This window comes from Balearica regulorum, chromosome 1 (assembly GCF_011004875.1).
Source record: "Balearica regulorum gibbericeps isolate bBalReg1 chromosome 1, bBalReg1.pri, whole genome shotgun sequence".
Lineage (NCBI taxonomy): Eukaryota > Metazoa > Chordata > Aves > Gruiformes > Gruidae > Balearica > Balearica regulorum.
The window spans coordinates 119,010,271-119,069,914 of record NC_046184.1 but is presented as its reverse complement, the minus strand read 5'-3'; the positions used below and the strand labels follow the sequence as shown (position 1 = coordinate 119,069,914).

The window sequence follows — 59,644 nt, the reverse complement described above, 5'->3', positions numbered from 1 at the left end:
TGTAAGGTGGGTTCAGTATTCCCTGCTGGCTCCGAGTAATGTTCTCGCGGGTCACAAAGAATGCCTTTGTGCTACTCCACTTAACTCGCTTCCAAATTGGATTGGAAAAGGTTCTTTTTGTGCAGAATAAGCACAGTGAGCAAGTACAAAATACTGTGCCTGGCTATTTGCACCCTTAAACCCTGGAGGACACTTGCAAGAAACCCTGCAGATGCTGTCAGAAACAAGCAGTTCTTCTGTTCGTTACTTACAAAGTGCTGGTGCAAAACTCTTCAACCTGAAACTAGAATTAAGAGTGCCCAGCGTGGCTCCATGAGGTGGTTGGGGTTTTTTTCCTCAAGTGGCAGGAAGCAAGCACGTTTGAGATAACCTGATAGTGTCATGTGCCAGGAGAGATGCTCTGCAATAGTGGGTGGATTCAGCAGAAAAGGTGATTCAGCACCTGCCCTTATAGTTTTTACTTTTTTATGTTCTTCCACTTCTCTATGAGCTGCGTGGGAGTGTATGTGAGGAATGTTTACTTTTAACAACTATTGAAATTTAGTACTTTTTTTTTTTTTAAACAAAAAATAATACAATCTGTGGGGTTTTTAAAAATAGACTTAGGTGTTGTGGTAAGCACATTTTTTATCTTTATGAACATGAATTTAATCTCCTACGAGGCTAGTTGCAGAGATCTTATGAGTAAAAACCAAGTATGAATCCCCACAGTTCCCAGCCGACACCATATCTGGCAAGTAAAGAAATTCTGGACGGTGCAGGTTTGTCTAGCATAATTTTCACTGAAGATTTTGTTGGCTCTGACTGCGAATGCTCTCTCTTGTGTCCTACTGGACAATGATCCTACTATTTGCTTTTCTGAGCATCCCAATATGGAGGTGATTGAGAGGTCAGATAATTGGAACTGCAGGCTGGTTTGTTCTGTGGCACTCATTCGTGGCGATGCTGCTTTCTAAGGCTTGTGTAAATTTTAGTTTTTCGCTAACTTTTTCAATTAATTTAATAATTGTCGTTAAAAAAAAAATCTGGACAGAAATATTTCCCCAAGTCAATGCAGGAGGTCAAACTTTGTATCAGCTCAGTTCTGAGATGGTTATTGACTCTGTTCTGATTCAGGCTCAGCTGTGTCTGATGTTATTCTACTTAAAGCAGTAAGTCACACATTTGATGTGGTTACCCTGAAAGCGCTCAAAATTACGCCTGTTGGAAAATAACCCATTTATGAACGGGATGGCTCACAGCAGGTGGGCCCGCAACATGAGGCTCCCCCTTTGCTGAGCATCATCCCAGCTCCCCTTTGCACGTGTGCTGTTCCCTTTCCTGATTGCGGATCGTGCCTTCGCAGGGATCGCCTGGAAGCACAGAGACGTACCGAGACATGTGTTAGGAAGTACAACAGCAGATGTGTCAGCTGAGATCTCTGACCCAAGGAGCTCAGACGGTGCTGCAGGGCGCTTCTCGAGGCAATGGCATCCACTTCTACACCAGGGCACAGAGGGAATCGAGTACGGCAGCTCTTCTCCCACACGGCAGTATAGCTAAGTCCTTCCCACAAAGAAGGCGCAAAAGTTCCTGCGCTCAAAAACGCTTTCTGTGGTCTTCTGAGCAGCCCAGTAAAACCACAGGCTGCAGAAGTGGGTTTTCATGTTGCACATACTGGTGTGAATCATGTACTTCCTTCCAGCAGGGACCTGAACTCCCCCGCCACGTCCCCTGAGCTCTGCGCCGTGTCAGTGCATCGAGCAAGAGGTTCCTGTTTATTCATTAAGAAGCGGCTCAAAATAGGAATAAATACTGGCTTTTAGTCAGAGTAAGTGGAGCTCTTTAATATCGCGTTTATTTAGCTTTCCCTCGTTTAGCTTTCATGGTGCTTTATGAACAAAGAAACAGGATCAAAAGCAGTCGTTTGACTCGGTTTGTTTCATTCCGCATTGCACTTGCAGCGTGCGCTTCGAGTTGGATGTTAAAATTAAGATCAGTTGGTAAAGGTCTTGACTTAATCAGTACGAGGCAGAGAAAGTAATGCTGTAATGCTGATAGACACGGTCACTTGTCTGAAAGGAAAGTAGTTTGCCTTAACTTTTTACATCACCTCTACCTCGGGGGTGCTGCTAAGTGTTTCTGCAGAGCAGCCTGCTGCCACAGCTGTGATGCTGCCTACCAAGTCTGTAATGTTTTGAAAGTGGCCTTTTAATGTTTGAACTTCCAGCAAGCCAGCCTCGTGTTCTCTGGTGTTGACATGTGGCTTCCAGACTTTAAAATCCAATACATGTTATGAAAATGCATGAGTGTTGAATTTAAACCATATTTTAATAATTTGGCCACCTGTACAATATCCTAATAATCTTAAAATAGAGAACTTGAGATCCTCTGTGAAATTATTTGCAGCAGATGTTAAATCTTTGGTGTATTCTACACATTTACACGCTGGGGGACAGATATTAAACATTAGCCTTACAAAAATAACCCAAAACATATTTATTTCAAAGAATTAGAATGGTTCATAGCAGGAAGTAGATGCAGGAAGCTCCATCCATTGTTACGGTTTGTTTTAAAAGCGTGCTCGAAATGAGATGAAAAAAAGTTTCAGTCATTACTGCAGTTGGACAAAGTTATTTGAGTGTTTAAAAGATAAAAAGCCTTTTTATATATATTTTGTTCCAGCAACTTTCTCAGCTGTTATTTTTCCAGCCCAGCTTTCTTTTTTATCATTTTTTTTTTTAGTACACTTCAACTCTCTGACCTTAAAGACGTAATTATGGGGCACTAAATCCTAAGTGTCAAACCCATTCTCTGATGATTGAAAAATTACCCTTTTGGTCAGAACTTGAGAACCAGAAATGAAAAACTTGCTGGCAAGAGGCAAACGTTATAGTCGGAGTCTGATGTGACTGGGTGACGAGTGTCTTTGGTAGCAAAGTGAATTGCTGCTTTTAAAGCTAAAGACACTGCTGACAAGCAAAGGTGTAGTCTCCATTGATGTAGCTAGCTCCAAGCGTGCAAACTCTGAATTGGCTTCAGAAACCACGACACTTAAAATCTGAGTGCGTTTTGGAGTGTTTTTATTTGCCTCCCGGGGTTTTGAGTTTACCCTCTAACTATGAGGGCTGGACTTTTCTTTTCTTTCTTTGTGATGAAAGTTAAGGATATGGCAAAATCATGCGTTTCCAGGAGCTAGGACTTTAGGAATGAAGTTAGACACTTCAGTAAATGTGTCTAACATAGCAATAAAAGGTGGGCAAGCCCCTACCCACTCCGTCAGCTACTGCCTCTTTCTCTGTAGGAAACATCACCTCTGGCTTCTTCAGTTTGGGATAAATATTGCTTTATACACTTGCCCTGCTCTTCCATTTTCCCTTCTCCAGTTGTCTCTCCCACCCTACCCACTCTGTGCTGGCATCCCCTCCCCTCCTTGCATTCCAGGCGTTTCCCAGCCTCAGGTGTAGCAGGGCCAAACTCCAGGCTGTGTTATTCCGTAGGAAGATTCCCAGCCTTTCCCCTGGTGCTGCCGAGCTCGTTTGTGCTGGCAGCAATGGCAGTAAGTGCAAATTCTGGAAAGAAAAGGTTGACGGGAGGGCTGTTCAATGCAAAGAACAAATGCTATAGATCGCCAGCCCCTGGCAGGGCAGACGTGGGCGCGCGTTGCTGCAGGTTTCTCAGGGCATCTGCTCTTTCCCTCGGCATCTGCCGTGGGCTGAGGTAAGACGGGGTGCTGACTGGGACCTTGCTTTGACCAGCTTCAGCTCCTTTGATGTTCCCAGTGATGCGGAGCCGGAGGAGCAAGCGGTGGGCAACGCCTCTGAGCTGGGAGACGAACGGTGCCATCCCTCATAGACTCATAGACTGGTTTGGGTTGGAGGGCACCTCAAAGATCATCTGCCACGGGCAGGGACACCCTCCACTAGACCAGGTTGCCCAAAGCCCCATCCAACCTGGCCTTAAACACTTCCAGGGAGGGGGCAGCCACAACCTCCCTGCCCTGTTGCAGCCTCTTGCTAGTATTTCCCACAGTGCGTTACAGTCACAGAAATGATGTTGTGATTGTCATCCTGAGATCCTAACAGGGTTAGGAAGAAGCACCAAAATTTTACAGACCACTGGTTGTGGGGGCTTCAGTTTTGCATCTATCTGTCCAAAGGCAATTTGGTCAATTTTGGAAGAGCAGAGCGTGCACAGGTCTAACTGGGTTGTCTCACCTGCTTCAACTTCAAGGAACTAATCCTGGGCGAGGAATGAAAATGCAGGTGCTCAGCCTTGGGCCAGAGTCAATGTGTTTTGCTTAAAGAGCAGAGTGGAATACTCTGGAGGATGTCGGCTAATTAAAAGTAGGAGCCTTGCTACATTTTCTGAGTTCACAAAGAAAATAGGAGCATCGGTCAGTGAACTGTGCTGATTGGTGTGTTTAGAGGTTGCCATTGAAAATCCAGCTTAGGGAGTGAAAAGTATGGGTGCCGCTGGAGCTCACGGAGATACATCTGGTGGGCTTTCCCTGCAGCAGGTTTAGCATCAACTTGGATGCGACCTTTCCATTTTGGGGAGGAGAACAGATCATGGGTGTTATGCAGGCAAAAAGTATTTGCAGCTGGAGACAGAGATGGGGCAAACTTTTCTTCTTTTATCATAAATCAGTTAAAAACTTGTTTCATGATTGGAATAAAAATGCATTGTCCTATAGCTTTGTGGTGCATGAAGTGATGCTGAAATATGTGATAACCTCTGAAATGAAATTTTATCCTGAAATGAGCTAAAACTCATCCCAAAGGCTTTTTTTTTGTTGTTCCAAATTATAGTGACTGTAAGCATAAAGGTATATATATATGGACTTACATAATCACAGACTTTTGACATGTAAACATTAATTTACAGTTGCTGAGACTGTATTGAGAGGCCTTTGGACACTTACAGCGTCTGATTTTTGCATGAAATAAGTATTATTTTTCTTTTGAAGGCTGGTTTGTTTAACCAGGTACATCATCATAAGCAACAACTGAGATCTTTGTTTTGATTTCTTGGTTATATAGTTCAGCATTAAAGATGCCTGTTAGGACTTGATAAAGGGGAGCTCTAATGGCATGACTTGAGTGTGTACGCAACCGATGATCTTCAAGTCACTGCTGTGCGTAACCCACTCCCCTCAGCTCCAGAGCGCTAGCTAACCAACCCAAACAGCAGTTATAAAGAAAATAAAAGCAAAAGTCCAAGGAAATGGCACACAGACAAGGCCAGTAAATGAGCGGTACCATTACTTAAAATGAAAGGACAAAAAAAGGAAACTGGGTGATTGCAGCATCAATTCCTGTCCTGACAGAGAACTGCCTGGCTTCTGCCCGGTTCAGTGAGGATTCAGGAGTTACTCCATCTCTGATGGATCTGTGGCACCTTCGGGTTTCGCTGGAGATCTCTCTCATCCTCTCTACCTTCGGTGTTTCTCGAACGTTTTGGATTTGGTGCTCGTGCTCAAACCCTCTGAGCAGGACACGCACAGGCACCTGTATCCCAAAAGTTCAGGGCCCAAAGTTGTTCTGTGGGTAAGGATGGTGTTGTAAGGGACTTTGCATCTCACGTAGCACCAGCCCCTGGTTCTAGGAGTAGGAAGGTACGTGGGGTAGGGGCACGCAGGGGTCTTCCAGGGTGAGTGAACGGGGTGTTTGGGGCTAATCAAAGCTGTAATGAGATATTTATTTTTCCCAAGAGGTTTTTTCTCAGAGCCAGCGTAAATGCTGTTGATTTCTGTGGGCTTTGGAACAGTCTTCCTTGTGCGTAAATCAAATCTGAATTTAATAAACACAAAATCACTGCTTTGGTCTTAATACTACTAAAGATGTGAACTGCATATGTAGAAATACACGGAACTGGTGAGATAGCTCCTGAACTGTCACCAGCAAAAAGGAAAGCTGTAAATCTTGAAGAGTTAGTGTGGAAAAGCTAATGCCTTTTCCATGGACAAAAGTTTTTTTAAAAAATCTCTTCCCTATATCTTTAAAATAATAAAATTAAGAAATGGAAACTCAATTAGTAGCTCATGAGAAGAAAGAACAGAGGATCTTATTCTGAAAAGGCCATAGCAGCGTAACCTATATCTAGTGATGTGCTTTAGCTCTTTGGAAACTGTTTTTGCACAAAATGCTTCTGTCCTGGAAACATTTCAGCAGGTAATCAGCAGTACGAAATGTGGCCGTGGTGACGGTCCGGTTGCCGGATGGGCTGTGCTTCGGCGTGTTCAATTATTTCCTCCTTTTTTTGCCCCTGGAGTTGAAACGGCGTGGGTATTTCATCTTTTCTCCTTCACTGATGGAAGCAAAATAACCTTGGAAAAGGGACTATGTTGGGTCTATAAAAATACGAAAAAATTCTGTTTTCTCAACAAAATGAAAAAAGAATTTAAAGTTGGTTGGTTTTTGGGGTTTTTTTTTGGCTGAAATGTTTAATTTGTTTTGAGATTAAGTATTAATTTTCAGTGGGTTTTTAAACGTTTTTTAAGTCCAGACAACTTTGGCCTTTTTTTTTTAAACAAAAAAATAAGAAAAAAATAAAGGTACGCAAGCAGTCCAAATGGCGGGGAGAGGGTTAATTTCTCCTGGCTCTTCTGCCAAGGCGTTGAATAAATTCTGCCTAAATTCAGGGAATCCTTTTGATTTCATTCCTGTTTTGCTTTGTTTCCCCCTCTCAGGAGGTGTCGTGTCCCCGCCCCCCCCCCGGGACGCCCGGACTGACACGGAGGGGGCGGGGCGGGGGCGGGGCCAGACGCGGGGGCGGTACCGCCGGAGGGGCGGGGCGGGGCCGGCGGCGCGGCGCGGCCGCACGGGGGCGCTGTGGCCCAGCGCCAGGCGGGTGGCGGCCCCGCGGTGGCGGCGGCGGCCGAGGCGAGCGCCCGGCCCCGGGCCTGTGCGCGGAAAGCGGGGCGGGAGGTGGCGGAGGGGCTTCGCCGGTACCGCCTGAGGTTCCGGCCGAACGAGGGGCGTGCTTCCGCAGCAACGGGTCGCCCCGTTTCCCTGCGGGGCCGTGAGCCCGGCCGTGGTGCCTCAGCGGGTGCTGCCGCTGAGGCCGCGGTTCAGGTCGGAGTAGGGCCCGGGCCCTCCGGAGCTCGCAATGTCTTTCCCAAATGTAAATATTTGCACTTTCGGCTGGTTTTATGTGTCTGCTGTTAGGAGACAAAACGATCGCAGGTATCTTTATTGAGGTCACCGCTGTTGGGGATTTTTTTTCCCCCCCTTCTCAGGGTTTGAGAGGCCCTCGGTTTTGTGGGACCAGCTGCGGCGCAGAACCGAGCGAGCTGTGCAAATACATCTGGCTAGTAACGCCAGCCGTCGCCTGCCGCCTTCCCAACTGCATCTCGTGTGCCACTTTTCCCTCCCAGCTCCTACTGTACTGTATCTAAAACCTGCTGGTATGTTAACTATTTTAGTTATTTATCAGCACCGTCCATCAGCAATTTGCTGTTGTGATTGGCACCAATTTTACAGCGCTCTGCTTTTTCTGTTGCCGTGATAACATATATTGTGCCATGTTTTTAGATCCTGGCCGATTTCCCCATATGGTTTCCATATGGGAACATGCTGCTCTTGTTAGCCACCTTCGAAGCGGCCCGTCAGCCAGGTCCCCGCTCAGAAACAAATAAATTGTCTAGTGTCTACTGTATTTCCTTTCAGGCCGCACTCTCCACTTTAAACCTGGCAGCGTTTCAGAACAATCAAAATCCAATCAGCGGCCGTGCTAACTCCATATGTTTTATTTCCAGACTACGCGAGGCAGAGGAAGCTGAAACTATTTTCGGCGTGTAGCAGTGTTTAGGGTGACATGCCACAGATCGCGCTGCACGTTTTCCGCTGACTGTTACCCAAAGCTCCATTCAGTGAAGAGAGGCGCTCGGGTTTCGTGCAGAAAGCTGCGGCCAGCCAAGCGCTGCAGATCAGTTTTCCTGGAAAGTGGAGCACCTCTAATAGAGAGTGAAACGAATGTAAACTACAATTAGTTCGATGTGTTGGAAATACGCCGGAGTCCTTTGGGGCTGAGCCTTACAATATAAGCAAACTTGACAGGTTACTTTTCTTTAAATGGTGTTTCAAACGCGGTGATTACCCCTGTCACGGGTCTGTTGGCATGTTCTGTTGGGCTGTGCGCTGGAGGCCATCAGTCAGTCTCCTTCTGCCTCTAAAAATGGTGCGGCCCGTGTCCGGATGTAAAATAGCACGTTGGGAGGAACGCGTGTGCGCAGGCAGCAGTAGTTTCTCCAGCAGAGTTGCCCGGCGTCCCCTGGGATCAGGCTTCTCCCCGTGAGTTTGAGCTGCGTCTGTTTATTTTCCCCTGGTGCGCACTAAAATAGTTGGCAGGTGACGGCTGCAGTGCCTGGCCCGTGCTGGCAGGATCGCCTGCATTCCCGGCAGCTCACCTGCCTGTGCTTTATGGAGGTGGAAGCTGGATGTAACAGGGTCAGGTTAGTGCCTGTGGTCCTGCAGCACCCCACATCAGAGGCAGGTTTGGTCCTATGCAAGGCGCCAGTGCAGCAGCAGGCAGCGAAGAGGGACGCAGAGCTGAGGAAGGATCTTGCTTAAAAGCAGGCAGGAGGTGCGAGGCGGTGTTGGGACTTGTGCTTGTATCTCTGGAGCGCAGACACCAGGAACCAGCTCTCAGAACAAATTGTTCCTGCTCGGAGAAGCGCTCATGGTATGGTGCATGGGGGGGAAAAAGTCAAGCAAACATGATGACGACTCCCCTTGCACATGGAAAAACCAGTCCCGATCCCAAAGGGATCACAGTTCTCACTTAGAGGCATGCAAGGAGGAGAGTCAGAGGGTAGGTTTGGGTTGGTAGCAACTCAAGCGCGTCTTTTTTCTCCGGGCCAGCCATGTAAGAAGAGAGTTGCTGACTGATTTCGTGGAGGCTGAAAAGCAGCAGCAGTCTCGTTTCCCTGCCTGTGGTCCTGTTGCCTGGCTCCCTTTCCCTCTGGCTGCATGTGGCTAGTCTGGCGTAGCGCAAGCAAAGGCCTCCATTTTGAGATTTTTTCCTGAAAGAGAGTTGTAGCCCATTCCACAAGCGTACGACTGAGTGGGGAGAGCTCGCTGCCAAAGTGCAGGAAGCACCAGCAGAGCTGTTGAATGTTAATCCAATATTTAATGTTCAGTGGGTTGCCAGTAGTTATAAAACCATTCATATGGTTTGATGGCTGTATACAGCTTTCCGTGGTTACTTTACATCTGGCTTCAAGAGTTATGGATTTGAGAATACCGCTAGGATGTCTGTTAGGAAACACTGTGAGGCCTTAGGAAAGGCAATAAACCAAGATTTGTCATTGTCAGGGAGCTGGCATGAAGGATGCTTTGAAAAGGCACTCTGCGTGACCTTCGAGTGCAGAACAAAGTCAAGCTCCCAGGCATCAAAGTAATGCCACATGTCAGGAAAACCCGACACGTATGGAAAGCCTAGAAGGTGATAGCCAGCATGAGGCAAATGTGCAGATCAATGCTCATTAAGTGAGTAGTAATGTTCGAGTGAAAATAGCTGTCGGACCGTTCAGCTCTGGTGTTTGACGATGCAAAATGCCAACAAGCGTGGAGGAAGCAACGCACAAGCAAAACTCCCAGATCCTGCTCCTCTTCCCCAGGCTGTCTGGGAGGAAAACACGGTGCTGCACACACAGCTCTCATGTTGGGAGAGGGGAGATCGACGTGGCGGTGAGAGGTGTCGGTGATGCCTGTGCAGTGCTCCTGGAGGGCGTACGCTTTTGGGGGCCGGGGGCTGCCGCCATGGAGAGCATGGCTGTGTTGATTCCCAGGTGCGCTCATGACGAAAAAAACCCTTTGGTCAGTGCAATGATGGGGGAGGGTAAAGGAGATATGGGAGAGAATGCTCGAACTGATAGTTTGGGTATCCACAAACTGGTAACGTTTTGGGTTCAAATCAGAAAATCATAAGGGCTTTGGGGTGACACAGTAGGCAAGATTACTGCCTACATCTGCTTTTTCTTACTTTTTTTTTTTTTCCTTTGGAAGCAGAAACATCCTTCCTAAGGCATACAGCACACAGGCAATTTTTATCAGGTAAATCTTTATCTTTTAAGTGTGAATGTTTATGTGACAACTGAGGGGTTGCAAAGCCAGCTTTGTGCTCTCGAAGGAGGACAGAAGTCCGGGGGGGTTTGGGACACATGAACACCTGGGGCTCAGGTTTGTCAGCACCCAGGGCCTGATCTACAGGAACTCAGAAACAAACAGATGTTTTTTTCTTTGTAAATCTCCTTTTTCTCATTTTGTTACCGAGTCTTGTTCACCTCCTGGGTTCAATAAGCCTTTTCAAGCTTTTTTCCTGCACCTTTTGAGTCTTTCCAGTCTTTTCTAAATCCCGACTCACGTCCTCTCTTTGTGAAGCATTTTCTGTTCCTTCCTCATTACCGCTGTTATTTGTTTTTCACAATTGCCTTGCAAGCTGTTCCTTCCTTCCCTCCAGTTTTCTTGGTTTATTTGCACATCCCGGCTTGTTTTTCTTTCTGGAAGGAAAAAACCGCAGAGGTTTGTGTAAAGTATTACACAAAATAAAAGGTACGGCTTCCATCATCGTTTTACTTGACAGTAGTTAACTTCATGATATGTTTAAATTAACTCTCCGAGCTGCCCTGTGTATGTGCTCAGGCTTCACCCATTTTCTGGAGCAGCACCAGCGGCTGCACCAGGCTGTGGGACCTGTCCTCGGGCTGCGTGGGGAGCAGGACGTGTCCTCTCTTCTTTTTCTCGCTTGACTCAGTAGGATGTTTGCTTTGTTGGCCTATAGAGGTCATAGGGATGAATATTTTAATTGCATTTGAATTTAATTGATTTTTAAAATTTTAATCTGGCCAGGGTTAAGGTATTTCGTCTTTCCTTCCCTGCCATCCCCCAAACACTGAATGCAGAATGGGCAGGATTAGTCTAATCCAATCCAACAATCTATTTCCCCCATGTTTTAACCTTTTCCATTGTGTTTAACCTAATGAAAAGAACAAATATATCCCATTTTCAATTCTAAGATGAATTAATTATAATTTTATTATTTGTTGTTAATTCAGTTATAAAGCATTAAGCTGAGTTATAAAGCCTGAAGCTGAACCCAGAAACCAAACAGTGGATTTTGAGATGATTTTTATAGCTGCATGTATTCCCCTTGAGAAAACCATGAAATTAAAACTTTCAGGCTTTTATTATCCTCTTTTCCCTAGCGAGATGTGTCTTTGCTGTGTGCACAAGAAGATTTGAATAAACTGAAGGAAAGGCAGAGTAAGTCCCTCAATGCTTCTGTGCTGGGAGAAGCTGCCCAGGACATCTCCTGGCCCAAGGTACGTTGAATATGAGAAAAGGGCAGAAATCACTAGGAAGCAGGAGGGCAGTGTTGCCACATCGTATGAGTTTATTTTAAGCGCTCTAGTACTCGCTGCTTCACTTTAAACCCCTCCGTTTCTCTAAGTGGCAATATTTAATGTGATGGAGCCCCGCGTCGGGGAAACCGCAGTGCTGAGTGAAGCCCCGGCGTTTGCTCCCTGCTCCTCTGCTCTAAGTTCAGCTTTGGGCCCCTGCCGGGACATTTTCTTTGTGAAATGAAATTGTGGTTTATGACATACATCCATGAATCAAAGTTTTTCTTTCTGGCAGCATTTGAAAATGGAGCCATATTTTGTTTTCGTCTATAGTACGGAATGATGTTTTTACCAATGATTTTGTTCACCTTGGATTTTTGGTTTTACAGATTATGCTTTTGAGCAGCACTGCTGTTAGCACAAGTGCACTATTTCTCATTGTGCCCCAAATTAATTCGGTGAGTTCCTGCAGAAAATACGTTTTAAATAGGAAAAAAAAGAAATAGGACCTACTTCGTTTATATGCTTTTGCCAGGGGTTTCATTTGGGGGGGGGGGGGAAATAACCTGCTGTTCAGTGACAGCATTGCAACTCACACTAAAAATAATTTATGAATTCAAATAGCCAGCCTCCAGCCTGTGCGCAAGCATATATCTAAGCATGCTTGTGCATACCTATTATAATAAGTCATATGAGGCTGATTTATAGAATTATTTTGTTATTTTTTACTTGCTGCAAAGTGTTAATTTTACAATGACTCACATCCTAGAGAAACAGAAAGTCAATATTTGAAATTATTGTTGCTGTCTTCCTGCTGGAATTCCCTTCAGTATCGGTGAAATCAGTAAGAACTTTGGGTTTGACCAAATGATCTAGGGTTGGGCACTCGAGGTCACATTGACTCTAGCTATGTTTTCCTTTTTCAAATGGGTCCATGATATATTTGATATTTAACCCGAACGTCCCACATATTTAGATGCAGAGCAAAATACACCTGCAAATGGGATAACAGTAAAACCTGGGAAACACAGCTTATTTAGTGCCTTCCAAGTGTGTTAGGTAGACATAGAAAACGAACAACCAAACCTTCTTGGGGCCCAGCTCTGCAACAGGATGTGTCTTGATGCTTGAGGACGTAACCGCTGCGCTCACACCACACAGACAAACCAGTCCTGCACCTGGTGAGCGAATTTTTGTGGTGGGCACAAAGAATGAACTCTGAGTTGAAGTGTCAAAAGGTAATTTTCAGCACCAGCTTTTCCACCTGTGGGCGCTGTCCTTCTGGGCTTGGCGGGGGTGTTGGCACCTCCAGAGGTTGCCTGAGTTCAGGATTTCTGGTTGTTGCTTTTCCAGGTGTGGTGAGAACTTTGGAGTGACTAGCCTGGCGGCCAGAGGCTGTTAGCAGAGACCACTGAAGGCTGTGGCAGAATGTGGCTGGCTGGGGAACAGGGAAATTTATATGCACGATATATATATAGAGAGAGAGAGACAGAGCAGAAGTCCATTAAAATGACAGGGTGCAGACAGAGCGAAGGGGAGAGGGAGACAGCCACCCATAGCGCTTGGATTTTTCTGGCCAGGACATTTCAAGCTGGAAGAAGGTCTAATGGCAAGGGCAGGATCAGCAGCTGAGCTTCAGCCTTTGCTGATGGGGCACTTGTGCTGTACGCAGCGCCTTTCCCTACAGACCCTCAGACAAGGTGGTTTATCTTCATTTTCCCCTGATTGTGTCCCTCTGTTTTTAGGAGCACAGTCTTCATGGTAACCCCATGGCTCCTTTCTCCCCTAGGGTCCCTTCATCTGCCCCCGTCTCCCCTGGCTGCTGTTGGATACAAGCACAGTCCGAATGCTTTGCTGAGCCAGGACCTTGCCGTGGTGGAGGTGAGGAGTGGCTCCACAGAGCTGAAGGAGCGGCTCTTGCAAGAAAGGGTCTGGTCTGAGGTATGGCAGGTGGCACTCTGCGTCTGTGTAGCGCTTCCTTATTCTGCACACTGGAGTAAAGCACAAGTTGTGTGTCTCCTTTCCATGAAGGCCTGGCCAGCAACAACGTGAGCATGAACAAGGGCAAGGGAAGGAAAGTGACTCAGGTGTCGTCTGTCCTTGAATATAAGGATGTAGCAGTTGCGCTTAGTGAACCCAAACTGTAAGAAACGAGTGAGTCAGTCACACAGTTGTTGAATTGTTCCTTCTAACATTTGCAAGTGAGTGAAAAGTTTTGGAAAAGCGGGGAGGGCTCACTCTGATCTTTCGGGCATCTGCAGAAAGCTTCTAAGGGGATTGGCACCCCTGGGAGAAGGTAAACCTGGTCCTGGGAGAGTACTCATCGTGCCTCCTTGGCAGAAGCATTTGGAGGGGATCCTTAAGACCACAGACTGTTTTCAGAAACCAGGAGGAAGGAGGCTGTGGATGTCTCAGCAGAGACGATGTGTTGGGTAGCACATCCTGATGGGAAAGAGGAGCTGAAGTCAATCGGAGGGGCTTGGTGTTCAGCACCTTGCTGGTCCTTGTGTCTGTGAAACAAGGACAGGAAAAATTTTAAAGAGAAAATGGTTCTGAACCTATTTTTCAAACATTTGTTTTGTTCATGGTTGTGTTTCTGCGGCTTCTGGTCACAGCACCTCCTTAGACAAGTTAAAGTGATGTATGAGCCAAAGCTGCTTTAATAAAAGTGCTGTTAAGGATTTTTTTTTTTTCCTGAAGAATTTTTAGCTGCTGGGACAGACAAACAAACAGCACCAAGGGATCCTAGTAGACTCATATCACACCAAGTATTGTTATGCACTGTCTCCCATGGAGCCATTTACACCACTGCCATGCCAGCAGCAGACTGGGTGTCCCTGGCACCACTGAAAATGAGTGGGGGCCGGCCGGCCACTTTCCCAAACCCCTGCCAGGCTGTGGAGGGGCCCCAGAGGAGGCAGCCAAGGGCTCATGGATGTGGCTCTGGGGACCGGCAGAGCCGGCTGCCTCCGGCGATGCACGGCTGGGCTTGCTGGGGAGGCTGCCAGTGGTGTGCTGGCGGTTGCCGCCTGTGGTTGATGGGCCCCTGGGGAGCTGTGGGATAATACTGAGAAGTAACTTGTGAAAAGTGACTAAGAAAAGGAAGCCCTGCGTTCACTGAACGAATGAATGAATGACCAAATGAATGAATGAATGAGAGGGTGCGTAGGGGCTGCAGCCACAGGGGTCTGGGCCTGATCTGTGAACAGTGATCCAGTTCCTGCTGCCAGGACGGAATACTTGAAGGAGTGACCTGGTGGAAAGCTGTGGCCAAACCATCTCAGAAATACTGCCCCTGAGGTTTATGGGCTTCTGTAGTCTGCAGCCACGTGGTTTAGAGACAAGAGGGCAGAGCCAAGAGGACACATACAGCAGAGGGGTGCTTTTGTCCCCGCAAATTTGTGAGCAGCTGCTGGCTTCGGGGACGCTGCTGGGCAAGGGTAGGCATCCCAGCGAGAGGGTGGACTCCCAGCCACAGAAATGGTTACGCCAGCATCGTCAGCCCTCCGCCCTCGGTCCAGAAAGGGGGAGGCCAGCAGTGCAGGTGTCGACTTGTGCCCCTTGCACCTTTCTAGCTTGGAGAGAGAAACCTGGCAGTGGGAATGAGGTGGCTCTGGGGGCGGGAGGGTCTGGGGTACGGGCCTCCTCTTGGTGACACTCCTGGACAGATTTTTCCCTGTCACCTTCCTTGGTTTCCCATGTTATTCCTAATCTTCACAGCTGCCCTTTTTGTCTTGTCTTGTTTTTTTGCCAAGCCTGGGGAATGGGGGTGCTTGTCCTGTCTTGTCTCCAGAGCTCGGGCTCCCCTGCAGGGCTCCTAGGGGCTTATGGCCTCTTTGATGGTTTTGCTATATTTTTGTGTGTGTCCTACTTGGTGTGAGCAGCACTGGGCCGAGGGGCTGTAAAATGATTTTCCTGGAAAGAATGTGTTCCACACTGTTGATTATTATTATTTTTTAGTGCCTAACATATGCTATTTTTAATAGCAGCAATATTTTTGAAAGTATGTCTACAGTGGGGTGGAGAGACATCTCATTTTAGTGCTGTAAATTTGCCTTTCTGTATAGAGAGAAGAACAATCAATCAGCAAAGCCCTTCACGGGTTTAAATCAGTGCAACTTTTTGGCATCCGTGTCAACTCTTCTTCCACCAGAATTTGTACTACAGCCCTAGGAGTAAATGCAGCAGCAGACAACAGGCGCAGCCTGAAGCACATGTATTCGACACAGCAAGGACTGAGGCTTAGCTGAATAGCGCTCGATGTATTGTTTGGGTGGCTTTCAAACATCCCAACCAAAAATAAATATCAGTTGTGCTTCTCTCTTGGCTGCATTGAAACACAGCCTGTAAAAAAAGAAAACCCGACGCTTGCCATCCTGTATGGCTGTGGCACACGACCTGCGAGTCAGAGACGCTACCTCATGGTACAGGGGTCAGTGACAGTAAATCTGCCGGAGACGTGATGAGCGATGGCTCTGAAGGGAGAGCAATCTGGCCGCCGAACCCTGGCAGCCAGCAGGCTTGGCTAGCAGGGCCACGGCCGTGCCAGCCCGTGGCAGCCAAGCCCAACCAGCCTGGAGCCAAGTCTCTCGGGCCGGCACAAGAGGATGGCTGGGGGAGCTCCACCTTGCAGCTGCAGAGGACAGTGGAGGCGGCAGTCCCGGAGCAGGAGGAGGACGGGATGTGCTTTGCAGCAAGGTCCGCACTGATGGTGTGCAGCCAGACGGGGGGACACGGGGAAGGAGGGGTGAGGAGTCCTGCAGCTGGGAGGGTTTGCAAGTGCTGCTGCATGGCACTTGGGGTTTACTCTGGCCCAAGGACTGTGCGTGGTGTTTTGCTGCCTCGGTGTTCCCAGCGAGGGTGATGGGACCGGTCATGAGGACCACTAATTGTGTGATCAGCCCTTTCTGTGCTTTTAGGTGCTTTCCTGGGAAATGGACGATGTATCCAAAGGGCTTTGGTTTTAGATGAAATTCAGAAACAGAAACAGAAAAAACATGTGCTAAGAAACTGAAAGAAGTGGCCAGGAGCGTTACATTGTTACGTTGCTCTATGAATGTGAAGCATCAGCTATAAAATCACTGAGGCTGGTGGACTGTTTTTAACCACACACAATCGCGGTTCCAAAATTCAGTATGTGCTTTCAACAGCAAAGGAACGTTTTATATTTTACAGGTAGATCTTGTCACTCAAGGATTTTAAAGGCCCTACGCCGAACCCAGGTGAGGGATCGAGTATTTCTTTTTCTAATTGCCACTCTTCTCTGTTACATAGTCATTTATTTGGCATTGTTAAAACTCTGATCCTTATTCTCAATTCTTCTATGGCCCAACGTTATCTTATGCTTCTGCCGAGTCACAGAAGCAGCATAAAATTGTTCCCAACTCTGTCAAAATCAGGCTCCGAAGGGGACATCACATCTTTGTGACAAGAACAAGGTTGTGCCCCCAACCTTCCCACTTTTTAATTGTTAATTACTTTTTCTGAGGTTATTTTAGGAGACTCAGTATTGGGGTATATGATGGTAGAACAAAAGTGACGATAAAAGCATAAATGCTCAGGGAGAGAAGATAACTTCTTGTAGACTGGCTGATTATTTTGTCATATAAGCAATCTGTATTTAGAGAAATACATTAAAAAATAGTTTCCATAGCGTAAAGTGAGAACACCCATCAGTCTTAGGCAGTTGGGAGCAACCAGTTTATATGCAAGCTAGAAGGAGGAGAAACATAAAGAATACCCTTCAGCTTTCCTAACCACTGTTTTACTTGGACCACGAGGTACACTAAATGTTGCTGAGAAAACTTAAAACTTTCTCCAACATGCTCAAGAATTCAGATCCACGTCTTTCATTGTCACTGGCTGAGTGTGCATATTTACTTGTAGGGCACTTTTAATACAGTGTGATGGAGACATTAAGCTTGAGCCTGGTCTAGTATTCTGAAAATAACTCACCATTTGGGAGGAGAATAAAGGGTGTTAATCTCAGCTCCTTGGCTGAAATTCCTAGTAAAGTTTTTACTTCTCCATTCCCAAGAATAGGCGCAGTGTTCCTCAAGAAATAATTCATATTCAGAGTGTTACTCTGTATATAAAATTTCAGTGCACCAGTGCACAACTAATCCTTAGAAGGAAAAGTTGCCCTCAAAAATCTAGCCAGCTCTGCAATACTTAATGTATATGGACTTGAATGATAGGCAAAATGTTGAAAGAATTAAGTTAAATGTATTTCAGGGGAAAAAAAACATTAGGAAAACTCGGGCAAATCTTTTACAGATGGTAGACAGCTTAATTGCTGTGGTAAACTTGTCTGACATTTTTGGAAAAATTTGGGTGCTGCAGTAATCCGTAGAACCCAACGGGCCCAGGTTTAAATGGCTTGAAACAAAGACATGCACGCCTTCATCTTAGCTGGGTTGCTAAAGTTTCACCCAGGGTTTTGGGGGTAAGTTTTTCCCTTCCTTTATTTTTTTCCATTCAACTCCCTTTAACCAATTTAAAAGTTGTACACGTATTATTTGGATGGGAAAGCAACAGAGGCCTTAAACGAAGTGAATGAGGCTACAGTATTCCTCTGTACCAAATGTCTTCCTGGAAAGTTTTATGCTGTACACAGCTGGACAAACTTTAGAAAAAAAATAAAATATTTTTTTTGCATGGAGCATTGTGCAGGACACAACAGTAACTGGAGGAGCGCACAGCCTCTGGCTGTTGGTGGAAGCGTGAGGGCTCAGGTGTGATTCCTTGCTCCGTGCTCCCCAGTTTGGTGACTGAATCGGCATCTGATGCCAGCGGGTAATGCGGCTGCTTCTCCCGTGTGTCGCTGAACGGCTCCTTCTGCAGTTCCTGAGCGCACACATCACTCGCCCTTTTTTTCATAGATCACCACCGTATGTCTAAACTGAAGTGCCTGTGTTGAGCTAAATTGTAATATTTTCCTTATTTGCTAGTGAGCAGGTACAAAGAGAGAGACCCAAATCAGCGTGGTATTCTTTCCACTACATCTGTTTTCTTTATCATCAGGCTACAGCTGTAAGATAAACTCTTATCATCTTCTGAAAAAGTCCATGCTTACCTTTCTTGAGAAGCTATTTCTTATAGCACTCTCTTTTTATTTACACAAATAGCAAAATTTTATGTCATTCCCATAATTTGAATGGGAATTAGAATAGAGTAGAATAGAATAGAAAGGAAAAGAAAAAAGAAAAGAAAAAAGAAAAGAGAAAAAAGAAAAGAAAAGAGAAAAAAGAAAAGAAAAGAGAAAAAAGAAAAGAAAGGAAAAGAAAAGAAAAGAAAAGAAAAGAAAAGAAAAGAAAAGAAAAGAAAAGAAAAGAAAAGAAAAGAAAAGAAAAGAAAAGAAAAGAAAAGGAGTTGTTATTCAGTTATATTCCTTTTTATTTAAAGCCTACATTATCCTGTATGCATACTTGATTTTTCATTGTCTCTTTTTTTGCTGCAGCTTCTTTCAACTTCTTACTAGGCAAATCCTGTGTTCTCCTTGGGTCTGGGCTCACCGTGCGGCCTGGGACTGAGATGCCCTGCGTGTGCCTTACCGTACACGTGCCGAAGGGAGCACAATCATGTCCCGTGCTGGCTGCAGACCTCCCCGCGTGTGGCTCCTCTGACGCGCCAGCGCTTTAAGGGTCTGTCCCAGGCACTATCAGTTACTGGTGTGATGGGAGCAGGGTTTGCGTGGAGCTCCTGAGGTCAGTGGTGCGTTTGGCATCCATCGCTCATTGTGTAGCTGAGGATTTCTTCCTTTCCCCTGTTCTTCTGCTTCTCCATTTGGTTTGCCATGTCCTGTCTTTGCCTTAGCAACTTTCTTTAATAAACTTTCCCCTGCAGAGAAGGTATTTGTCATAATAATGGGCAGCAGAAAACAATTCCCACGTCTCTCAGAGAATACAGCCATTGTGAATGCTCGTCTGTCGGTGGGAACGGTGCTGGGAAGTTCTCTCATGTAGTGTTTTGCATTACAAGCGTTATGTTTTAGTGTGTGATATCTAATTGTATACTTGTTTTACACTGGAAAATTTACACATGTAATATTTTGCATTTGCTGGAAACTTTGAGACTTGTACCACATCAAGTTACTGGTGTGCAAGTCTTTGCAGGTTTAGAGGTAGAGGAGTTTATCTGTGTTCTGGTTTTATCTTTTTTCAGATGCTTTCTGCATCAGCATTAGCCAGGCTGATTTAATTGTTGCTCAATTCTTCTAGCTCTTGAAAAACAACAAAAAAAGTATCTTATTTTTTGTTTCTCTCAAACATGTGATGCTTTCAAAGGCCGATAAAGTGCTGTGCATGCTACTTCTCTCAGGGTGGGTCTGGGTCTGGTCTCTCACTGCACATTTCTCTCCTTTAAGGACAATCTTCCTGGGAGTGAGCGATCCCCCAAAGGATAATATGATTTCAAGATGAAAATATACCTGGCAGGAAAGTGGGATCAGGATTGTTCAGTAGCATCATTCCTCAAAAATCATAGTATTAAAAAAAAAAATTTCCGTGAATATTTCATTCACTCTCTAGGTAGACTACCTGAGGTGGCATTTTCGGGATTTTCTTCTGCAAGGTGGGTGACTGGCGCTGCTTGTTTTCAGGTCAGTGCCTCCACAAGCCATTGAACGTCAGGAGTTTTCAGCATCCAAGGCAGGCACCATGTCCCAGCAAGGGGGGACTGATTCTGGGGCACCCCAGGAAAGGATCTGTGCTACTTTGTGATTTTCCTTAACGAGGTTTTGCAGGAGCCCCAGGGGTTGCAGCCACAGCGAGGGGCTGGATGGGCTGTGCAGGGTCACCGGATAGGAGACCTAGGTGGTGGAGAGAGGGCAGCAGAGCCAGCTGGAGGTGTGCTGGGGAAACCCCATTTTCCTGGGGGCAAGGCATGGGGAAACCCACTGTGACATTGGTTGAGGAGCTTTGGGAGTTTAGGCTGAGGAGAGATAAGGGCTGCCTGTGGACACCTGGCACGGGGGGTGCGTGCTGTGGGCTGGGGAGACGTCAGCGTGGGCAGGATTTCCAGAGGAGACAGAGGTGGGTCACCTTCCCCACCAGCCTGGCAGAAGCCCCACATACGTTGCAGCACGTGAGGGACTGAACTGCCAGAAGCAAGCTGGGGAAACGTGTCCCCCAACACCAGTGCTGAGGACGGGCTCTTCCCCACCAGGTTTGATGATTGCCCTGGGGAAACACCCCCAAGGTGCCACTGATTTGGCTGTGGTGCAGTCCGAGTTCTGCTGACATGCCCACAATACCTTTCATTAAAAAGCAAAGCAAACAAGAAAAAAAAAAAAAAAGGAAAAACAAAAAAGACGTTTCAGGACAAACGCTGCTACCAGTGGCTTTCTGGTTGAACTGGGAGATGTTTTTTCTGTCTCTCCTCATTACCTGTCTCTGCACACATACTCTGCTGCTGAAGACACTGGTTTGGGCTTCCCTGCACACTGCGGTGTGCTGGATGTTTTGGTTTCCCTGCAGAGTGTGGTGCACCTGGAGAAGGCAGTGGATGCTGTTTGGCATGTTCAGGGCAGCTCACGGGCTTCAGGAGTGGAGTTATTTTTTTCTCTATGAACAATCTCACATAACCAGCACCTTTCTGGATGTGTTTTTAAAATATCTTAACAGCCTGCTATTACATCTGCTAATGTGTTTTCAAATGCTTTTTGCAAGGCTGGCTGTCCGTGCTAAAGAGCTACAGCTTCTGTGAGGAGAGCAGCCCTGGGGATTTTGTGGTCCTGCGGGAAACAGGTGTTTCTGTTTGAATATGCCTTTTTTTTTGCATTTTTCTTTCCTGAATACAAAGCACAAGCTTCTGCAGAGTGGTTGACAGAGCCTTCTGAACTCGGGCACCTGGAATATCCCACCTGTGACTCTACTCCTTCTGGAATTTTCTCCCTGCCTTACCAGAGGGAGGTGTCTGCTCTCCAGAACAAATAGGGATTCCTGCACAGATCTTCTGATTAGCTACAACCCTATCCCTGTATGGCTGAAAAAGGCAGCAGGCACAGGCTGTGTGAACGGAGCAAGCATTTCTTGTAGTCCTCTTGCTTTTCTTCCATTAGCATCTCTACCTAATTAATGATGGAGGGACTCTTCTGGTTGGCATTTCTGTCTCTTCCCTGCATGCTGAAAGGCAGCGCTGCCGCTGAGCTCGTGGGTGGTGCGAACACCACACAGCGGGGTGGGAAGTGCAGATTGTACCCGTGCAAGGATGAGTAAAGTGCCTCTTTGGCCATCGGGTTGCGGAGGAACCGCTTGATGAGCAACTCTTTGAGTCAGCTGGAGCCCTGCAGGAGTTCCTGCAGAAGTGTGGCCATCTGACCCTCCTGTGGGACCGGCGGTGACATAAAACCACGGTTTCCCTGGCAACACTGGGTGAAACCCTCTACTCGCTGCAGTAACGGGGTTTTTTTTGGTAGTGGCTTGAATGGGACTGCGCTGTCGCAACAACAGGCGGCTGTTTACTGTGATGCCTCACATGGAAACCCCTCTGTAGTCAATGGAGAGAGCCAGGGACTTCCAGAGGGTGATTAATCCCAGCTGTTTTAGACACTGACTTCAGGATGGGATGGTTCATCCGCTACGATTTGTTTATCTCCCTCCACTGAAGGCCCAGCTGTCGAGATCTCCAGCTTACATGAGATGAGATGAGATAGATTGGTTGCTTTATTCCCACGAACGTGGGACCAGAAAGACCTCATTGCCTCCATGAGACAGTTTTACTTCTTCCTGTTTTATGTCAAGGTTGTAATTTGCTCAGTGGGACGTACAATGGAAAGATTATTGTCTCCTTAAGGGAATCTGGTCCCATGATTGTGGAATAAGTAACACAATCTTAATAACTGGCTTTGTTCATCATTTCCCCTGAAAATAGGGACAGCAGGTATCTCCAGAAGGGTGCATTTGGGTTTAAAATAGATAACGAGTCCATTACAGGAACCTGGGAAGGGTGGGTTCCTTTTTTGTGTGGATTAGCAGAATTCACATAGATTTCTTTTTTAAGGAAGCAAAGAATGTTGAAAAATTAAGAGAAATATGATTAAAAATTTGATTTAAAACTGACCTAATTTTAAAAGGTTACTTTGAGATTTGAGAGAGAAAAAAAGGCAAAGGAACATCTTCTCTTTTCCTCCCTCTTGTAACATGGAAGAAAATTGATGCGAGTCCTTGGTAAGTGTTGTTTGAGAGTTTCAGTAACAGAGACATCACAGCTCTCTGGGATCGCAGTAGTCATCTCAGAGAAAGAGGGAAGACCTGGACTGTGTAAACCAGGTCTTCTTCTTGCAGTGCCCTCTGATCTTCCTCTTTTCTACTTACGGACTGGCTGATCTAAACAGCCCGCTTTACTTCAGTGTTTCAGTTTGCCACTTTCCTGTTGCTCACAGGGTGATGGTACCATCGGACGGCAGTCACACAAGGCCAGCTGTCCCGTGCCGGCGTGGCATCGTGTCCTCTCTGCTGCGTCTCTGCCGGGCCCGCTCATGGTGTGGGTAATCGGATGGAGGCAAATGTGGGATGTCACCTGGCTCGGTTCGTAGCCTTGAGCTGGCAGAGTTTGCTGACTGCGTTTGAACCTGTGGCGAGCCATGGGATTCCTCTTTGCCGTACAGAAATTCAGTAAAAAGGTGGGGTTTTTCTGTGTTAATGCTATGCTAGATGGCAATAATATGCTGACAAGAGCATTGCATAAGTAGAGGTTGATTCCTTCCTTCAATAACTGAATTGAGTAATATATACATTTATCTGGCCTGTTGGTTTAATCTGCTAAGGAAGGTCTTTGCAGCAAGTGACACAGTGTATGTCATTCCTGCTCCCTGATCATGTTATAAAACCAGATTTGCTTGAATCTGGAAGATACCGTATTGCAAACCTGCCTGCTAAGCAGCTGCTGCTCAAGGTGACTGAAAGCATTCTTCATCCAGGGAGCTGCAAGCATTTTTCAGAGGAAACCCATGCTCTGCTCCCTCTTCCCAGTGCAGAAGCGGGGGCGCAGGGGTACGGGCGGGCATCCTCGGAGCCGCTGCAGTGCTGAGCCCCGCTCTGCAAGTCACCAGCACCCCTGCTTTAATAGTAACATAACAAGTAATCTTGTCATCCTCACTGTGCCATAGGCATGGCACGGGGACACTGGTGAGGAGAAGTAATACCTTTCATTAGTAAGAGGGATAATAGGACAAAAGCCCAGAGGCTTTCCAGCCGTGAGATCTTTTCCCCTTGCTTATATTGTACCATGTGCCTAACCTGTCCCATGGCATTTATGCCTGAAGCCTTTTGCAGCCTGTTGCTACAATAGCTGTAGTTATAAAACAGAAACAGGATTCCTGTTCTGCCACCCAGCAGGGCCAGGGCAAAGCGGGAGGCAGCGTCTGCTGGCAAGCGGTGCTTTTACCAGCACTACAGAGGGAATCTGAATGCCTAACAGCGAGGAAGCAGTGAGATTAGTTGCGCTAAAACCAAAAACAACCTACCCACATTTAACACCTTGTGGGAGAGATTTAATTTTTTACTTTTGAATGTATGAGATTAATTTGATTTAATACTGAGGAGATTATGGACAGGTGGAAACCAGCACGTGATCCAAATGGAAATAAGAGTATAGTGTGCTTAATTTACCAAGGGTGGTCAAAATAACCTATCTCTGAATGTATTTCTGTTGCAGGGGCTCTTAGAAAAACAAAACCAAAACACCAAAGCAGAAGGTGGTGGGAAAATATTCAAGTTCTCTGTTCCTTTTTCATTTGATGCTATGTTCATTATGGTCTCCAGTCCACCTCACTCTGCTCTGCTGGCAAGTTGCAAAATGATAGTGTTTTATCCTGCTGTTTGCCTGCCTAGCAAAAGCTCCTTTCTTTTTAAACATGCACTTCCCGAGCATACTTGACTACTGAAGTGAATAGGAGCTTTGTAAATGGAAGCACAATATGATTCAGCTCTCAAAGGTGTGGAAATTTCATCTTTAGATACTCGGAGGAACATGTTGTGAGTTGTTTTTTCCTGTATGTACCCAAGTCGCATTTAGTTGACAGTTAACGTTTCTAGCCAGATAATGAGTGTATTTCTCAGAAATCATACACAGAGGATTTTTTTATGGGTTTTCTTCAGTCCCTTCCTATTTTTAGAGTTGCATGTAATTCACAGTGCTTCTCTCTCCATTATAATAAGGCAGCAGGTGTTCAGTTAAACTAAATAATTGTCAAATGCTGTATTCCTCTTTTTCACCAGGTAGGGCCAAGAGACAATTTTCTAGGGTTGATTGGACAAAAAAACCAAACCAAACCCAGCAAGATTTCAGCATAATGGAAGCTCACTTTGAATGGGGGTCAAACGTTACTCGATTCAGTAGAAAAAATGCAATGTTTTCATGGAATCATGGAAAGATTTGGCTTGGAAGGGACCTCTGGAGGCCCCCAGCCCTGTCCCCACATCCCAGCATGGGTAACTACAGAGCCAGATGGCTCGAGCGCTTGTCCGGTTGAGTTTTGACACTGCGGTTTGGAGACTGCTGGAGCTTGCAGAGGAGTTTGTTACAGCCACCCAAAATTAATCCAAGATGAAAGGTCAGGTGAGCGAATGCTCTCCCCGAATGGGTGCTTGGTACAATGCAGAGCCTCCAGGCCCGAGGAGTGGCCTGCCGCGGGCAGCTGGACCCTTTAATGACCTCGTTATGTCTTTTAATGATGGTGTTTCAGGAGCTCTTTCTTTAACGACCCTGCGCTTTTGTGTGGCTTCGAATGGGCAAAGTCATCGTACTTTGCTGTGCATTCGGACCTAAGCTTCAGTACTGTATCAAATCGTTAAAATGCTAAGAAACCTGGGCTTTTTCTTTTTATACTCCATGGACAATAGAAAATGCTTTCAAGCAGGATTTCAGCAGCCTTCTTGCTTTGACATTGAAAACATTCTTGCGCAGAGCAACAATCATGCAGAAATTGCTGTAATAAACTGTTCCATTTATAGAAATGTAAACAATATTTATGTGCTATTGGTAGCACTTTGGACAAAATCGATGTGTGGGCTTGTGTTTAAAAAAATAACAGAGGAGAAGAACATGACACAGAGAAAGAACAAGCTGTTGACTAAAAGTTTCCTTGTCGCAATGGCCTCAATAAACCCATGTATTAATACTGATTTTAAATGATCTTGTATTTGAGACTCTAGAAGAAATCCTGATTTTTGGCAACTTCTAATCACCGTTTTACTTTCTGAGAGTGATTCTATTAAAGCATCTTATGCTGATCACCTCAAAAACAGTGACTTTGAAAAGTAGTCCTTATCCACCACTTTTCTCCATGAAGTGATTACGTTACAGTCTGCTTTTATCCTGGGTCAGTCTCCAACAGCTGCCTATACGTAATTCATCAGAGTAAAACTATTAATTTTTTGCAAAGGTTACTGTGTCTAATGGTAGATTTATCAGTTAGAGAACTCTTTGTTTTTCTCCCCTCTTTTTCTACCTGTCACATTTCTATTAGAGTCTTCTCTTTAGTTCCTGGTTTCATTCTCCTGGTTTGTGGGGACATTGAGCTGTAGAAAGAAATGCTACCTTTGGTGGCAAAGCAGAGGTTTACTTTTGAACAGACATTTTTTAATTGTCTTTTTAATGAAATGGTTGATCTTTTAACAAATCTGTGATAGACAAAAGTCCAAACGACTGTAAGTATAGTTACTGGAGGACATAATTAAGCTTGAGGTTTAATTTGTAGTCACACCCCCCTCTCCCCATCTGTTCCTAGCTCTTGTCATTTAATTTTTTGAGCAAAGTGCTCAGTGCTGGTCTCTCCTGGCAAAAGGGAAATTCTGCTCTGCGAAGTTTGAGTAGAGCAAGCACAGGTTATCCTTTCTGTTGTGTTGCAGAGGGCTTGGTGAGAAACTTTATGTGTGGGTATTACTAAAAAACCTTAGGCAGAAATAACACTCTTGGCTTATCTTGTCAAGATCATCAAATGTGTGGTCCAGTTGGAAGAAGATCTATTCAGAAACTTTTTTTAAGTTTTGAGTGTGTAAATGTGGGAGGTTCTTTGGTCTTTCTAAGGGCTGTATGTGTCCTGCTTACTATGCAAGAAATTACAGCACAAGGTAAAATGCTGAGCAGGTCCTTGCATTTGGTGGGTTATAATGGATGATAATGCAATGATCTGCCCAAAGGAGCTGGGGTCAGAGCCAGGGAGGAGACAGCTCATGTGGTGTTGTGGTTGCCAGAGCAGATATTTAAGAAAAAGCCTGTGGTTTGGTCAAAGTGGGGTGCGAAGAAGCAACCTGTTCCTTAGTATTTCCTGAAGAGCCTAAAGATATAGCTGAACTGGAAGAAGGGGTTGCTCATCCTATGGATGAAAGCAGAAAGTCACAATGTGAAACTCAGACCCAGAGTTACCAGGAGGAAGGAGGAGACCTCTGACTGGAGGTGCGGCAAGCTATGAAGGAATGAGAGAAACCTTAGTAGAAGGAAATTTGTGCATTAAGTAAATTGCAATTTGAGCAAATGCTTGAAGAGGCAAGTGACTGAAATAAAGTATCTTGTATATTTGGACGAGGAGTAAAGGCGCTGCTACAGTCCCACCCAGCCCATGAGTGGCAGCTGTAACCATCTATGTTAAATGACCTAAAGACCAAGCCTGCATTAGGGAGAGGAGAAGAAGGGAAACCATGGGTGTCTGTGTTCCTTAAGAAATACACTTTTCTGTGGGGTAATTACCCTATCCAGCTTTTCAGTGGTCCCTTTCAAGTTACAATCTCATCTTCAGAAAAAGCTTAACTTCATCTCTAACATTTCTGTATATCATGAAGGGCTCGTAGTGAGAAATCTTTCTAAGGCCACCTGTGTACTAGCTAATTTTGCAGTGATTTGGGGGAGGGAAAAGTCAGGTCTTTCAGTTCTCCACAGTGATCCCAATCTGTTCTGTCCAGGCCATCTTTTTAGATCAAACTGACATGGTCGCTCAAGAGAAGAGTTGGAGGGGCCAGGAGAGATTAGCATTGAAAATCAAAAGATGTTTGATCAAGCAAGGCTGATAGTAGTAGTCGCAGTTGGTTTTGAGACCAGGGAGTCCACATAAAGATTCTTGTCCCTACAACACCTAATGGAGGACCTGACCTGAGGCTGATTATAAACAATAACCTTTAGGATCACACATCTGAAATGAGGGAGAGGGAGGGAGGAGACACCTCTTACCAGGTGTGGAGGGAAGAGCTCTGTGCATGCATTAGAAAATGCAGCAAAACCCTGTGGGCGGGTGAGTACCAAACTGCAGGGCCAGTGACAGTTGTGACATGGTCTCCTGATCTCAGTTGGGTTAAGTACGAGATGTTGAACCACCTTCTTGTGACTGGAAGGCTTACGGCATAGGGTCATGGTTGCTTTCAGCACATCTTGCTTACCCAGAGGATGGTACAATCATCTCATTGCACATGGGCCTGAAGAGAACAGTTAGTCTTGTAATGTGACAGGACAAGGTGAAGAGGTAGGACCAACTTCATGTTTGAAATTATTGGGTAACAACTGGAAAAGGTTCGCCATCACTCCAGATCATAAGTCTGTAAAGCAAGCTTGTTATGGAGTGGCTAAGTACTTTGGAATACAGCCCATAGAGACTATTGTTGAATTTGCATACTTAACCACCTCAGCAAGTTGAATCTTTAAGCTTTCTGTGGGCTGGCAAAGGTGTAGAAATGGGATTTTCTCCTTTGTCTTGCAGTGGGTTCGTGTTCTGGAAGAAAGTATTTGTTACCTCACCTGGCGTGCTTGATGTGTGAAAGTCTTCAGAATGATGGAGACACATGTGGACAGTGAATTATAATTGCTGTCAAACTAGGGAGACAACAAGGTGCTGTGCTGATTTTCTGAGAACCTAATGAAAATATGGCTTGTCGATCTGAATTTATTTCATTTTAGGACTATGACATAAGCTGAAAAATTACTGTGTTTCTGGATGTTAACAATAGTATTACCAAAAATTATCCAGCTTTGTGCCTGAAACGCTGATTTGACATGGTGGTCACCTTTTCCAGCAAGGGGCTTGGGTTCCCAGGTTGCATTAGGCCTCAAAGATCAATGAATTTTGCACTCTCATCTCTGGGCCTCTCACCTGCAGGTTAGGATAGGAGCCTCCAGACGGAGCTGAGAGGTTGGCACAGACAGAAGAATGCTTGCTGATTTCGGAGGCTTCAGGTGCTAATGCCCAAAGCGGGAGAACGTGATGTGAGACTGGACCAGGACCTGCTGGGTCTGTGTTTCATGGACCAACACTCCCCATCTCATGGTTGGCCCTGGGTGGTGGGTCCACAAGCATCATGGAGAGCAGATAACCAGTGTTAAGCCTTTTCTAGAGACATCCGTGGTAGGAAACAGCCAGGCTTGGACACCTCTGAGATGCTTTTGGGCGCTGGCAGTAAAACAGGGGGTGAGTACCACTTTCACAGTCTGTACAGGGAGAGGAGCCTGTTACAGCCTTTGCTCTGACCTGGCACATAACACACGCCATTAAACCTCACCCTGACTAACGTCTGGAGGCTGTAAATGTTTTCCCTAAATACGATCTTTTTTCCCTACTTCTTCCTGCCTGACTGTTTGAGCAACCTGCCGCTGTTGGTCAGCAGGCTCTAACATACGCCACTGTGGAAAAGAAGGTGACATGCCACCGAGGTAAAGAATCATATAATCATAGAATCATAGAATGGTTTGGGTTGGAAGGGACCTCAAAGATCATCTAGTTCCAAACCCCCTGCTGCAGGCAGGGACACCCTCCGCTAGACCACATTACCCAAAGCCCCATCCAACCTGGCCTTGAACACTTCCAGGGATGGGGCATCCACAACCTCTCTGGGCAACCTGTTCCAGTGCCTCACCACTCTAAGGCGATCTTTCTTTTAGCACGCAGCTCCCCCTCTCCCTTGGGCGCTGACGCAGGAGGAGGACATGGACAAAGAACTGTAAGGAAGCCTGAGCCATGGCGGTGGGTGTGGGGTGACTGCCCCGTCGGTGCGTGCTGCGTCGGTGGCATCGGCTGGTGTCAAAGCGCTGACTCTCTTTGTGAGTGAACTCCGTGAAAATGTAATAGTGGGTACTGTGCGCTAGCTTAAGACCTAATGTGTTATTCCTGGCTTTTATATACCTGGTTACCCATGGATAAAGCTATATGATATTTATTATAGCAGGGCAGGACCGCTTTGTAATCTGAATATGCTGCATTCACACCAGTGACTTGAACAAAGTGTTTCTTCATTTCTCTAGCCATTAATGGTTTTCTCATAAGAAACCATGAAGTCAGTTTTGTTGTGTTTGTCAGCTGGGTTTTGACTGCGTGTATTTTGTTCCACAAAGGGGTTATTCAAAACCCCCCTTCAGTCTTAATTAATTGCAGACCGGGTGGAAGGCAAGCCCGGTGGGGCTGGAGAGGTTCCCGTCTGGTTTCCATTTCGCCCGCGGGCCGCGTGTGGAAGCACGACTGGCTCCCGGCGCTGGGACCTGGGCTGCTCGGCCCGCTGTCACCAGCCTGCTGTGGCCAGGGGTGAGCGACGGTTTTGACAGGCGTTATTTATTTATTGACTGGCCTCCGGCCTGCAGCCCAGGGCGCTCACTGGGGGTGCCTGTAGGTAGAGAGTGGCTTTGTGCTGGCGAAAGAGGGTGAAAACCCCAAACAAGGCCACCACCTCCAACCCTATCTCCTTTGGATAAAGGCCTGTGTGACTCTTTTGGAGACAAACTCTCTATTCACAGCACTTAAATCTTGTGACATGTAGCTGTGCTTGCTTTCAGCTCTCGGTCTGTTCCAGAATTTCGTCTCTGCCATCTCCCAGTGCCAAGGTCTCCTACCAGGGAACCACTTAAAGCGAGGGGTTTCACAGCAGTCCCACTGCCTTCAAAGGCCACCGTGTATTTTACCACGACTGTGAAAGTCAGACGTGAAACAGTAATACCCCCTGTGAAAAACCCCCACCCTATCCTTAATAAATGTACGTAGTGTGTGAGTACCCTGGCTGGCTTAAACTCGTCGGAGCCTCTACCTATCCTTTTAATTTATACATTTCATCTGCCTGCTGTAAATATACACAAAGCCCAGAGAATACTTCTGTTTCCCCAGAGGATTATTTTTTATTGAGTTTGGCTGTGCAGAGCTCTCTTTTGCAGATGAGTTATGAACAGCAGACTAATAAAAGCAGGAGGCTCCTCCAAGCCCTGCACAATGGCACGTTGGGATGAAAGGTGGACCTACGGTCATGTTGCCCCCAGGAAACTGCATCTCATTGCAAAGCATCAAAATTGAAAAAGTTCTACAGAATTAAGCCCCTTCCACAGAAGAGTTTTATGGAAATACCATCTCCCTCAGGCTGAAAGGGGGGCTTTTTGAATGGAGTTTGGGGCTCCCATCTGCCTGCTGGGTAGCACCCTTGGGGAGAGTGGGGTACAGAGAGCCTCACACTGCAAAACAAGGAGGTGAGAAATCCTGTTCCCACCACGCACGGTCCCTCGTGGTTCCACGAGGGCTCACGCTGCGTTGGGTGCCAGGGTGAGAAACAAAGGCAAACATGCTTTCTGCTTCAAGCAGCTTTCAATATCGTAAATTAAAAGAAGTCAGACATAAAAATGACTCAGGAAATGCCAAGGACGGTCCTAGCATAGCGCATAACAACAATTTGTTATGTGGCATTTTAGTGTCTTCTGCACAGACAGACAGGAGGATTTCTGAGCTTTGCAGGAAAACTGGATGCTGTAAGAAGGATGAAACTACAAAAAGGACCAGAAATTATCACAGCAGGCAAGCAGGCAGCAGTGGCAGGGCGCAGAACTGAGGCAGGATTTACTGACTGCTAAGTTCAATAATGATGTTGCAATAGGACATGCCAGGTCAGAACACTTATTCCAGCACCTTCCTCTGATAAGTGATCTCAGATGCTTTCAAGGACAGAGCGAGAAATCCCATAGTAAAATGGAGTGAAATTGGGGGAGAGGTCAAGGTGTTCAGGAGGAGCTGGAACAGGGTAAGCAGCTTCAGGTTGCTACACAGGACAGAGGAAAACTGCACGTGCTGGGTAGGATGCAACTGTGTCCCCTCTCAGCCCGTGCAGCCAGGCGGGCAGGCGACGCTGGGGGCAGAGGGCTCTTGCACCGAGCGTTGCACAATTAACCCGAGCCAGTGAGAGCTGGGCCGTATCAGTAACACGCGTACTGCAAAGGACCTAAGGAGATGGGCTGTTCACATCTGGAGACAAGCAGGAGATATTCCTGCTGCGGTTGTTGAGGGAAGCTGACACCTGCGGCTGTTAGGAGAGCTGTGCCTGCGCTCTCTGGCTACACGTCGAGGGTATTGAGCAAGAAGAGCTGGGACAAGGATGTTCAGCTCTGCATCGCCGTGGCAGGTGGAGTTCGTCAAGCTAGGCATAAAAGTGATGCTGCCAAGAAAACTGTGCACACAAATAAAGGCATTTGTGTGACCAGGATCTGTGCGACAAGTCAGGCTGCTTGGGCTTGGTCTAAGAGTGTTTTGGGGGCCTTTTGGGTCTTTCTGCACATCTCTCATTGGCATCCTGACTGCTCTGAATGCCGTCTGTGCTGCTGAAGGAAATTGGATCTCGTCACATAGATGCTCCATGACAAACTGCTCACTGATCTGTTGGCTTTTGAGATTTAAAGGCATTTCTAAGATAAATGGACTTTCCATATATTCTCTACTTAAATTACTGTGGAGCTATAATTAATTATTAAGCAACCTATTACACAAACACCTATTATCATAAATTGGTGAAAAATGAAAGAAAAATCTTTCAACTAAAATTCTTCTAAAAAGAAATAAGGAATACAGTCCTTCAGTACAAAAGGGGAGCGAACGCCTAGAAATCATGGCACAAACAAGATGTAGCAAAAAAGCATGCAGGAGCCTCTCCTTTGTCAGTGAGTATCTGACACTTGGTACAATAAACCCTGAAGGCTAGGCACTTCAGAAAAGATGAACCTGCTGCTTTCCACCTCCACCTTTGCAAAAAAAAAATAAAAAGGGAAAAATCAAGCAGGAAAAATTACAGTGTTCAGCAGAGGAATGCTGTTTGTCTTTTATACATGCTGCAGAAAAATATTGAGTGTCCACTTGAAATTACTGAATTCAGTGGGGAAAAGAAGCCCTTGGTCTGCTCCTGTTTTCTGAAGCACCCACCCATGGAGTTCAGACACGTGAGCTCTGTTGACTCCACCAAGTGATTATGGGAGCTGAGGGTTTGGAGCATCATTTAGATGTAAAAGTTCTGCCAGAGTAACTACCTTGGCCAGCCCTCTGGCTGCAGGCAGTGCACACAGGCAAACCTGCTTTGCCAATATATATTGCGGGCATGGTGAGCAATACAAGATATGCAAAAGCAAATCTTCTGTATGCTTGAAGCGTTGATTCTATATTAAGGCTTTTGCTGTCACAAAAATGTTGTAGCAACAACAGCAACAAAATCACAGCAGCTATAACTGACCACAATTATTAGGCAAAAGTTTTATGTGACCGTTTAGCTTAAAAAAAAAATGTCTCAGCCTCAGCATCAGTTTTTGGGATGTGTTTACAAAAGAGTAGTGACAGGTGAGTTGCAAGTCAGTAGAGCTCAAGGGTTAGGTGTGAGAAACATGAAAAAGAAGAAAGGCTGGAATGATGCCTTTTTAGTCAAATAATACTTTCACCGCTGCTAGGCTTTAGGAGTGATTAATAGACACCTTACCTGCTAGCTTTTTTTAGGAGCTTGTTCCATTCATTGTTTGGCATATCTTGTATGGAATCGGGAAGACACAGGCATGAGGGGCCCCTCTCCACCTCTGACTGGAGGGGCTGGAATTGTTGGGGCATAATAGCAACTTCTGAAACTGCTCTTTCCATTAGCTTTCCTCTTCATCGGTAGTAGCCTTGAACAGTTGTTGACATATTGCTACAGAAGAAGAAATGCTTTCTACCTGAGAGGCAGTTTAATCAGACATGGGGCACCTCTCTAATCAGTGCTGTTTGATCAGTGTTTGCAGAGAAAGGGAGAAGCACTGTAGCTTGTAAATTCTTTCAAAAATCAGGTGAAGTGTCTCCCAAGCAGCGTGAAGAAGTGGCTCCAGCCTCAAAGAGCTCACCCGAGGAGAAGAAAAATAATTCCAGGGCTACTACAGAATACACCTGGAAATGTTTTAAAGTAGATGTCAAAGTGACAATATTTCAAAATGGTTCTAAAGTCTGTTGCAGTCCTGTTAACTTCCACTAGGTTTTGGCCAAGCTTTTACTGCAGACCACAGCACCCAGCAGGCAGCTCTGAGGAACTCTTACAAGCAAGACAAAAGGTCATGAACATTTGTTTCAGGGAAGAAGGTCCAGCTAGAATACTGATGAAGCAAAATAGTCGCATGTAAATAGGACACCCCAGGGTATCAAAAGCAATTAAACTTCTGCAATCTTGATTGTAAGCCATTTGCTAAAGGTAGTAAAAGAGAGAGCAAAATTATCCTTTCATGTGCACAGTGTCACTGATAATGCCCAGCTGGAGGAAGAACACCACGATGGAGCTCGGATGCCAAAGAGAAACCACAGCTCCATCCATCTGACCCAGTAATCAGTGCAGGATTTGCCCTTCTCTAATGCCTGAGAAGTGTCAGCACAAGCTGAACCTGAAGCCTGAGTGATGTTTTTCTTGCCAACCTGTGTTGGCGTCTCCTTCAAGACAAGTTTAATCATGTTCCCAGGAAGGGTCGTGCAGAGACAGCGCTGAAAGCCTGCGGGAGATTTCTGTAGGAAGCTACCCTGGAACTGGGACTGTCCTTGTGATAAGGCACCAGGACTTTCTCAGAAGCTGATTTGAGGTGGGAGACCCTCACCTGCTTGCCCAGAGACCTTGAGAAAGCCAGAGCTGAGCCCCACCACAGTCTCAGTGTTCCCCTTATGCCTTTCCCAGTTATTGCTGATTTGTTGCAAGAGTATTTGCGTGTAAAGGCTCAGCTTGTTGTGCTGTGGCCAGCCCTCTCCTCCTACCAGCAGCTTTTGTGGTGAAGAATCTTGATTTCACCCGTGGAGCAGATTGTGTAGCTTCTCTGATAGAATTGAGCAGAGGGATAAATCTGGTTAAGAAAAGAGAGAATTTTTGTTTCCACACAAATCCTTTGGAAAGCAGAGATGATGGATGGAAAAAACCATCAGTGGAACTTTAGGAAAATATGTATTTCAAAGTTTGCCAGTGTGTGGCAGTGGTCCTTTAGTAATGGCAGTCACATGAAGTGAAACGCAGTTAAGTTGCATGTTTTGCTGTGGAGGCCAACTTGGAAGAGGACCCAGACAGCCACTTACAGGGCACACACAGGATTCAAAACAATCTTTGAGACACCAATTAAATAAAAACATGTTTTTTAAAAAAAATCACTGCAAGATCTACAGTAGCTTGACCTGAGGTGTGACAGGAATGAATTGCTAATAAAACCTGCCAGGGAGGAGCAGTTTAAAGGATGCCTTTAACAATTTTCAGAATAAAATAGTTTTCATAAACAGCTCATATATCTCCCAGGCTCCCTTGGATGTGTTGGTGCTGAGTGATTCTACAGTCATTAATGGATTGCAAACTCCCCCCCCACGCCCTGTAACCAATGTCACATAATTAGCAAGTTAGTACCTTTCCAGGACAATAGCCTTCTTTGAAATATGCTTTGAAATGCACCACTTTTGAGTAATGGGCAGAGCTGAAAGCCTCTGAGGGTTGGATATCTCACTGCTTTTTGGACCTCTGGGAAACTCCCTTGGAAAATCTGCCTTGTTTACAACTTGAGCTCTCAACTGCAGGGGCATTGCTTCAGCAGCAGCCTGTGAAGCTGAGAAACAAGTACGAGGACAAAGCACAGATCCATTTAAGGACTAAGTTTGATGCTCTGATCTTGAAAATGTCTGTTCAGCTTCTGCCTCAGCCTGGAGGCACCTGGTGTGCACCATTCATGGGGCCCAAGGACTAAGGCAGTGCCCTGCACGGGAGACACTGTAGCTTCTGCTGGCACATGGTCTGACCCCATATTTCCTCTGTATTTTATCCAGAGCCTGTTGCATGTAAAACAGAGACTCTGCTGAGCTCTGGGTGTACGTCTCCTTTTGTCTACGTGACTATCCTAACCACTGGGAAATGGAGAAGGAAGGAGAAGTAGTGATATCAAGCTGTTTGCAAAAGTGGCTGGGAATCAAAGCAAGGTTTTGGCAGGAGAGTGAGACAGGAGAGTGGAGAGCAATTCCTGGAGCAGGAGACTGTAGGGTGGCTGGTTCAGTTGGTCCTTATCTGCTCTTCTGAGAGGTGCCTGTGTTGGATGCCGACTGGTGAAGAGGCTGCATTGTAACAGTAAGCATGCTGAAGCTAATTTGGTTTACATTTTGTTGTCCTTTTTGTCAGTACTCTCCAAAAGGCACTAGTGTCACCGTGAGGTGGTAAGGAGGGGGACGTGACTTCCATGGTCACAAGCAAGAGCTCCGTGCGCAGTCCTGAGAGGTGCTGTCACTGTGCGGGGGGTGCGCAAGGCGAAGGGTTGAGCGCTGAAGGCACAGCATCAGAGGCAAAGCAAAAGAATTGCTCAATTCAGAGCCAGGTTCACACTCAGCCTGCTAATTTGAAGGCAAAATGGTAGCTATGTGTATGCCCGGTGCTTACAAGCACTTCTGGGTGTTTGCAGAACCCTTTGCTTGCCTGAGACAACGAGCTATTCTGCTGAGTGCAAATGCAGCAACTGTATTTGCCAATGGTTACCTTGGCATTTGGGTGGTATACCCTGTAAGAGACTCTGTGCATGTTTAAAACGAGGCATTGACAGGTAGCATGACCTGAATTGCCTCTTTTTTACGGTGAAAACACAGTGGAAAGCTTTCTGAAGAAGGAAATACCCAAATTGCTTCTGCTGAAACCCTTTCCCCCCTCCCCAGTCATCTGGTTGGAAGGACAGCATATACTTCTGCTGACAGCAGTGCTGCAGCCGTGATTCCTTTATCCTTGACACAGCTTTATTGCAGTGATATTCGTTCATCTGTGAAGAGGCCAGTGCAGAGGGGGCAATAAGGAAAAGTGGACTTCTGAAATAGGGACACCTGACTGTGCAAAGCCCAGCACTTCAGAAAAGGGAAAATGAAACCACACAACTTTAAAAAGCAAGTGGTGAGAAGGGTAGTGGGTTTGAGAAAAAAAACACATTTGGACGGCTCTTGTTTTTGAGGAATGACTAGCTGAGTCTCCTGCCACCTACATCCAGAGCTCCCTAGGTCTTTTATTACGAGCTTTACCTTCACTGGCCAAGCTGTGCTGTTTCTCTCTTGCAGATGGCCAGCAGCAGAGCCTCAGGACCTTCCCTGATGTTGGTCCTGGCAACTGGAATGGAAATCACAGCGTCAATGAGACTCACCAGTTTGCCGACCCAAACGCGAACATGGTCGAAGCGCAGGGAAGGTGCCCCCCATGAGCGTTACCCCCCGTGCTGCAGGGATGTGCTCGGTGCAGGGACGCCCGCGGCAGAGAACTTGAACTGTGGTGGGAGGTGTCTTGCTGTGCCCTTTCAGGCATGACTGAGCACATTATTAACAGGGGACTTGTCTAAACATAGATGGCGCAACAGTTTAACTAATCATTAAACTGTTAATTGTAAAGCTGTGGCTCTATAGCTCTACAGGCTGCTCTCCTTAGACTTGGTGTCTGCATAGGCACAACCACCACGGTTTGAAAATAGTGGCAAGCAGCTGGGGGGTAAGGTCACCTCTAAATCCACAGCAGCTCCAACCAAAATAGCGTGTCTGACCGTGCCCTGGAACAGGAGGCTCTGCCCGACCACAAGCCTGTTGGTCTAACCTGCGCCTGCATATGCAGTAGCGAAATCAGTGTTTAAAATCCAGCCAGAGGTTGCCAGAGCACTTAGAACTTCTCATTCCTTACAGCAATTAAGGGATTTTACCTTCATAATCACCCTCTGATAGGGAAAGCATGCATTCTCCTTCTACCAACTGTAAACAGATCTACAGGATTAATAAAGTGATTAGAGTAAGGTCATGCAGGAAACTGTGGTTGAACTGGAAATTTCGGTGTGGGTCTGTGAGCCCTGGCCTGGCTCCCTGGTCGTCAGGGCTGACTGCCTGCCTGGAGGAGTAAAAGGCAAATTTGCATCTTCTCAGTGCCTATCATATTACTGGGGATTTGCATTGCTGTCTCAAGTTCCTGATTTCTATTATTAGGTCTATTATATATTTCTCTGGGCTGAGTTTGCCATAATAAGAAATAATAAAAGATATAAAGAGATAATATTGTATCCCCAGACATTATTTCAATGAGACTGTGATAGTAGGGGTATGAAAACTGTGCTTAAACCAGACTATTATTTTAATACATTTACTTCACCAAGCCCTAAAATCCAGAAAGGAGCTGTAACTGGAGCTGGTTACAGTGTATATATATGCATTGAGTTTCACTGTAGATGAATTGGTAGAAAACTGGGTAGGAGCATGGCTGAATGAACAGGGTGATAAATACTGTTGGATAATTTAATTTTTATTTCCTTCCATTTGGTAGATGCGTGTTCCTTCAGCTATGTGTCAACAATGAGTATTTCACAATGCCATTTTTTACTGGCGTGCGTGCAGATCTTTCTCCTTTGATAGCGCGACACCAGAGGTCTGCTTGCCTCAGAAAGTTTATTTTGAGTACGTCTCATTTGAATGAAGAAGGGTATGCCACAAGCTCTCACTTGTTGTATAGGCAGAAAATGTAATTCTGCTGAGGTGGGGCATGCCAGGAAGAAACGGCAGTGGCAGTGCACGTTGATAGCTCATCGCACTGGCGTTTATCTGAAGGGCATTCATTCTGCAAGTCACACCTCTTCCCCTAAGAAAAACAGACATTTCCTCTACAGTAATGTTTAACTCTTGAGATTCCCCTCCACATTTTTTCTTGAAAATATCCAGGAAAACTTACCCGTCTTATCTTTACAATTGTTCCCTGTGAGAAGGTCAAAACGATGATAGGTGTGGACACATCAGGCGAGCAGCTACTAGGCATCAAAAGAGCAGCACGACCGCTGCTGCTCCGCTGAGGGCAAACGTGAGCCCCTCGCAAAGAGCCAGCCAGACTGTGCAGAGGTTAACCGGGCGGCAGCGCGGGTGGTTTGGTCACACGCCAGAGATCCCTTCCTTCTGCCCTGCAAAAGGACGCTGGACTGTGTCCATTTGGTTTGCTGGGTTACTTATAATAACAGTTTTCTTCCTTAATTTCCATAAAATCTCTGATTTTAGTAATATGGCTGCTGTCCTATTTTAGAGAGAATTTTTTATCTGAGGTCTTTCACAACTAGTTAAAATGTTTTGCTAACAAGGTTGCAAAACGAATCCCAAGGGAAAAGCAAGACCCATCCCAAACAAACTTTATCAAAGAGGAGATTAGATTTCAAGTAATAACAGAGTATATAATAGAGAAGATTTGTTTAAAGGGTTGCCAAGGATAAGTCGTTTCAGGAAGGAGAAAGGCTCACTAGGTAGTGGAATGACTAGAGAAGGAGATCTTATGAATATGGGAAGAAAAGGAAATGGCCACGAAATGAAGCTGGAGAAAGAAAGAGAACACAAATACAGGAAAACAGGCCAACAGTTGTAATGGAGATCTGGGTAAACAGTATTAAAACAAAAATCCACTCGTATTTGTGAATTTAATTAAGGAAATTTGCTTAACTGTTCTTGCCATCCATTTGCATACGCCTGTCATGACCGTTAGGTCAGCTGAACCATACTATATATCATGGTGGTTCAAAGAATGATTATTTCAAAGCTGCAGGTACAAGTATTTGCAAAAACAAACGGAAAAATCATGCTGTGTTAATATTAGCACTGAAATGACTTGCCTTGTCCTCCAGTCAGGAAATGGAAACAATGGCACACAACTTTATGTGACCAACAAAACTTCATTGCCAATAACAAATAGTCATAGGGAACTGTTTGAGAACAATTGATGGATGCTAACTGGGAGATTGCATCACTTTGAATCATGAAAGTGTGTGTGGAAATAGACATGTTGTTGGTTATTCCAAAGATAGAAAATCATGGTGTCACTGGATAAGTTGTTTGATGTAAATATGCAAGCATCTTGAGTTAGGGGGAAGTGGCTTTAATGGTGATGTGGAGGGAAGAAGACCCAGCATCTGAAGCGCAGTGTGAAGGCAAAATGATTGATGGGGGAGGAAACAAAGGAATTCAGAAATCTGATAAGAAAACTGGCAGCAGAGTTTTGGCTGTGCTCTTTATGACCTTAGAAGTGCTCAGAAATTGAATAGCTTGTTATTTCGCCAATACTAGTGTTAGGCTAGCTGGCCTGCCCCTTCCTCCCCAGTGGGTGAACTTTTTATGATGTTTACTCTTTTCCAGCTCTGCTGCATCACTGCATCATTTTCTCTGCCTCCTCAGACGATGGGTAACTAAAGATAGCAACTCTTTCTTACGTAGTTCCTTGACAGCTGGCAATAAATGACCCGTGTCCCTGCAGATATATTTTTGGTTCAGTTAGTTATTCTGTCATTTGCGTTTTACTAATCCTAACTCTTATTATCTAGCAGGTGCACTTGTCTCCCCGGGCTCCTACTCCTTTCACCTGTGCAGCAACTGTAGCTGCCCAGGGTTTCCCTTGTTCCCATAATTTACCAGGATCCGAACTCTTACAGGGGTCCTGTGCTTTTTTCTCTGCCCTCACTCCATTTCTTTCACTTCTGTGTATTTGTGTTGGTTTTCTAAGGCCTTTTAAAAACTCCTCTTTGTGATCTGCCCTGCAGCACTCCTTGCCAGCCCTGCTTTGGAGGCAATGGAGAGAAATGCCACTCCTGGGGTGTTTTTTTGGATTGGTTCTGCACGAAACCTTCAAGAGCACCTGGTAAATGTAGCCAAAATAGTGCTGTTTATTGGTGGTGAGTGCATACCATCAAAACGTGTGTGATACCTCCTGCTGGTGTCAGAAAAAAAGGAAAACCACTTTGATGAAGGATTAAAAGATTGTTTTACTTTTACAGATTCCACAGAAAATTCAGTACAGCCAGAAACTAAAAAGCGGCTCTGTATACAATAGCAGTATTGACGCTGTTTTACTTCAGGCATATAACATAGGCACTTTGCTTCACACCCCCGTCTTTCTTGGTCTCTTTCTCGGCTATATAGGGAATTTGGTCAGCTAACTTTGGTCTTGAATCACACCCACAGCAGATGACTAACGCTGCCCTCAACAGAGATTTGTAGTATAAACCCTCATCATTTCCACTGAATGGATCTGGCGCTTTTCTCTTGGCAGACGTGGTGCCGGAGGTACCTGGAGCCATAACACAGGTGACTTCGGCCAGGCCGGTGGCTCCCACCCATCCCTACCACTGCAGAACGGCTGGATGAGGAAAGCTCTCCTGTCCTACGACAGCACGGCTGGCCAGGCACCCACAACGCCAGCTGCAACTCTCCGTGGATGATTTACTGGTACCCTCCCTGCTCAGTGGCGTCCCAGGCCGCCAGTGCTTGTGGGAGCTGGCTACAGCTTGGCTTCCTCCCTCTGCCCCCAGGCTTTTTTCGGCTACCATATAATGTGGAGCAGGAGTGTCTCCCTGCCGGAGAGGCTGATAAGAGGGAGGGGAAGGGGTGACGGGGCTCACCGGGGCTCCCCACGAGCTGCACACAGCCTATGGGCAACAGCTACTGCACAGCTCCTGCTGCCGGGGGAGGTCGATGCCCTTCCCCTCTGCCACCTTAGCTAGTATTTATCCCAAGTTTTTTTCAGCATCCACCTCATAGTTTCAATTGTTCTTGTATCCAGATCTTTGTCTTTTGCTTATTTGTCCAGTTTTCCATAGCAAGCTCAATGCTTGTGGATTGACATCCTCGGTAGGGGAAGCCCCTCTCTTCAGCCTCCCCAGGATGGGCAGAGCCCTACCCGAGCACTCACCACTTCTTTTCAAGCCCCAAGCACACTTCCTAGAGAGGAACCAGGTGCAAAAACAGTTTCTGCATGGACGGCACAATCATAGTGCCCGTTCAGCGCTGAGGCTGCCCAGCTGCTGGCGGTACCAGTGGGGAGGTATTTGGGGGGGCTGCTGGGAGTGTGAGGTGCCCCTTCAGCAAAGATCGCTGCGCAGCTCTCCAACAAGGGTGTCTCCCAGTGCTTCTGGCCCACTTCCCCGGCTGATCACTTTTCCAGCAGTGTTGTCACACCTTCCCATGCGCCTTTCGCCCAGCCGGCTAGGTTTTCAACCTCTTTGTGGCAAGGATGTAATTATTTAAATTGCTCACTGTAATTACAAGCAGCCTATAAAACTAATAACTCGAAACAGTGCCCTAGCCTAGATAATATGCCCTGGAATCTGAAATGCTAAACTCCAGTGCAGGTAAATTTGTAGCTGGAGTAGATATGCTACCAAATTTCTGCTGAACCACCAAAATGTCTGAAATGCTCCTGAAAAACTTTCTAATGGGCTTGGGTCCATCCCCTTCTTTCTCCTGTTTTGTTTTAATGGACAGGGCTGTGGCAATGCTGCAGCGACGTGTCCAAAATTTGGGTCTGGCCCAGGGGGGAGTGCTGCAGTGGGGTGGTGTGAGGAAGGGCGTGATTGTTGCTCATTAAGCACTTTTTTTTAAAAAAAAAAGTCCCTTGAACATACATCCATATACAAACCAAGCTTTTGAATTGAAAATTAACTCAGTTAAGTTAGTTTGTTGAGTCAAAACTCAAGTGAAGAGAAAAAAACCCTAGAAAGTCATTGAAGTGCGGCCTATTCAAACTTTCCAGCTGTAAACCACGTGGAGTTCAGAGCCTGACGGGACTCGAAAACCTTGGCGGTGCTGCTGTCGGAGCCGCCGGATGGCACACCCTGAGCCAGCCGGGCTCTGCTCACCTGCGCCAGCCCAGCGGCAGGGGCTTTGCCAGAAATAGAAGCCTGAGTCTTTTGTGAGCTTGTATAAATGCTGACCTCGACAGAAAAAGAATAAAGTTGTGCTTTTTCCCCCCCACCTGCGAGCCAGTAGGGAAAGTCAGAGGCACTCCTTTTACAGCTGTTGAAGCCGTGCTTCCCTTTGATGGCTACCTTCCTTATCAGCACAGCTCTGCAAAGTGGCTGGCGATACCCAGTGTTTAGTGCTTGAGGCTCCGCCATTGAGATCACAGAGCTCAGAAATAAATGCAAACACATAAGAATAGGCGGGACAGCGACTGCGGCTTTCTTCTTGTTTCATTGAGTCACCTGGTACCTGATCCTTACGGCAATGAGCATTAAAGATTTAAATGGGCGGGCAACTCAATGTGCACAACCCCATCTATTCTGTGTAATAGCAATCAAAGACCTGGCTTTTTGGACTGGATCCACCTAATGCTTTGAAGGAGGGCTGGAGGGGCAAAGGACTGGATATGAGGAGGTTATAAATCCCCTCTCCCCCCGGCTCGTTGCTCAGCCTCACTGTCTGCGCCTGCATGGCAGCTAAACCACCCACGAACTCTGGAAAGTACTCTCACATTTTTCGCACTCACCTTTTTAAAAAGCTGAGCTCCGGCACTTGCAGCCCAGCAAGCAGAGAAGGTCGGGGCTGCTCTCAAGAGCTGGGTGTTTCCACATCATGCATCGTGGATGTGAAAAAAAGCAGCCCTAACCCAAGTCCCCAGCAGGAAACATTTCTTACTCATGCTCTGTTCACATGATGCTCTGCCCTGGCAGCCAAGCTCATGGAGAGCAAACACCTCTGCCAGCCATAGGGATGGGCTCCAGGTGTGAGAAAGTCCGTGGGGTGCGTGTAAATGCTGCGCTCTCGCAAAGGAAAAGGAGTCTCGGGAGCTACTTGGTATGTCTGGGAAGGCTTAGCCATGTGGTCTGAGACTAGCCGCTTTCACTTTGTTTCAGTCTTCCCACCCGAGAAAAGAGAATAATATTTGCTCGTGGACCTCGCAGGGGTGTTGGGAGATGGCAATGAATGTCTGCACAGTACTGCAAACATAGAAGGTGTTACAAAAATGTGAAGCTTCTAGGTGCCAAACAGTATATTTGAACATTGCAGGAAAGGGAAATATGGCGCTCAGACAGTTGTGGGGCGAGCAAGACAGGTTTATTGCAGACAGGAATGTTTAAACTCGCAAATTCAGGGATGCCAAAATGCGTTTATTAGGAGGTGATGGACTGCAGGCACTCCATAAAGTACGTCCCTGCTGACCAGTGGCACCGGGCGGCAGACCCCAGGAGGTGAATGGTTAACCTGTGCCGGCTGCCACCTCCGTAACCTGGCTGGCATGGTGAGCTGGGGCACCAAATGTTTGGGAGGGTGCAGGGCAGAGATGAAGGAGCGCGGAAAGGAGGCTGGTGTTTTCTACGAGTCAGCTATGAATAGAGCCAGAGTGGTAAAAGCGGGTGCTACAAGCCCTTGCCTGCAGGTACTTGTCACCACTGTTATCAGGCGTGTGCGAGAAGCATTTGTGTTCCCGCAAGGCTGATGAGCGCTGGAAGTGCCACCACTTCGCCGCCGAACGCCCTGCCCTATGGGGCGGGCATGTGGCTGCTCCCGCGGGGCATGCTGGCTGCCGCGCTGCACCTCCAGCCTGCCCCGAAGGGTGCGGGGGGACAGGCGCCATTCCCCGGCCCTGCTTTGCTCTGGCAGAGCCGGCTCTGCGGGGTCACAGTGTGATCACAGCCCAAAGCAGCAGAATTTGGCCAAGGGTTTTTTCCAGGGTATGAGTTCGGTCATGGCCATGGGAATGTTCTCCTCCCGTGGACAGTAATGTGGTGTCAACAGCGACTTCGTGGGGTGGATGGTACTCGTTGCAGGGATGGTGTGTCCCGGCCCCCTCCCCAATCATCGCAGCTCTTTTAAAAGGGCATAAAATACTTTGTGAGGAGGGGAGATGTGGTGATGCTTTATTGCATCAAGATATGGTAAGTCAGATGTTCAAAGGGAGAGGGAGAAGGTCTGAATTAATGTTGTGACAGAGCCATTAGCCCTGGGTTGGTTCGTCAGCAGAACGGCTTTTCCCCAGCAGGGCTTGGCAGCGCCGCCTCCCCATAGCAACGGACACAAACAAACCCGGGGGCTGCAGAGAAGTGATGACTGAAAGGAAAGGGTAAGGGAACAGCCAAACTATTTTTATATTTCCGAACTACACGGCAGCTATTTTTTTACTTTTGTATGCTAAATTCCTATTGCGGTGCATTTACTTGGTGGGTGATATCCCTTTGCTTTCCTCTGCTTTTTTCTGAGCTGAAATCCCACCAATTTGACTGAGAGCTTCACACTTTTTGAGTGAATGCCTCTGTGCACACGTGTAATGTTCGTTTCCCTACTGTGCATATTAATTAATAGTTTAATTGTGTACTATTGGTCCCTTAACTCAGCATCTGCCAGGTTTCTCCCAGCAGAGCTGGGATGTGCGTTGGGTGAGAGTGGGCACCCTCCCCGGGCACAGCCTGCCAGTCCCCAGGCTGCAGGGGATCCCGCATGGCTCTGTGCCACCAGGTGCCACCTCGGACATCTCTGGTCCTTCTGCCTCTTGGAGGCCTTCTCCTCACCACCAAGCTTGGGCACAGGCAGTGGGGGTGGTGGAGGGGAGGAAGGAAGGCCATCGCCCTCCGAGCCATCTGGGCCAGAGGATGCTCAGCATCTGTGCCAGCTTATCTGGGGTACAAGGGTTGCTGTTAAGCATGATAGTGGTTGCAATAGCAATTAGGTGTAATAACTGTGATCAGTGAGACATTGACACTGAAAGCTGAGATGACCAAGGCCGCGGACTCATGTGAGGGTACCAAACTGTCCATGGCTGAGTTGGAGAGTGTGCAGCCATGAGCACCCAAAATCCTGGTGGCAAGATCAGTGCGCCAGGGACCCAGAGCTTTGTGCCAGCACGCAGGCACCGGAGAGCACCTTAGCAAACCCCCTGGTGAAAGGGGTCTTCTTCAGTGATGAAAGATGATGGTGGCCTTGGTGTAGCAAGAGCTGGGTAGGAAACATCTCTTCTCTCCATGCAACTCCTGGAGGTGATGGAAACGGTCTCTTTGAGAAACAAAGACCCTCTGGCTGCTTTTTATGAGATGTGGGAAGGGGAGAGATCGATCTCCTCTTCACACCCAGCTCAGGGACAGCAGTTGGACCACGCACCTGAGGGCTTCCGCGCAGGGGTGGGATTTGACTCACCTACCTTTACACGTCTATGTGTGTCTGTCTCCATTGGCCCATTATCTAGGGCTCCCTTTACTGTCAGCAGGAGAAATGGGTGTGTTTTGGGCATGAGTCAACTGGCCTATTTTTGCTTTCTGTCTTAGGGTATGGTGAACTGCTCTGGATTTTCCTCTTCCTTTCCGTTGGCTGTAAAGGGACAATTAGCTCAGATGAACTTGATGCCTCCAGTGGGTCAGATGAATTGCTGTCCTGAGTTAGTTACTGAGCACTGGATGCCAATGTTCCCTCCCCTAGCCTTGGCAAACAAGGTAATTTCAGTTAGCTTTACTCATAGTGCAAGAAAGCATGTAGGGATCCCTGAGTTATGGTAACTTCTTTTTTATTTCAGTATGAAGAGATGAGAAATTCAATGGCTCAGAAACCAAAGGCCAGCTGTGAGGAAAATAGTGCTGCCATTCTTTCTCCTGTTAATCTGATTTTTCTGCAGAAAATCCTTCAAGCAATTTGGTGGAAAGAGTTTCACAGTAAATCGCAAGAACACAAAAAAAAGTCAAGGAGTTTACTTGAGGTAGCTCTCTCTTTTCGGCTTTCAATTGCTTTTACTTTTCCACTAGCTTTAAACATCAGGATGAAAGTCACAGCTGTAGTACAAAGAAATGAGGGTGGTAGGCATGCTTACTTGTGCTGCAGCTGTAGTTTCCAATCCAGTAATCTTGGGTTAGGACACCACTATGTCAGGCAGCATGCAGACGGTTCCTATCCCAATTCATTGCAAAAGTAGTAGCAGTTGCTGGTGGTCACCATATGTTTGATATTTTTCTTCTGGAAACTCCTAGAGGATCAACAACTTTCCTCAGTAAGCAGCCATCAAGGCCAGATGTGAAGCCCTGACCTGGAAAGGAGCCTTCACTGGGTAGTGATTTACAGCCAAATGTGTACCGCCATCGCTGGTGTGACGGACGTCATACCAGCTCCTGCTGCAATCATCTTGCAGAAATTCCTCTTCTTACTGGAAAATTTTTGTTTATGGAGATGCTATCAAACCAGTACTTCTCTCTGGGCTTACCATATGCTCAGAGGTCAAGTTTCAGCATGCTGTATGTTACATGCTAACTAGGTAACTGAACGAATGAATCAACAGAAAAATTAATGAGATTTCAAAGGTGGAGACAAGTTAGAGCCACTTCTTTACACCTATATGCAAATTTGGCTTAAAAAAACCACCAACACCCTAGGTACTTGCCAGGGGTTATAGCTGCTTGCTCAGTGCTTGTTAAGCAATCCTGTAAAGTACTTTGTGTTCCTGCCTGCTGTGGCAGAGACATGTCAGCTGAGACATCCACAGAGTGTCTGCAGCCTGGTGGTGGTTGGAGGAAGGGCTCATTTCTGTTTGGGTGGGTATGTGTAGGAAATAAAAGAACAATAACACCATTCTTCACACATGTGATCAATTGGACCTTTGTTCTCTCCTCCTTGATGTGCTGGAGGAAAGTCACTGCAAGTGCCATTGTTTTCCCAGAGTGTTTTTGAAGGGCTGTAGTGTGTTTCTTTCCTCTGCTTAATTCAATGGATTTACTTGTTTTCAGAATATTTCAGATGGAAATATTCAAGGAGAAAGCTAAGATACTAATTCTGTTTTGCTGCTTGCATTAGAAACCACCTCTGGAAGCTTCCTAGCCTCATTTGTTTGCATAGTAAGACATATCTGAAAATTTTTTGTTAATGATTTCAACCTAGCAGTCAGATGAGGCAAACCATCCCTTTATGCCTATTAGCCTTTGCTCCGTAGGCCAGGCAGGGGCAGTCAGCCTGCCCGCTCTCGCCTTGGTACGGTTCAAAGGACCAGCACCATTCAAACAGGCTATAATTAAGCAGTTCCTAGTTTCAACAGAAGAGTGCCACAGATGTGAAAAGGGTGGTCCTGCTGGAAAGCTCGCATTCATGCTAATATTGTTGAAGTGAGTTTGGTTGGGGTTTTTTTTTGCCTTACGTGTGCTGTAACATCCGTTACACATCCTAAAGCAATTATAGGAGAAAGAAGCCTTAAAAAGGGCTGTGTGCCCAAAACCTCACCTGTGTTTTCCAGCTATGTTAGGGAACCTAAGAAAAGCCATTTCCTCTTTCCACAAACCGTCTTTCTTTGAAGGAAGCTATGTGTGGAATAAAAGTTGTTTTTTCAGTGCCACTGCATAGTATTTAAGGAAAGTATTAATAAGTCGGGTCTCCTTCACAGGCGAGCTGAAGAAAAGTTCAGGAAAAATCTGCCCTCCGCCCTTCCCATACCACGGTATTTCAGGGAAAGGCGAGGTGCTGTTTCCCTGGCACAAAAGCCATCTGTGCAGAGGATCACAAAGGATGAGACAACTTTACGCCTCTGGCAATGTTCCTGCTGGCAGTGTCACTGCAGTGCACTCTGGCTTCCCTAGCTGGTCTCGCCTGGGGCAAATTTCTCTTCACTTCAGTGGCAGAAAGACAGAGGTGTATTTCAGAGGGAGAAAAGCAAAAACGACATAGTTACTGCTCTGTGGAGCACTGGAACGAGTAGGAAAAACTAATTTAATATCTGGAAGGTGATGGATCCCTCTGTCTATTCACATCAGCCCTGGCTCTCAGCATAACATAGAAATATTTTTTTCATATAAAATCAACAGGATCGGCAAAGTGGTGGTTGTATGCCATGTTGAGGGGTTACAGCAAAAAAGAAAAGGATCTGAACTAAATCTTTTGGGAAAGTGTGGAGCTTGGAACTTGGAGTCATGAACGTGTGCAGGCATGCTGGGATGTGATGTAAGGTGCGATGTGAAAATACATCTAAGTAAGGTATTCCCCAGGAGTTTGTTAATTGTTTATTGTTCTCGGCTATGATCTCAAGCAACAAGATGTGTGGAGATAAGGAAGGGCTTCCTTCCAAGACAGCTGAGTGAGGAGCATGAATAAGAATGTGTTTCAAGAAGTCATTGACGTATCCATTCAAAAGCTGCAGCTCTTGGAGTGCCAGAAGATTGGCAAGTTGCTAGCTGAAGGAGAGCGGGCCTGGAGGCTATTCTATGGGTGCAGGAAAGTCTTCTGAGATAACGTGTCAGAACTGGACTCAGACAGCCTGGGGTGAAAGAGAGGATGTCTTGGAGGAGGGAAGGAAAAAAGAGACCCATGACTAGAGATGACTAGAAGATGGCTGGCACGGGAGCAGTACGTAGGTAACAGGAGGCATATTTCCAGAGTAGGTCTGTGAATGGGACTTGAGTGGATACGAGAGTGGCGTGGCTGAACTGGTTGCGCAGAAACAGCCCTTGGCCAGGGTCAGTGCAAAGCCGACCGGCTGGCCTCTCGCTGCTTAACTTACACAAGGCTCTGGAGGGGCAGGGGCAGGGTGCACCGTGATGCGGGGAAGCAGAACCCTATGCAGAAAATATGATGGAAAAGAGGAGCCCATGAGGTGGGCAGTGCTCGGATGGAGATGCTCTGGCAAGTTCTCATTCCTGCTTTACTGGGACAGTGGGGAAAATATGAGCACAGAGGCAGTAGGCATACCTTTCCAAGTAGTCCCCAAATACATTGGGTTACTGGAAAATTCACTAATAGAGAGATGGGTGATGACTTATAAACAAAGAGCTTTTAGGGCAGGAAGTCCCAATTGTTAAATGATAATAATACATGGGTTTTGTGATTATATATTTTAAATAAAATCATATGAAAGACATGTGCCCTGAAAAGCTGTGGGTTCCCTTATATCAGACAGTGCTATAGGCATCAAAAAATGAATGCTGTGCAAGGAAAAATGTCTTCCCTGGAAGACATTTCTGCCAGCCCAGGAACCTCAGCTTTTGTGGGTCCAGTGGGGAAAAATTTGTAAAAATCAAATGGTTTATTTATTATCACCACTGCACACATGTAGGGAATCTCTGTGGAATCTCAGTGACCAGACAGATGGCAAATGCCTGTCCTTTCTGAGCCTCTTCCAGGTCTCTCAATGGGCAATGGGAAACAGGGAAAATCTGTTGTACTTAAAATTTGCTCTGGAAAAAGACAAAGGATAGCATGCAAAATAGAAGTATTTGAAGTCTTTACTACTTCCAGTTCTTTCAGTGAGGTTTTTAAAAGACCTTGATGTAGTCAGATTTTTTTTTTTCTTCAGAATAAGTGGTTTGGACATGTCTTTCTTTGAAATCTCACTTTCATATTCTGTGTGCTACTTTATACTTAGAAACCCGAGTCCACGCTCTCTGACTGGAATCCTTTGCAGGCAGAGCGTAGAGCATAGGCTTGCAAATGCCTTCAATTATCTTTTGAAACCTGAGAAAAAGTTGGAACTTCAAAGCTACCCATACATCTCTATGTTATACCACTTATGTTATTGATGGATAGCACTGAGGAAGCTTGGTAGGATAAGACAAGTGATTAGAAAGGACTTGTTGAGTCACCTGGTCCAGGTATATGCTCCCTTTTCTAACTCATCAAAGTTCACATTAGCAATAGGTGGATTATTTGATTCGATGATCCCGTAGGAATCCTTTTCCAGAATCTGATTATCCCAATGATTTAAACATTCCATCTAATTTTCAATCTAAATATATTGATGGCTAGTGTGTATCCATATGTTATGATGAAATTGTCCTGGTGCTTAAACAGGTGTTCTCAAGTGTTTGTGCCCAGCACACTTATACACAACAGCTGACTTTCTTCTGGGCTTTTGTTCTGCTAGTTTCCCAAGCTAAAAGTTTTAGCAGAAGTATTCTGATAATACAGCCTTTTTTCTTCTGATTATCCTGGTAACTCTTCTCCATCCCTATTTCGTGTTCCTTGGGAACTCATGTGGTGAGGCCCCATCCCTGGAAGTGTTCAAGGCCAGGCTGGATGGGGCTTTGGGCAACCTGGTCTAGTGGAGGGTGTCCCTGCCCATGGCAGGGGGGTTGGACTAGATGACCTTTGAGGTCCCTTCCAACCCAAACCATTCTATGATTCTATGATTCTATGTTGGAAACTGGAAGCAAGAATTGTACCTGCTATTGTGAATGAGACCTAACCAAAAGCTTGTACAGTGGCATTAGTATGACCCTTCCTGGGGTATTGCTACCTCTTTGGAAGCCTTTTAAGGCTTAAGTTCCCTCTTCACAGCTGCATCATGTTATCATTCATAACTGCCCTTTGCTCAGGGGAAAAAGCTCTGTTGCTGCTGGCTGAGGAGTTCCTTGCTCACAGCAAAAAATAAGTGGTTCCCAAATGTATGACCATGTTTTTTGTGCTACTGAATTTCCTCCCTTTTCTCTGACTTTGGTTCATGAGGTCCTCCTGTAACGTGTTCTAACTCTCTGAATTGATGTTAGTTCCCAGTTTTGTGTCATCAGCAGATTTTATTAGCACATGCTGATGTTCTGAGCCAAGGTTATGAGAAAAAATAATGAGTAAGATCAGACTTGGAAACAGTTCCGGGGAAGGAGCCTCTGTTGCTCTGAGTCTTCTTCCCACTGCCTGGGGCCCTACCCCCTTAGGCAGAGTTTTGCCCATCTTAACCTCCTCCTTCACCAGGTAAACTCATACCTTGCCCTGCAGCCTTTTTGAAGCCCAGAGAGGAAAGGCTTATCCCAGATCTGATATCTAGAAAATCAGATATCAGATTTGACAAGAGTAATCTACCCCATGGTGAACCTGTCTTGCATCGTACCACATCCACCTCCATGCCTTCAGCTGGACGTTTGTTTTCCTCCTTTAAGACACATGCAGATGACTTGCAAGAAGATAAGGCCAGCAGGCTCACAGCTGGATGCATGTGCATTTTTACCTGGGATAGAGGATGAGGAACAGCCCAGGCGTCGACTTCCCACCACCTGCATGGCTCTGCTCTGGGTTGTGACTGTGGTCATGCAGCTGCGTGGCCACTGCCTGCCTTGCAGAGGTCCGTCCTGCAGCTGCACACATCGCCTTTCCCCTGTCCTTCACAAAGGACTTCAGTTGCTCCTGTTTAATCATACGTCTCCATCCCGGGCTAGATGTGCATACTCGAAATACGTACTGAACCACTCAGAACCAGAGTTTAAGCAATGCTTGTATGAAACTGTGCTTCGCTGGTGCCTGTAACACCACAAACACCACGGTTTTCCCTTCATTGCTGAGAGTCTTCTAGGAAAACTTCAGATAAGAGATGACTTTTTAGCAGAAATGAGACAATTAAGATGAGTAACTGCTGGGTATTTCCTAGAAGACCCAGAAAACAGAGAACCATGGCTTTTTCAGGTAGCATCCAGCACAGTGATTTATTTCTGTATCAATTTTCATCACAAGCAATCCATCAAGCAGAGAATCTGAAGAAATTTACTTTCAGAACTCTTTTGATTTAAAAAAAAAAAAAAAGCCAAACCTAACCCCCAGCCCCACCCTTCGCTGTAACATGAAATTGAGACAAACAAGCACATTGCAAGTCTCCTTGCGACACATGATTTGACATGGCAGCATCTTTTACCACAACAGGGGCACCAATCTCTGTCCAGCAGCAGCCCACCCATCTTAATGTTCACTCCCATTTGTTTTGTGCTGCTGCAAAGACAGATTTAACTTTTCTCGGATGCATTTTCCAGCGTGCAGACACACACAAATGGTTTGCCATTTCCTAAATTACCGGCATCGTTGCTCAGTGGCAGCCTCAGGTTGCTTGTCTGTCGGAACAGATGTGGAACAGGGGCACACTAGTGCCCCCATGGCCAGCCTGGCTGCCCCAGCAAGCTCCATGGCACACAGCAGGCTGGCGGAGATCGAAGTGGGGTTTGGAGCTGGTGGGTCCTGCACTTTCCCTCCTATTCCTGTAGCGCTAGACCAGATTGCAGGAGGTCCTGTTCAGACAGCATGGTTGCAGCTCTCCTACTGAGCAGGGACATCATCTGGATGGTGGCTCTGCAGGCTTTTTGTTGGACTATGCCCAGGAAAAACAGCCCATGGACATCCCTGGGGGGCTGGCATGGAGATTCTAGCGCTGTAGGTCATTCTGCTGCATGAGCAGCATCTGCTTTATCTGGGTGCTTGCCCATCCCATCCTGCCCAGATGGTGAAGTTGTGAATGGCTTTACCCTTTACAAAGAATGAATACTGTTAAGTTATGGTTAGCGAGTAAAAGTTTCATTGGCATAGCTATCAGGAGCATGGAGAAAAGTCACTCTCTTGCTTAATGAAGTGGTAGCCATGAAAGGCCACTTGAGATGCAAGTTTAGCCACAGTAGGTATATATGATATAACTAGCTATCTAAGGCATAACCTGCCTTGTTTGAGGACCCATACTTGGCTATGTTGACAAAGACTTTCTGGTGCAGACAAGCGCTAGTTGTGTCAAGAAGTCCTGTGGTGCCCAGGGCAAACACCAACAACTGCTGCGTCCCCAGGCACACAAACCTCCTCTTCTCCCACCACCATCACCCTGATGTGGGACCAGCCAAGCCTTGGTGTCTGGGAGCTTGCAGCCCCTGCACAGCTGTGGAGGCAGTTGCCTTCCCAACCCCAAACTGACTAGCAGTAAACCAGTGAGGAGATGTGTTTTGCCATTTTCCAAACAATTGGCGTCTTCTTGATGCTGCGTGGCAACAGCATGTCACTGGTCTGCCAGTCCAGGCACGGCATGCCGTGCACACCGCTTTCCCTGCAGTTAGGCACTCATCCCCATCGCCACCCTTCACCTCTCTGCTCACAAACCTAGCACTGTGCCGAGCTGCCGCTGCTCGAGCTGATCCCCACAGAGAACTTCCAGCAATGCAGCTGGCTTGGTTGGTGCTGAGTTGTCCTCTGCACACATGTGCATGTGTGTGTCAGCGCGTGTGTGCTGCCTGCTGCTCTCTGCAAGGGGAGAGGGAGCCGCCAGGCAGCCCAGGCAGCCTCACGGTGCCAGGCCGGGGTGGCCGGGGCTGCGAGCGGGCACGGCTCTGCCGATGGCTGGCTGGCTGAGGAACAGCAGGGTAACCCGCAGAGTGAGCGGTCGCTCGCCCATCCTTCACTTGTAGACCTATGCTGGAGCAGCACGGGGAACCCAAATAAATGCTCGCCAAATCACACTCCCCATGTCCTTTTCCTATAATCAGTGTTTACTGAGAGATAAGTACATCCCCAGTCAAAGGAACTGAAGCAAAGCCATTCGTTTCAGCACTGCTTACCCCTGATTGCTCAGTATTAGTGGCAGGTAAGAGGGACGTAACTTGTTTAAACCTTCACATCAGGGTAAATAAGGGGACTTAACCCAGAGGGAGTGCTGTTTGATGTCTGGTTAGGAAAAAGGTCAGGGAAGTACTTATGATAAAATCATGAGGCCTAGCTGGCACTACGATACAAGTCCAAAATAATTTCCAAAGACTCAAACCAGTCAGGAATGAAGAGAAATAGGAAAAGCTGCTTTTGTCAATGAATCAGGAGTGTCAACAATTATGTTTTTGGAGAGGCAGAAAATAAAAACTCTGTTCCTGTTACTTCTAATTTGCTGATTTTTTATAAACCTGTCATAAACAAAAAATTTAGTACATATACAGTCCTTTTATTACCACTTTTGGGCTACATAAAGTAGCATTTACCTCATGTGTAAGGATGTAGTACCCTTTCCAAAGGAATACATCTATGTCTACCCTTGGCATCTCCCTCTCCTTGTGTCTCCATTACCAGGTTATTTATGAGTATGTGGTGTATAGTCTAATTAGGTGCATGTTCTGGTAGCTGAAAGGGGTGAGAATGGCTTTATTTTGTAGATGGTCATTAAAAGTGAGTCTTTCCTTGAGAAGAAAGAGGCTTCCCTTGAGCACCATTGCTTATTTTTAAAGATGCAACTAGGAAAGGTTCGGTGAGATGAGGCCGCAGTTCTTGCTAACACCAGCAATAATGTTTTTAGGGCGCACCAAAATTTAGAAATGCAAGCCAGCGAATGGAAACCAGAGTGACTCCAAAAGCCAGGGTAAGCTACCTGTTGTGCTGAAGCCCACCAGCCCCAGCAGCGCTGGGCAGACATCCCCAGGAGGAGCACCAGGCACCTTTGCTCACAGGCATGGGGGGGTATAACCCCCTGGCACCTCAGCCTGCTACACGCATGGGCTCAGCTCTGCCAAGGCAGCGTATTGCTGTCGTTTGAATGATGATATGTTGATGACCATGATATTTGCCAAAGAAGACAATCTGAGAGAGGAGGCTTGAAAGACGTGGCCCCCAAAACACAAAGTCCTGAAAGTAAGTAGTCTTTATCACTGCTCCCTATAGCAAGAATAACTCCCAGCTGGCTGCTGTAGCTGTCACTCATTAACCTACTATTCCCAAATCTCTGAAATTAAATCCAGTGCAAGAGATCAGGAATACAGACTTTCCATGCTCGTCTTCCAGCTAGAGACCCTGGCCCCCGTGACTTCCAGTCCTTGGATGGCAAGTGAGGATGGAGTAAGATGTAACAGGAACTATTTCCCATCCTGTCTTAGGACTGTTGACCAAGTCAGCATCAAGGGAAGTTTATAGTTATTCATTTGCGACACGGGCAAGAAGCGAGGCTTTGATTGTTCACTGAGGCACATGTAGTAAGAGAGATATGCAGTATACACAGCAACTTCTTGTAGAAGTGGCTCACTTATTCCTGGTAACATCCTAAATGCAGGGAAAGGGGCAACTTCCTGCAAAATAAATTGTGGGATTTACAGCAGTGTTTAGAGGCATCTTTTTTCTACTGATGTTCCTGAGTGCAGGTTTGAATCAAAGAGTAAAGTGCAAGTCTGTTCCTAAAAAGCTACCTTCCATAGTATGGGAGAACATGGAGACTTAATTTGGTTAGCATACACATAGGTAGCCTGTACTTCGGTCAATGCTTAAGTTAAGCATTGAGAAAACATCATAAAAGAAGATGTCATATAGCAGTAACTAGCATGCTTACTAGTCAGAGATTATATGACATAATTTGAAGACATTGCATAAACTATAAAACAAGAAATAGCGCCTAAGCAGGCATGAGAGGCAGCCAAAAGTCTACTAAGAAATGATAATGCATTCAGTCTTCAAAGCTTACTAACTCTCTATCAATTTTACCCACACCTAGTACAAATTTAGTGTCCCTTACTCACCTGCTCCCTTGTTGAAGAGGAGAGAAAAAAAAAAATCCTACTGCACTTTCTAGCAGTGTTTGCTGGGAGCTCAGCACAGCCGTAATGAGTTGAATTAATGCCTAAATGAAGCTCTTATTGAGGTACTGCAGGTGTTACCATTCCAGTCTCAAATGAAAGGGATTCTTGGGAGTTTGCCTTTTGGTGAAGTTAAATTAGAGCTGGTGTTTCTGAAATTTGTGTCCAGTTGTGGAGTATTCTGGGCAATATTACACCAAATAAGTAATTCAAGCACTTATTTGCTGAAGGAGGGTGGATATCTCTGTTTTTCTTCTGACCCATTGCAAATTTCTTGGGTTTGTAATTTCTTTTTTTCAAGTCTGAGCATAGATCTTTTTACTGAGCCCACTGTACACGAGCCTGTTGAATAGTGCTGCTCCACTCGTGTCACTGAGAAACAAACCATTTGTTTTGTTATTTCATTCTGCAGCTGAATCCCAGCATTTACCTTGCATCGCTGCTGAAGGTTATTCACAGGACAACTTCTTCTTTGGAAAAGCTTAGTGTATTTATATGATTGATAGCTGGAAATAATAAATTGAGTATATTTATGAGTTTTCAGAACTTGGATAGTTATTCTACTGCGAAGTAGTGACCTTAGTAGGTTTCATTATCTGGCTGAGAAGTCTTAAAAAAAAAAATTCTGCAGAAAACAAGTTTAACTTGAACATCTGGAGGACGAGGAGTACGAAAATAAATGAAAGGGCCTGCTGTATTCTGTGCCAGTAGGATTTGCAATCCAGAAAGAGATGCAAATGACTAAGGCTGACTGATCTACTTTCTGTAAGCAATCAGCTTGACAGACTTAACCCCTTTTCTTGTTTGGAAATTATCCTGAAGTGCTGCTGCTTACAGATGTGTTTGCTATTTGCATACACTTTGTGAATAAACTTCTACTTGTGGGTTAGTCATGCGCTATTCAACATGACTGTTGCTTGAGTGTTGTTGTTTGTAGGGTGTGATTCATCAGACCTGCAAGAGAGCTGTAAGGAGGGCTACATGAGCATTACTAGAAATATGTGTTTGAATGCATATTCACAAATCGTGAGCATGTTTGTGATGCTTTTCATCTCTCTGCAAACAGTCTTATTTCGAAAGAAAATTTTGTTTGTACCAAAAAGTACTCTGTAATTAGTAGCTTTTGAAATGGAAATGGTCATGGAATGCTTCTTGAAACCAATTACATCTGTCTGTATATCTCAAGTAATCTGTCTTATATTGAGCAAAGTGGCAAGTGGCCAGCCAAGGGCAGGAAGGTGTATACGACAGTGGGTGCAACCTACTAATATGCTTATACGGTTCTCTGTGTCGGCCCCCTGAAACAAGTTCTTGAGCCTCAGTCACAAGGTGCTTCCCTGTGGGATGCATTATTTTTTCTTATTGCTGCAGACATGCCTTTAGCCTGAGCAATTCACTGTCCTGACAAGGTCTTGGTCTCCTGGGGGATCTCTGCCCTGGGGATTGCTGCAGCAGGGTGTGCTGCTCTGCTGTGCTCCTGGTGTGGGGGACAGAGGCTGTAGCACTGCGGGTTTGCAGACGTACGGGGCTCGGTGACCTTGGTGCAGGCTGCAAGAACGGTGTAGATGTGGAAAGTTTTGGGCCATATGGTATCAGGTCTGGTTGCAGGACATGTAGGAGCTTTGGTATCAGGATACTGGATATCCTAATTGCTTCAGGTCAAGTTATAATTTGGTTTGCACTGGGAAAAGGCCCAGTGTCCACATATTGTGTCTTCAGAAAACATCCCCACCCCCTAAAAAACCCCAACCACAAGGTGAAATGAGAGCCACTTGACTGTCCCAGACTGGCAAAATGGCCCAGACCAAATTTCTGGTGAGTACAGAGCAGGAGACCTCTGGCCTGGCAAAGCAGCAGTCGGGGAAGCTGTGGGGTACGGGTGCCCCATATGTCAGCTGTCCCTGTCGGGAGGGAGGGGAAATGTGTGCAGGGCTGATTTCACCAGTACGGGGGCCAGTTCTCACAGATGGTGCCATGCAAAACGTGCAAAACGGTTCTGCTGTTTTGGGTGAGAGGTACCAGTGCCAAAGGTGAATCCTGGGCTGGAGCAGCACCAAGCAGCCACCCTGGTCAGGACCAGGTGCCCGCTGCACCTCACAAGTGTGAAGGTAGATCTGGTTCCCGACCCTTGGGAATTTTCAGCCTGGTTGGAGACGTGATGTAACCAGGGCTCCCAGGCCATTTACAAGTTTAAGGATAACTTAAAAATATATACTTTATATCAAATGCAAACTGTCTGTGCTCCCCCGGTGCCTCCCTTCCCTTAGCATAATTTTCATTAAGAAAATATACTCAGTTCTGCTTGAGGGTGTCTTTTTGGGGGAAAGGGAGAAGGGAAAAAGAAGGTGAGGAAGATCCTTTCTTCTTCAGTTTTAAAGCATGAGAAGGCAAGAGAAAAAAAACACATGGTAAGGGATTTGTCCTAGCCCCAGCAGTTCCCTTATCTTCTTTTTTCTGCTGACTTCCCGCTCTGAATGCTTTGGCAGCTCGTAGGACAGCATCTAAACTTTGCAAACATGAAGGAATTCAAATGGAACCCTGGACATCATCGCATTTTCCTAGTTGGCCATAAATCACGGTTTGTTATGGTTATTCTCTTGTGAGGCAGAACATGTGCAAGGAGATAAGAGCCTGGAGGAAGGAGAGTCAGAGGGTATCTCAGAAGAAAAGAAACACCAGTAGGAAAGTCCTAATAAGAAATATTTTGACAGTCTCAATTGAGCTGAACAGCCATTGAGGAACTGGTGTGAGTTCTCTTTGTTGCGGGGACATTGCCCCACCTAATTTTAAATAAGTTTGCTTTGGAGCTGGAAGAGAGCTCTTTCCCTTGCCATTCAGATTTTGTGTCACTGAAAGTGGGATTTTCCTGATGAGGCAGTATTTTCCAACCACAGCAATACGGTGATTCATCAGCCAGATCCTCAGGTGATAAAAATAGACATAGCCTCTACCAGCTTCAATGGTCTTGCACTGACTTACATCAGCACAAGAAACTGGTGATGGAAAGTTCCCATCAGTTGCCCAATCTCTACCCCAGCCGCTGCCAGCTGATCCCTTACCGTACACCAGTGCTGGCCAGAGTTAGGAACGTTAGAGAGCTATCCCAAGTGAACTGGAAAACTCACTTTCTCTTAGCGAACAGAAGGCATAGGTTAGTTTCCTTTCAGAAAGCTTTCTCTCATATCCGTCATGTGTTTTCCCTTGCTGAGCTCTTGGTTTGACCCCATTTTTCTTGGTCATTGGTGCTGTTTGGATGTTTGGGGTGTGGGATGTTCTGCTGTTCCTCCACAACACAAGTGGGCATGCAAGGGGCCCACTGGGGAGTTGTTCCAGAGATCTGAACCCTGGATTTAGCTATGGCTTTAATGCTTTTAAATACTACTCTTTTTAACTGGGGAGGTGGCTGCTTGGCTAGTGGGAGGTTAACCTGAGGAACACCTCTAGACAGGAGGTAATTATATTTATTCCTTGGCTGCATTGTGCGGAATGCAGATGAGGGTTAAGTGACCGTAATTACCTATGCAGTGTGCAACGTGTCACTCCTATTTTACAACAACAGGAGCAAGGTCGGTCAAGCCTGGACCTGTTGCTTTGTCTGTCTTTGGATTTCCAAGCAGCTTCCACCCTGCCACTTTTCTCCTGCTGGCCAGCATATTTCATAAGAATAACACCCAATCACTGTGTTAAATGGTGTTCAGAGGTGGTTTTACTTCTCCTGGTACGCTATTATTTACTCCGTTATGATGCCACATAATGGACAAGGGTGAATGACTGGTTAGGAGATGTTTCTTATTTTTGGACATATTCAGTGAGGCATTTTTTGTATCATCTCTGTTATACTCGGGCCTCTCAGGAGAGAAGGGCTACTTACAATTTGGCTGAACTAATTTCTTCCCAGTGAATGATGGCTTCAATAATTTCCCTGACTGCCAGAAATAAAATACAGTGAGACCTGTTCTCTTTATGTTGGGTTTCGAAAAAAAAGTAAAAAGAAAAATTGGGAGATCCTTAGATCACCAGCAGGAATTTGGATTTGGGGAGAGTGGGCAACCACCATCTACTCCAAGTATAGCCAGCCTGTGATTAGTGTCTAAAATCCATATC

At 46.1% G+C, this 59,644-nt stretch overlaps 1 long non-coding RNA gene across 1 annotated transcript; it reads left to right on the top strand.

The window, feature by feature from the left end:
* The first annotated feature begins 6,883 nt into the window (after positions 1 to 6,883).
* LOC142600117 (uncharacterized) lies at positions 6,884 to 38,043 on the top strand. Its single transcript, XR_012833570.1, has 3 exons — positions 6,884 to 7,166; positions 11,189 to 11,305; positions 36,597 to 38,043. It is a non-coding gene; the product is annotated as an uncharacterized LOC142600117 (long non-coding RNA).
* The last annotated feature ends 21,601 nt before the right edge of the window (positions 38,044 to 59,644 follow it).